At 39.1% G+C, this 72089-nt stretch overlaps 1 protein-coding gene and 1 non-coding gene across 4 annotated transcripts; both read left to right on the top strand.

The window, feature by feature from the left end:
* Positions 1-4570: 4570 nt before the first annotated feature.
* On the top strand, positions 4571-4679 carry LOC140854196 (small nucleolar RNA R71). Its single transcript, XR_012137330.1, has one exon. It is a non-coding gene; the product is annotated as a small nucleolar RNA R71 (small nucleolar RNA).
* A 35329-nt stretch (positions 4680-40008) lies between these two features.
* On the top strand, positions 40009-61573 carry LOC105058062 (QWRF motif-containing protein 2). Of its 3 annotated transcripts, none has more exons than XM_073249023.1 (6): positions 40010-41796; positions 45827-45946; positions 57744-57860; positions 57962-58051; positions 60646-60765; positions 61144-61573. In XM_073249023.1, exons 1-6 carry the CDS (start codon positions 40447-40449, stop codon positions 61198-61200), a joined length of 1854 nt encoding a protein of 617 aa, XP_073105124.1. In that variant the 5' UTR covers positions 40010-40446; the 3' UTR covers positions 61201-61573. The 3 variants fall into 3 exon arrangements, with proteins under 3 accessions (XP_073105126.1, XP_073105124.1, XP_073105125.1); XM_073249024.1 differs by having other exon boundaries at positions 40012-41796; positions 60658-60765; XM_073249025.1 differs by lacking the exon at positions 45827-45946 and having other exon boundaries at positions 40009-41796.
* Positions 61574-72089: the final 10516 nt, after the last annotated feature.

Below are 72089 nucleotides of genomic sequence, written 5' to 3'. Positions count from 1 at the left end.
AAAGTACCACGTTCGGGCAGTCTTTCAAAAGGTGACCAAAAAAGTGATGTAGAGAAGGGCATCAGATGCCCTCTAGAGAAGTATGAGAACTTTGCAGCTCTCGAGATGGTCGAACGGACAACTTCATCTGCGGTATCTTAAACCAACTAGGAATCGACTTGTCGAGGATCCGTTGAGAGAAGGATAGATGTGTGCTGATGCCAAGCATACTGATGGAGTCCCGATTATTCATTTGGAGCTGGTCCAGGCGATGATCGAGCTCTCTTAGCTTTTGGTTGTTCTTATCTAACCATCATTGAGACTCATTGAAATGCTTGAAATATTCTGAGGTAAAGCCTTCCCAAGAAGAAAAAGAGCTGGATGGAGATCGGGATCTCTTTGCTTTGTGCGAAGCTCATCAAGGGGAAGGAGACCGACAATCGTCAGAGTTAGCATATTGATACGATTGCGATGCTGTCGTTAGGATACCATGATTATCAATCAAATTTCGACTTCAATAAAAATAAAAAATACGTAGAAAGTAGTGAGTCGGGTCAAATCCATAGAGAAGGTAGGATTTTAACTTGAAATCTTTGATTTTACAAAAAAAATAAAATTTTGAAGAAAGCAATTTAAGTCAGAAAATAAAAATTAAAAATATAAAAAATAAATCGGGTACTAAGATCTACTAACTAGATTCAAGCATCTACTTGTAACAAAAATAAATAATAAAAATTTAAAAAATATAAAAATAAATTAGGTACTAAGATCTACTAATTAGATCCTAGCATTTACGTGCAAAAAATAAAAGACAAAAATTTAAAGTGTAGAAAAATAAATTTTGCATTAATTAAAAATGAAATTCAAGTATAAAGAATTTAAAAAGAATAATAAAATAAAATAAAAATAAAACTGTAATAAAGATCTGAAGTTGATCAGCCAAGTCTCATCAAAAAGATGGTTGATAACTTCTCTATCTTCCGTCGTACTCCGTAGAGCGAACCGACTTTTCTCCTTCTTTTTTTTGGATCCCTAAATCTATCTTTTTTTTTTCTATACTTTCTACTCAATTTTTCTACTCACAAAGCTTATTCCCGGACCTTCTATTTATAAATAAATTTTTTATAATTTTTTAGTAGAAAAAAAAGTCCTAAAATTTTTAGAAATCATATTAATTTCTTTAGGAATATTTCTGACCATCGGATGGAGCTTGAACCGCTCAGATCTGATCAAAATCCATAGTTTTAATCCAAATCAAAGTCGGATTGAACCACAATCGTTCGATCGTACCTAGGATTGGTTCTGGACCATCGAATTGCGCTGATAATCTCTTATTCTCAGTCGGAAGCATCCTCAGCCATCGGATCTCATGATGGATTCATTTTCGGCCGTCCGATCGCGTAAAAACCCCTCTTTATAAATCGACAATGGATGCTGACCGTCAGATCTGGGTCTAGATAAATTTTAGCCGTTGGATCACGCAAAATAGCTTTCGCTGCCTGTAGACTACGTCTGTGGACCGCGTAGCATTTTTGTTGGATCGCGCCCTGGCTCTGTGGACCGAGCGGCCAGTCCACCGTACACTGAAAGCTATTTTTTTTTATTTTTTAGAGTATTTTAGCTCTGTTTTTGCTTCAATTTTTATCTAAAAAATTAAAAAAAATATGCATTAAATTTTTTAAAAATTTTTCTTCATTTTGATGCTTAAATTATTCCATTAAATTAACATCTATTTTTTTATAAATATACTTTAATTTTATATTTTTTTAAAATTATTTAATTTTATAAAAAAATTTAATTTATTAAGAAAATTAGATTTTTAAGAAGATGTTAGCATCATAAATTATCAAAAATATCTATAATAAATATAAAAATATACTACTTATCAAACCCCCCAACTTGAACTTTGCTTGTCTTCGAGTAAAGAAAGAATTTAGAATCAAGTACCGTTTAACTTAAAGTCTTAAATTTTATCAAATAATTTTTAAAAGGACCACTGATGTTCAGTAGAGTATAAATGAGGTATGTCATTGGGATATTAATACTAGTTAATATGAGAGTTAAACTAAGAACACTAAATTTTTTCTGAATTTTTTCAAATTATCACTACCTTTATCTCCAAATTATTAACCTTCATATGGACAAGTATATTGTTACTTCCATCCTTCATTTATTGATTGATTTTTTTTTTCTCTTTTTTTTTTTAACATTGTACTGCTATTGAGTGTCTTAACCCCTTAAGCTTTCTGTTTGACCCATGTAGTGAGTTTTCAATCAATGACTCCCAAACCAGATGGCTTTCGGATATTAGGTATAGAATACCCCTCGGATCTACTTGTTCGAATCAAACAGGCTACAAGTTAAAACTAACTTTACAACAAAGCTTCTTTGTCCTTCATACCTTTTGATACGAAACTCAATGCTTGCTTAGGCAAAGAGGCCCGGTTACTCAGCATGAAGTACTTGAATTTTTTTTTTATAATATATGAAGAAATATATAGTTATTTTACACAAATCCATAAGAAGTAAACTCTTCTTTGATGCTGATAGAAAAATTTAGGAATGCTCAAAAAAAATTATTTAAGTTCTAAACTTAACTCTTTATTGAGTTTTCTTAATACTTGATCTCTCAATATCTCACAAACTCTCTGATCTGTACATCAATTTTTTTTAAAAAAAATACTTGGTTTAACTTGATTCTTAAATGTAATCAGATGCTTAAATACTAAATACTAATTTACTTAAGGACTTAAAAAAAAAATTTATTCTCCCCCCTAACTTAATCAACATTGTCCTTAATGGAGTAGAAAATATGAACGGTGCACGTAAAGAGAAAGAAAAGGAGAGATATCACCTGATCCATAAATCTTTTCAAAATTGATTCTCTCCCTAACTTAGTCAAGATTATTTTCAGATCCCTACAAAAGACATAAAGCAAGACTCGATTATCTTAAACAAAATGCAAAAGAAAGCAAAGGCAAAAGCAAAAATTGAAAACTTGAAAACTGGGTTGCCTCCCAGGAAACACTAAATTTACCGTCTTCAGCCAGACCATGCCAATTCTTACTTATTCTGTGTCAAATATGGGATTGACAAATTTCAATAATTTTGGATTGCCAATCTCAAGAAGATGACCTTTGATAAATTTTAATATTTTATTATCAATCTTCAAAAAGTATTTCACATCTCTATTTTTAATTGTAGTAAGATAATTCTCAGATCCTTGTTTGTTGAGAATTTTTTCTATTTATTCTTCTAAAATACTCATGAATTAAGTTTTTAGGTTAGGAGTTAAGTTCGATGCAATGGATACTGGAAGGATGCCATTTGATTCTAAACATGTATTCTCAAGTATGACTGAGGACGATTTCAATTCTGGAGAGAATGGTGATTCTAAAGAAGAAGAACTGACTTCTAAGGCTGAAGAAAATGGGACTCTTGATGGATATATCTTGGATAACTCATCCACTCTCTTCTTTTCTTCACTTAGATCAATATCAGTATTGGGCTCAGGTCTTCTATTGGGCTAGTCTTAGTACTAATCTCTTCTTCCAAATTCACATTTTGGCTAGCATCAGTACTAGCCTCACTCATCTGGATTTGGTATGGGTCCTTAAGAATCCTACCACTTCTAAGTTCAGTAATTGCTTTGGTATTTTTAAATTTAGGATTCTTAGATAGGATATTGGATTGATGACTAGGTCCAGGTGGTTGATAAATAGGTGGGTTGTTTCCAAAATTTAATATTTATTCATTTGGTAATTGACCTAGTTCTCTCCTCATGGTAGATTCAGTTAATTGATCTATTTATGCTTCTAACCTAGCAAGAGATTGCTGTTGAGTCATAATCATTTGTTAAAGTTGGCTAAACCTATCGTCGGCTAGAGGAGTCTGTTGAGGAGGTGGGTATGGTGGCTGATTTTGATATGGTGACTGGATAGATTGACTGGGTTGACCTCTATTGTAGGCATAATTCTGGTATAGAGGCCTACTCTAAAAGTTTTGTAAAGAAAGAATTTAGATCTGAGCCTGAGTCTGTCGGGGTCTTCAAGAAAAATTAGGATGGTTTCTCCAGTCTGAATTATATGTGTTAGAGAATGGATCATTGACAGGTTTGGAGTAATCTTGGATAGCTTGAACTTGTTCTTGAATGAAAGGTGGCAACTATGCAGCCGTTGGACATTCGCTCACATGATGGATCGAGCTAGCACAGATAAAATAAATCTCCTGATAATTAGGTGGTGGTGTGTATTGTGTAGGAGATTGTTGATCTAATACTAGGAACTGATCAAATTTTTGGGCAAGAAGGTCGACTTTATCTAATCTTTGGGCTATTAGGTTTAGATCCGCCTTAGGACTAGAGTCTGTTTGCTTGATCTCAAAAATTTCTATCCATTTTTGGTGAGGGATTGATCTTTCGTAGGAGGATAATGAAGCATGATTGATTGAATTTTCACTCAAAGTTTTAAATAAAGTATAGGCTTTATCCTCACTTTTACTCATGAATGTACCCCTACAAGATGCATCTACCATCTGTCTGTATTGGTCACCTAAACTCTCATAAAAAGCTTGAACAATTTGCCTCTTAGATAGACCATGGTGTGGATATTTTCTAAGAAGTTCCTTAAGTCTCTCCCATGATTCATGAATTTATTCTCCTAGAAGCTGAGCAAATCCAGTGATGGCTTGCTTCATGGTGTTGGTTCGACCTATGGGATAGAATTTCTTAAGAAACTCGTGCTGCATTTCAGCCCAAATTTGGATTGGTCTCCCTATTGTGCCAAGCCAGTACTTGGCTTTGTCTTTAAGTGAGAAATGGAATAAGGTCAATCTAAGTGCATCATCAGTAAAATTTTGAATTTTCACTATGGAATAAATTTTTAAGAACTCATCCAGATGCTTGTAAGGATCTTCATTAGTATTCCCATAGAAAGACGGAAGCATCTGAATTGTGGTCAACTTGATCTCATAGTGGCTTGTAGGGATATCAGATAAGTGGATACAAGTCGATGGATTATAGGTGGAAGGAATAAAATATTCCTTCATCTGCCTAGGTGGTTCTCTAGGATCTCCAGCCATCTGATTTTCAGGTTTAATATGAATCAACCATTCAATCTCAGGATTGGGTTCAACTAGGTCAGGATAGAGAGATCTTCTACCTTGCATATACCAGTGCAAACCCTAATGTATGATTCAAGTTTTGTTTTTGTTTCATTTTTTTTTTAAGAGAAAAAGGAGAGAGAAGAAAGAAAGTGCCCTAGACCTAGATACATAAGGTGGGAAGAATTAGTTGTGATTTAGTATTAATTACAATCAAGTTAGCAAACAATTAAACCTAGACAACTATGGATTTCTTAGACCTAACAGTTCGATGTAGAGTGGCTTAGTCTAGATACAAATTGAGTTTGTTCTCACTTCCTTCAACTAGCTAGGTAAGAGGTGGGATCGTGGGGGTCTCTCCGTTGCTTGCCTTAGACACCAATTAAATTGACCAGGTAAGCTAACGAAACCAACTAAATAACCACAAATCCACTTAAGCTGAGCCTTTATAACCTCTAGCCTTAGACACCAGTTTCAGGAATGAGTCCGGACTTACTTTGCACATGACTTGACAACAATACTCAGAACTGAACTCGATTAATACTAGGGGCTAATGTCTACTTGATTTTAGTTAGGCTAGGGTTAATGTGGGATGCTGGTTGGTTGTTTTTGGGCCAAGGGAGGGTGATGAAATTTTCATCTTATCTTGTTATGGATGTTGCCCTTAAATTGATTTGAAATGAATATGCACAACCAATTTCAAACAAAGGGTTCTAAACAACTAAATTAGATGCATGAAACTAATAAAACTTGAAAGCTTACCTTATCTCCAGCGATCATCAAAAATAAATTTACAATGATGAATGTTCCTAAAAATTAAGTTTCTACTCTTGTCATACAATTTTTATTAGGTTTATGTGGATAAATTTTAGGTTAATTTAAAAAAATAATAATTAATACTAAAAAAATAGTTAGAGTTAGGATTAGGATTGATCTCACCAACTCGGAAGCTTTCTATCTCTCTTTTTTTTTGAATTTTAAAATTTTTTTTTTTGTAAAAAGATAAAAAAAAGTTAATAAGCAATAGTCACAAGAAAATCAAAGAAATCAAATATTAAAATTGGTGTCTTCTCCGGCAACGACGTCACAAATTGATACGATCACGATGCTGTCGTTAGGACACCATGATTATCAATCAAATTTTGACTTCAATAAAAATTAAAAATACGTAGAAAGTAGTGAGTCGGATCGAATCCATAGAGAAGACAGAATTTTGACTTGAAATCTTTGATTTTATAAAAAAAATAAAATTTTGGAGAAAATAATTTAAGTCGAAAAATTAAAATTAAAATTATAAAAAATAAATTGGATACTAAGATCTACTAACTAGATCCTAGCATCTACTTACAATAAAAATAAATAATAAAAATTTAAAAATATAAAAATAAATCAGATACTAAGATCTACTAATTAGATCCTAGCATCTACGTGCAAAAAATAAAAGACAAGAATTTAAAGTGCAGAAAAATAAATTTTATATTAATTGAAATTAAAATTCAAGTGCAAAAAATTTAAAAAAAATAATAAAATAAAATAAAAATAAAACTATAACAAGGATCTGAAGTTGATCAGCCAAGCCTCGTCGGAAAGATGGTTGATGACCTCTCCGTCTTCCGTCGTACTCCGTAAAGTGAACCAGCTTTTCTCCTTCTTTTTCTTGGGTCCTTAAATCTATCTAATTTTTTTTTATTTTTTTCTATATTTTCTACTCAATTTTTTTGCTCACAAAGTTTATTCCCGGACCTCCTATTTATAGATAAATTTTTCATAATTTTTTGATAGAAAAAGAAGTCCTAAAATCCTTAGAAATTATATTAATCTCCTTATGAATATTCCTGACCGTCGGATGGAGCTTGAACCATCCAAATCTGATTAAAATCTATAGTTTTAATCCAAATCAAAGTTGGATCAAACCACAGCCGTCTGATCATGCCTGGGATTGATTCTGGACCGTCAGATCACACTGATAATCTTTTATTCTCAGTCGGGAGCATCCTCAGTCGTTGGATCTCATGATAGATTCATTTTTGACCGTCCGATCATGCAAAAACCCCTCTTTATAAATTGGCAATGGATGCTGACCGTCAAATCTGGGTCGAGATGAATTTCAGCCATTGGATCGCACAAAATAGCTTCCGCTGCCTGTAGATCGCATCTGTGGACTGTGTAGCATTTTCGATGGACCGCGTCCTGGCTCTGTGGATCGAGCGGCTGGTCCACCGTACATCGAAGGCTATTTTTTTATTTTTTAGGATATTTTAGCTTCATTTTCGCTCCGATTTTCACATAAAAAATTAAAAAAAATATGCATTAAATTTTTTAAAAATTTTTCTTTATTTGGTGCTTAAATTGCTCAATTAAATTAACATTTATTTTTTTTATAAATATACTCTAATTTTATATTTTTTAAAATTATTTAATTTTATAAAAAAATTAATTTATTAATGAAATTAGATTTTTAAGAAGATGTTAGCACCATAAATTATCAAAAATATCTACAATAAATATAAAAATATGCCACTTATCACATATGGAGCGCATCGGGAGTCTGAACGTGGTGACTGTCGAATGGGTCGAGGACTCATCCGATGGGAGTGTCGAGTTGAGTGGCGGGTTGGAGAATAGGGCCAGCGACTGTGCTAGGAGGGTATATCTTGTGGCATCGGATCCTCCGACCGTTGCTGCTGCTGCTGCTGCTAAGTCTGCTAGAGGCCAAAAATGGCCTCCATCAAGGTTTTCACTTATTGCACCAAGGTAGCAAATTATAGGTGGTCCGCTATCACCACTAATCATGAAGTGCTGGGCTCCCCAAGGGTTGCCAAAGGCGCACCGCATCATGACGAGCGTCCAGCGGAGCTGATAGAGGTGTTTTGCGCTCTCGTCTTGATCATCACAATTTGCGAAGGAGTATCAATCACCTCCTCCCCTGTACTTGGTGTGCCATGCTGTTGCGGCCTGTCTCCGATGGGGTAGTCGGCTTGGACTGAGTAGCCTCACCTGGTTACTGTGCAGTAGAAAGCTGGAGAGAGAGTCCATCCACCAAAGAGAGGGCACAGCAGGGATGGTCAAGGACTAGAGCGAGAGCTAGTGGTGCGCATTGACGATGATCTTCACGTGATGTTGGGGTGGCTGAATTCAGGCAGCACGTCGGATTGTCGGGGATGCGAGATCTATAGGGCAAGTCCCATCAAAGGTTGCTCCAGTAAGGATCCTCCGATGCTCAAGTCAGTAATGAAACTCAATAGAGGAAGAAGCAGAGTCTCAGCATGAGAGCCAGTCTTGCGTACCTGGAGAGATCCTGGCTCACCTCTATTTATAGAGGGATTAAGGTCAGCGGAGTGAGAGAGAACCCATTGCGGGTTTTTTGTCCGTACTGAGTAGTACAGGTAGCCCCATTGGCTCTATTGGTGGAAGTGCTTTCCATTCGGCACGTAGGTGACTGCGGCGGCGTGCCTTATTGCATGTGAGGTGCAATTAATGAGCTCGTGAGCATAATAAATGACTTCATGGCTTTTTGTCATGGTGTGATATGGCTCCTTGATGATGAGATGATGTGACCTGATCAAATGATGTTGTGGCCACACTTGATGGTCAGTTACTTGGCTGACATCCGCACTCTTGGACTCGATAGTAAACCTAGTGAATATGTTGAGCGGTGCTATCCAGTCATCGATCAAATCGATCGACAGGACATTGGATATGTAGTCGGTCGGGTACCGAATACCATCATCCAACTTGTGGGCCACATGTCGAACTAAGTCTGCAAAGAGCCGACTCGGCTAAGTTCATCATTCTTAATCGTCCACATACCATCGACCTCAGTCGGTGGAAGGCTGGTTGGGGCGAGGCCTATTGGTCGGAGTCGAGTCGAACCATAGTAGTCAGATCGGTGAAGTTTCAATGGTCGATCGATAGGTGAAGAAGCGGGATGATCGGATAAGTAACGAGGATCTACCCCAACACCCTTCATACCTTTTTTATATCATACCTTTTTTATAAGGATGTGAAGTCGTAGGCTGTTAGTCAGAATATGTAAATTAATAGGCCTAATTCTTTAGATCGTTGGACCACATTTTGATGGTTCGTTGGGGTGAAAAATACGTTCACTAATCTTTGAATTAAAGTTGTCAGTCATGGGTATCAGTTGCAGGTTTCATCCACACAGATAATTGAATTGGCGATCTAAAATAGGTACAGGATCGAGGTCCCGTGCCTGCGTCCAACGCAATTTTGCCAAGTTGCTCTGGACGCACCTCAAGAAGAAAGATTGTCCCGATCAGTGGATTATTTCCACAGCATGTTTAATTTACAAAGTTTAACCATTTAACCAATACCGTATTTATATCCGTACTTTACATATACCAGTATTCAGCAGCGGCAGCAGCAGCAGCTAGCATGCCAAATAGGCTACGCATCACTGCGATTTTCTATGTAGTCTCTAGGTCTCTCCGTTCTGTAAGAAACGCTAGACGGAGGAAGCAAGAGAGAAATGGAAGCCCTCTCTCTCGGATATCCCGCAGGGCTTTGAATTATATCGCTGTCGTGACGGAAGGAAAACTCTCCTATTTCTTTTCTTTTTCTTCTTATCCTTCTTCCCCTGTTTTCCTCTGTTCCAGCTTTCTACGGGCTCTTTTGTTTCTTAAATGTCCGGGCAATCGTTCTTCGTGAAGTCTGGAGAACAAAGATTTCTTTTTGGTTGGGGAGTGAAGTATCTGGGGAAAAGATGAGAACTTTAGCCTTTTGGATTCTGGTTGTGGCGGCCGCAACGACTGTGGCATTCTTTTCTTTGATGAGCAGAAATGGCGGCAATGATGGAGGTATTGTCTTCTTGACTTGGATTTGTGCTGGAGTTGTTAAACGAGTCATCTTTTGTGTTTCTGGTGTTCGATATTATGATTTTTCCGTTGGCTTTCGACTGATTTAAGTGACAAATAAAGAGGGAAAAAAATAAAATGTGTTATTTTGCTCTATTCTCTCCATCAGCGCATTTTGATCTTTTGCATCATTTGGATCATGTTAGCCCTTGGCCTCAGTGTTGTGTGTACCCTTTTGAACACCCAGGACAAGTTTGTGTTGATGTTGTTGTAGACTGTTGGAAGTGAAGTCAATGGGATATGCGGGCATCTACTTTTCAACCTTTTTTGGTTTATGTCGTTGTGCAGTGCGACCGTTGTCACCGCAAGATTTGAGCCGTGAATCCTTTTTTTTTTAGATGAACAATGATCGGACAAGTTTGACCGTTGAACTGCCATGCTAGAACTATAAAGGATCAATGAGTCTTTTGCTATGACATGTTTTGCCTACATTTTTTCCTATATAGTTTTGTTAGAGTTTCTTTAGACAATAGACATAAGACAATAGACATAAGCTAAATTGGTTGGTTAGCTCTGATTAAAATTTTTATATGCTGTGCAAGTCTTCGGATTGACACCGGTCACCTGCCGATGTGGAGCTCGGGCCTGATTAAAAAGTACTTTCTTCTTTAAAAATTTATAATGGAAGTCCGCACCCATCGGAGGTGCTCTAATATGAAATCTTTCGATGCTTAAATTAGTCAAAGCTTGAAAACAAAGAAAAAAGAAGAGGAGATGGACGAGCGTGGGAGTGTGGGCACTATTCTTTGTGTACGTGCTTGCTTACTTTAGGATACCTAGTTACTTCTTTATATAGAGATAGAGCTATAGATTATTATGCCTAAATTCAGTAGACCGTTAGATCCTGACTTGTTAGGTTGTTAAGTCCTGATCTGGTAGACTATTGGGATACAGAATCTGTCCACTAACCTGCAAATTATGGTTGCTAGTAGTGGATGCCAGTTGTCCATATTCTAAAAGTCATTAGGAGTTTATAGCAAGTTGACCTCGCTGTTAAGATGGATAGTAGCTTGAGAGCAACGTAGCGCTGAGGTGTCACCTCAGTTTGAATCTCAGATTAATTTAACATATATGAGATCAAAATCCTCATGATGGTGGTATCTAACATCTGGATCGGTTTCTATCTGATAGGAAGTTCGGTCATCATCTGATATTGTAGTCTTTGTTGCTATTTCTTTTTTGACCGGATCTATATCATGATCCAATCACCCCGGCGCCAAGCTGAAGTGCTTTTATTGGCAAAAAATGACTCACAAGAATGACTCACTCTCCAACATCATCTATGAACGATGGCTCGTAATCATGTTTAGACGAAACTTGTTGTTTTCTAATTGTTTTACTATAAAATACTGTATGTTTTGCTTGATAGAGAATTAATCTGGAGGTTCTCTTCTCAGGGTTCCCTTTGTAGAATTCCTTTTATGTGTTCTTTTTGAGGGGAATTCCTTTTATGTGTTGTACTTTATTTTTTAGGAATTGGTGTTTTCACACCAAATGATGTGTAAAATTGGTGGTGGGAAGAGTAACAAGGCCAAGATGGATTTTGGCCAATAGGACTTTAGAAGGTAACTTTGGAGTTTTTTTGGTTTCGTCATAAAAGAATGAAATAAAGACCTATTTTTCTCATATCCAGATGATGACATGACCCAAAATACTTAAGTTGACCCATTGACATGTATCAGATTGTAGATTTGAATCTATATTCTTTGAGTTAAAAGTGTTTCAATATTGTTTTTGCGGTTGAATTAAACCAACTTAACCTGGGGGCAGCAAAACCTGGGTACTAAAATGTATGGTTTGTTGCAGATACTCACATTCAGTCATTGAATGTAATCTTTAGCAGGATGCAATGCAATGTAACAAATCTATGTTGATCATGGGCCAGACTCGAATACAGATATTGTCAAATTTTAAATAGCCCAATCAGAAGCCCAACTAAAAATAATTATAGTTTAGACCTAAGGCCCAGCCTATGATCAGCTCTCACCGGAAGTTTAGACTAGTTTTCTTAGAGAAATTTTTTGTGCATTGCAAGCAGTGCACGTGCACTGCCCACGGTGATTGGTTCATGCGTGAGGCAGGAGTGTAACATGCAAAAAAAAAAAATTTTTTTCGCCGGCCCTGTGCGGGAATGCCTCCTTATCCCAACGGTGGTCTTAACAACAAGAACATCAATAGTAGGATGAGATGACCTACAAGACATACTTTTCTCATCATATACGGGATCGAACCTCCAACCAAAAATCTCAGTTGTTTATTTGGCAAGCTTAGAAAAGCTTGCAACCGGGAGCATAGCAACAGTATTCACAGAATTATTGAAAAAATCCTAAATTATTCTTGATTTTCCTCTTGGGTTAATGATTCTTTTAATTATTCTTGATAAAGGAATCAAGCCTAAGGTTACATATAATCATCTTAAATTATACATAATTTTTTGATTTATCATAAATTATGTCTAACCAATTTTAAAAAAAAATCTTTGTGTATTAGAAACTAATGAGGTGATATTTTTGTTATCATTTCTATTTCTTGTTCCTTCTGTTCTTATTTTTAAATCAAAAGTATGAAAAATATTTTCAAAATTTTATGCTTTTTAGCTTTAGTATTTTATTTCTAAATTTTTCGGTATTCTGATTTCCTTCCAAAATTCAATGAATTTGTCAAAAAAAAATTTATCAATATTTGCTCAAAAGAAAGGTCGAAAATTTTTTAAACTCTAAACATTTATCTCTGACCTTGGAGCACAAAAATTTTGACTATGACCTAAACTTATTTCGCAAGAGCAATTCTTTATGCACCGTGCGTGTAGAACGTGCACACCACGTGGTGATTGGATCGTGTCGGAGGGGGGGCGGAATAAAAAAAAGGGGGCTCGGTGCGTGCAAATCACCGTGAGCGGTGCAACTCGTTCTGCACTGTGCATGATGCAATAAGAATTTCGCATTTCACAATACCATCCTCGGCCCAACAGCTGGTCATGAGGTCTGCTCATGCATCTGGTTGAGGGGTTTATATCTATAATGAGTCCTCTGCTCTCTCAACCTTTGTCTTGGAGACCAAAGAACTCTATTCCTTAGGTTTATATCTCCTCATTTTTGAGTTCCCCAAGAATCCCCTGTGGTGTGCGCACAACATGACTGCCGTTAGATGATGGATGGTGTTGGAATAAATTGATAAAAAATAGATCCAAAAGAAAAATAATACAAAGAAAAAGAAAAGGAAAGAGTACACTAAGATTTAACATGGTTCGACAATATGCCTACGTCCACGGATGAAGATGAGCAATTTCACTATCAAGATTATAATGGAGGAGAAGCATTCACAAATTTTTCCGAGACCCTTTACACCCAAAAATTTCTCTGTCAATATATATTTCTACAAAATAAAAAAAGAAAAATAATAAAAGAAGGTACCGCATTGCGAGATCATGAATCACTGAGGAGGTGCCGGAGATACTACTTAAGCGGAAAAAGTCCGAGCCATAAGGTCGTGAATCGTCGGGAGCCTGAATAGCCAGGAGCCTGGGACGTCGCTTGAGAGGTTTTTTAAAAGACGTGAACTACCGCAAGCTCTTTGAAATGGCGTAAAAAAGAAATAAGCCATACAACCCTAGGCTCTATTGATGTGACCGTTGGAAGGGAAAAAGGAGTCGCTTTAGGACTCATTTTGGTGTTGACCGGATCAAACAACTAACAAATCTCTACCTTTTGACTTGGACAACATAGATGTACTCCTCAAAATAAAAATGCTCGCAAATATAAAAATAGTAGAAAATACTCATCTCTATCAAAATATCCCAAAGAGTATCCTTAAGTGCTGTAGATACTAACTAAGTCTAAGCAATGCTTGAACTTAGCAATTGGAAGAGGCTTCGTCATCATATCGCTGGATTATCGGTAGTACCAATTTTTTTAACAGTCACTGTGCGTTTTCCAATCACATCCCAAACGAAGTAAAACTTCACATCGATGTGCTTTGTCTTTTTATGAAACATCTGATCTTTAAACAAATAAATAGTACTCTAACTGTCTGAATACACAACCATCAACTCCCAACTAGAAGTAAGCTCTTCAAATAAGCCTTATAGCCACATAGTTTCCTTCACACCTTTTGTCATAACGACATACTCTGCCTCGATCGTAGACAAGGCCACAATGAGTTGCAATGAAGCTTTCCAACTAACTGCACATCTACCATTGAAAAAAATATAACCTAAAAGTGATCTCCTCCTATCCAGATCACTTGTAAAATCTGAATCAACATATCCAACCACAGCATCCTTATACCTCCCAAACTCTAGACAAGTGCTAGTGGTACCTCGTAGGTATCTCAAAATCTACTTAATAGCCTGCTAATGAGTCTTACTGGAGTTGGTCATATATCTGCTAACTATACTCACTGTATAAGAGATGTCTAGCCGTGTGCAAACCATGGCGTATATAATGCTCCCAATAGCACTAGAATAAGGAACATATGACATATACTCCTGTTCATTGTCGGATTATGGTAACAACGCAGCTGAAAGTCTAAAGTGCACCACAAGGGGAGTGCTCACCAACTTTGCATCTGTCATCCCAAAATATCGAAGAATCTTTTCTATATATTTCTCCTGTGTTAAATGTAATAGTCTTTTTCTGTCCCTCTTAATTTTCATTTCGAGGATCTTCTTAGCAGCACCTAGATCTTTCATTTCAAACTCACCTTTCAGTAATGCCTTCAACTTATTTATCTCAACTATGTCGCTGAAAGCAATTAACATATCATCGATATAGAGCAGCAAATATATGAAAGATCTATTAGCAAGTTTTCTAAAGTATACATAACTGTCATACTTGCATCTAAAATATCCATGACCTATCATTAAAGAGTCGAACTACTTGTACTATTATTGAAGAGACTGCTTCAAGCCATAAAGTGATTTCTTTAACCGACAAACATGGTCCTCCTTTTCTTCAATAATGAATCCCTCTGGCTATTTCATATAAATTTTCTCCTCAAGTTCTCTATGTAGAAAGGCTGTCTTAACATCAAGTTGCTCAAGATACAAATCATGCATAGTTACCCATGATAAAAGAATACGAATAGAAGTATACTTAATGACGGGTCAAAAAATATCATTAAAGTCAACACCTTCTATCTAACTGGAGTCTTTAGCAACCAAACGAGCTTTGTACTTTATGTCTTCCACATCGGAGATTCCATCCTTTTTCTTGAAGACCCACTTACAATCAATAATTCTCTTGCCTATAGGTAGTTTTACCAACTCCCATATGTAATTCTTATGAAGAGACTCCATTTCCTCATTCATCGCTACTAACCACTCTATAGAACTAGCACTAGAAATAGTTTGATTGTATGTGGAAGGCTCGCCATATTCTTCTGTATCATGTGTCACTGAAAGAGCATAAGCAACCAAATCCTCATAGCCATATCTCTGCATGGTTTGATCTATCTCCTCATTCTACTTGTAGCAATACTTTGCTTCTCAACTTATGAATTTTTCTAATTGAAGTGTCTTACGACTGAACCTGTTCTGATTGAGAAGAATTCTGCACCTGGACTGTGCCATCAGTCTCTACCTCCTTCTCCTCATTAGCACTAGAGGTCTTACCAAAAGAAACACAGTTAGGATTTAATATAATAGACTCATCAAAAGTGACATCCTTGCTAATAAGTAACTTAGATGATTTAGGACATCACAGTTTATATCTCTGAACCCTCGATGCATAACCAATAAAAATGCACTTTTTAGCCTTAGGTTCTAACTTGCCTTCATTTACATGAATATAAGTGGAACAGCCAAATATTCGTAAATTAGAATAATCAGAAGGGTTACCAGATCATACCTCCTCTAGAGTTTTGCAATCAAGAGTTGAATGTAGAGATAGATTTATCAGATAACTTGTTGAAAAGATCGCCTCTGCCCACAAGCTCTTCGCCAAGCCAGCATTAGAGAGCATGCACCAAGCTCTCTCTAAAAGAGTCATATTCATCTGTTTGGCTATCTCATTTTATTGTGGAGTATGTCTAATAGTCTTATGTCTAACGATCCCTTCCTTCTTGTAGAATTCTTCAAACTCTAACGAGCAAAATTCCAAACCATTGTCGGTTCTCAATCTCTTAATCTTCTTTTCAGTTTGTTTCTCAATCATATCCTTCCACTGCTTAAAATAACTGAACACCTCATCCTTACTTTTCAGAAAGAACACCCACACTTTACGAAAAAAATCATCAATAAAAATCAACATATATCTAGCACCATCGTGAGTAGAAGTACAAGAGGATCCCCAAAGATCTGAATGAATGTAGTCCAAAATACCTTTTGTCTGATGAACTGCGGCCTTAAAACTGACTCTTTTTTGTTTGCCAAGAACACAAGCTCACAGAAGTCTAATTTTTCAAAATTCTGACCACCAAGTAGACCTCTCTTAGTCAACTCTATCATACAATGCTCACTCATATGGCCCAGTCGCATATACCATAGTTTGGTGCTATCTGAATCTGACATAAAGGAAGAAGTCACCGCCACTGAACCTGTCACCATGGAACCTTATAGAACATACAACGAGTCGGACAACTTGGCTTTCATTACTACAAGATTTTCTTTAACAACCTTCATCAATCCATCAGCCAAAGAATACCTTAAGCCTTTAGCATCAAGAGTACCCAATGAGATCAGATTTTTTCTTATATCTGAAACATACCGAACCTTCGATGAAGTCCTCGCCACTCTATCGAACATTCTCACGTGAACAATGCCAATACCAATAACTGTACATCTAGGATGATTTTTCATCAATACAACTTTATCTTGAATAGGCTTGTATGTCAAGAACTACTCTCTGTGAGTACAGATATGATATGAACATGCGGAGTGCATAAGCCACTCATCTTGTCTATGTATCTTATCTATAGCTATGAGGACAATATCATCACCATCTGATTCTCTTATAGCAACACTTACTTTTTTCTCAATATTAGTGCTTTTCTGTCCTTGATGCTTGTCATCGTTCTTCTTTCACTGTTCTTTATTTTTTAGCTTGAAACAATCAGCTTTTATATGACCCTTCTTCTTACAATAACCACAAATCAGATTCTTATGTTTTGACTTTGATCTAGATGTACCTTTATTGTTAGAACCCTTTTCTTGAGATCTTCCTTTAGCAACCAAACCTTCTCCTGAAGCTCCACCTATCTCTTTGCTTATCTGCATGTCAATCTTTTCTTTTGAAAGTGGGAAGGACTTGACATCATCAAGATACAAAGTATCTCATCCAAACAAGAAAGTCTCATGAAAATTCTTATAAAAGTGTGGTAAAGAACATAATAGTAAAAAAGCCTCATCCTCCTCTTCGATTTTAACGTCTATCGAGCGAAGATCTATAATAATAGAACTAAATTCATCTAAATGTGATTTAATAGAGGTACCTTCCGCCATACGTAATATGAAGAGACGTTGCATTAAATACAACTTGTTGGTGAGGGACTTTGTCATGTAGAGAGACTCCAACTTAAGCCATAGTCCTGCAGCAGTCTTTTCACCTAGGACCTCGTGCAATACCTCATCGGGTAAGCACAACTGTATTGTCATGAGAGTTTTCTTATCAATCTCCTCCTTCTACTCTGGTGTCAATGAATCAGATATCTTTTTCCTTCCCAACAATGCCTTCTGTAATTCCTGCTGCATCAGTACAGCACGCACCTTGACTTGCCATAATGCAAAACTGTTGGTCCTGTCAAATTTTTGGATCTCAAACTTCATCATCATCTTCATCTATTAAGGGAATAGAATAGCTCTGATACAAGTTTGTTCGAATAAATCGATGAAAAATAGATCCAAAAAAAATAATACAAAGAAAAAGAAAAAAAAAAGCACATCAAGATTTAATGTGGTTCGGCAATGTGCCTACATCCATAGACGAAGATGAGTAATTCCACTATCAAGATTACATGGAGGAGAAGCACTTACAAATTTTTTTAAGACCCCTTACACCCAGAAATTTCTCTCTTTCTCGATATATATTTCTATAAAATAAAAATAATAATAAAAAAAAAGTGCTGCACCGCGAGATCATGAACCGTTGAGGAGATGCCTGAGACACCACTTGAGAGGAAAAAGCCCACGCCGTGAGGTCATGAACCGTCGGGAGCCTGAACAGCCAGGAGCTTGGGATACCGCTTGAGAGATTTTTTAAGAGACGTGAACTGCTGCAAGCCTTTTGAAGGGCGTAAAAAAGAAATAAACCATACAACCCTAGGCTCCATTGATGTGATAGTTGGAAAGAAAAAAGAAATCCCTTTAGGACTCGTTTTGGTGTTGATCGGATCAAATCGCTAACAGATGGTTATCAGACAACACGTACTGTATACATGACATGGTCTGTGCCATGCACACAGTACATGTTGTTTGATAACCATCCATCCTCTAATGACGGCCATCCATGAGTACACTGCACCCTGCAATATTGCCTACGCAATGCAAAGGATCCATTCTTTCGGACTCCCCCTCAATCTGGTCTGGTTTTGTTACGAGGGATTACCGTGCCACTTCTTGGCAGCAGCTAAGGTTAGACCTGGGCTGTTATTTTCTATGCTCAAGACACACACATACACACACACACACAGAGGGAGAGAGAGAGAGGGTCTTCCTAATATGGGTTGTTATATAGATGATGATGACAATTACTGCCATGCAGAAGATGAAGATGACAATGAAGGGTCTTCCTAATATGGGTTGTTATATAGATGATGATGACAATTACTGCCCTGCAGAAGTTAGGCTTAAGGTCCAAGCCAGTGATATGTGCCTAGCCTCTGAATGTGTCTATTTTGCTGCTCCTGCCCCTTCTCCTACCAAAAGGAATGGAAAAAACCCAAAAAAAAGAAAAAAGGTTGGATTTATCATGAAGAAAACGACCAAGAGTCTGGAATTCTTACCTTTTTTTCCTTTTTTTTTTTTTTGTTTTTCGGTTTTAGCTTTAGCCTTATATTAGAGCTGAGCTTGTCAATTCCAGATTCACTTAACCGAATTGGGGACTGAAGGTTTGGCCTGACTGTTATAAAGATGCGACGCCTAGGTGATGCTCAGGCCAAAGTCATGTGATGTTTTGTAAATATCTTAGTGTGGTGGCAACCGTTGGCTGTTTATTGTGTCATCACATGGTTTGGCCATATCAAGCACCAATTTTCTGCACAAAATTCTATGCTCAATTTTTTTTAAAAAAAAAATCCTAAGTGGATGCAAATATAATATAATTCATGAAATTACAGAAGATAACATTTCCATGGATCTTAATTGCATATGCACCATGAATACTTTTGTCCTTGATTTGTTGAGTTAACCAATCTTCTCTCTGGCATGCATAGGCAGCCTGACATTTTCTGGGATGGACATCCATGCTACAATGAAACATAGATCTAGGATGCTTTGTGGTGTGTGTCTTGCTATACAAAGAGTTGTACAGTGTTGGATGGCCATCATATAACCAGATCATAGAGACGAATAGCTATCAAACAAGATAAGATATACAACAACAAAATGTGTCATTTATGGTACATAAAGCCTACTTGATTGATAGATATCCATCTCCATGATTAGATGATGTGGCAACCATCGGTGTTCTATAGCGCAAATCATACAATATAGAGGATCTAAACTCCGAAAAATGAACGCAACATAAATATATAGGAAAAAAGTGAAGCAGGCTAAGCACTCAATGATTGGTGCATATATAGTGGGAATTATGCCATAGTACCTGATGTAAAGTTCAGTAACTAGAGAGAGAGAGACTCAGAACCTAATGGATGACCATCATGGACAATCTTTATTACTTCATCACCATCATAATTTCTTTCCTAGCATGGTAACCTCATTGCTTATGTTAATCTATTTCTACATCATAATCCATTTTAAGAATTCACAAGCACGTAAAGATGCCTCGATTTGAGGAACCTTTTAGCTCACTCCATTTTTCTGTCAAATTGAAGAGTGGGTTCCCTAGCTCATCATCCCTTGTTGGTCTTGTGATTCGTTTCCAGAATAATAAAATTTGCAACAAAGTTCTTTCATAAAGGGAAGCATAGACAAAATCATGCTCGCAAGCTTGCAGTCACTTTCAATGAAGGCTGCTTAGATAACAAACATTCTTAGTGGACCATGGCATGATGAGTGAGTACTAAGCTATATCCTAGATAAGCACCATAATAAATGTCTTTTAGTTAAGAAGTGTAGCTAAAGAATTGAACCTTAATTGAGGGCAAAGAAATTGGTCTAGAAGCCAAGCTTTTACCTATTTTCAAAGCTTTCATATTAAGTTGCTTTTGCATGAAGAATCTCTTAAAAATTATCTGTTTCACAGTAGCAAAAATCATCTAGCAAAATATGCATGTATATATGTATAGTTTTGGGTAGGGGATAGGAAAAGCCACAAATGTTGAGAGACAAGCATGCAATAGAATTGAGATTGCCATTAAATCTTCATGCACTTTTCCCTTATGGCATGTAACTTTCACAAGATATATATATATATATATATATATATATATATATATATATATATATAACTGTAATATGAATATGATCAATGTTTCCAGTCCTTTCCAATTGGCATTGGAACAGAAGTGGTCTACTGCAAATAAATAGGGTTTGTTTGTCAGGGAAAGCTGGTGTGAACAAGTCGAGACTTGTATGTCATGCTTCCATCCAATCACCGGATGTTTCATAATAAACAAATAGCTACAATGGAGGTTATCACACCACTCCATGTTAAAACATCTTGAGTAGTAATTGTGAGGATTTGTGCGGACATGTGTTTAGTTCCACGTTGGCTATACACAAGATTGACCTTAATATTTATATAAGATCAAAAAATTAAATAAAATTCTCATTATGACAGATGGTATTAGAGTAGATTCGGCTCATGATTTATGTGAACTAGGAAACGGTATAACATGGGCTTATTGGGACCACCACCAGCCAATCGCATAGTTATAATATGAATGGGATTCTCCCACCATATTTTTATTATTTGGCAAGTTCTATGCACCATTGCAGTTAATAATCTTTAATTTTATGTGCTGTACTTAGAACATAATCGATGGTAATGTGGAAAAGGTAGTGAATGTTGTGATTACCCTTCCACTGCAAGACTGGACTTCATACTCTTATTATTCCTACTTTTGCTAGTTATTTTCCTCCTATTATTGAAGTCTTAAAGTTTCGAGGGTCCCTCCCTTTTGGTGTGTTCAATCAACCATCCCCTGGGCTTTTCCTTTTCCAAGACATGACATTTGTTTCTTAGTTGCTCTGCGTAGGGCCAACTGGATCATATTGTAGATTTTGATGCATCCAACATACCAATAGAAGCAATCAAACTTTTTTAACTTTAAATAACTCTCTCTCTCTCTCTCTCTCTCTCTCTCCAGTTGTTCAAGTTTCTTAATTTCAAAATTTTTACATGCTTTGTTCTTGTCCATGATGTGTTGAATTGCAAACCATGGTTCAAACTCTATAAAGCCACCTGGGGTGGACTCATCTATGGATGAGGCACAGGAGGTAAATGAGTTTTGGAGCTCTCTAGTGATTTTTTAAGCGTAGTCCGTGAGTGCAACCCTGACAGCATCCTTCATGATGCTACTCTGTTTCATTATGCAGCAAACATGCATCAAATCTGATTTGATGGTTCATATTCATTTTGATGGTTCATGTTGTTAGAAGGTTCTTTTTTCAATGAAAATTGTTATAACTACATTAGAAAAAAAAAAAGATGAAAATTGTTAGAAGGTTTTTTTTTTTTTTTTTGCTCAGTCATCATATCACTTCTCTAACTATATTGTTAGATGTGCCAAGTTGGACTAACATATATGAGAAGACTCTGTGGGCATTGCTTATTAAGTACTTACAGTGTCCCTTTTGAGGTATTAAATAAGCCATTACAATTAATCTATAAAATAATTTAGAATGAATTGGAATGCAATTAGGATCCAATTGCAAAATACTTTCTTTTCCTTTTGCTTCTCTTGTTCTCCCATTATTCCATGCATTCAAAGCATGGGCAGTATCAAGAAAATCAGTTTATACTCCTCGCATACTTACCATCTAATGTAGCATTATCATTGTGATCATATGAAACAAATAAAAATATTATTGGATACATGATGGAATAATTTGAGTGTCACAAATGGATCATCCAAATATTTCCCTGATAGCAACGCATACTATCATGACAACCATGACCAATATCTAGTCAAATAAACCAATCCAATTTTAAAACATAAGCCTAGTACCTGAGGCCTTTGTGGGAACTTGGAATAGAGATCAATACAAACATGGAGGAAGAACTCCACTGACTACAAGAAAAGTGAGATAGTACCAATCTACACAAAGTATTAAAAGAGCCCACCATGGGGATTATATGCCACATGGGAACATGGCAATTTGCTATCTTTTTGTAAAAGAGGAGGTGGTCGGAAAAGTAGATGGCCTGTGACCATCTGTAAAAGGGTAGGTGTGGGACCTTAAAGGCAAAAGGTAGAATGTTTGGAAAGGAGAGGAAAACCTCACTGAAAGCAAAGAGGGTGAGGGAGAAAAAAATAGTGGATGATGTGGACATGAATGTGTGCAATGACAAGCGGCAATTCACAAAGCTTAGAGTGCAAATAATAGCTACCTTAGGCTGAAGTGTTGTTGGTCTTAGAAGCTTTGGCTCTCTAGCAATCAAGGCCACAACAGAACAAGGAAAGCTAAGGCAGAGCCAGAAGAAGTTCCTCTTGGGTGGCTGGTTTCTCCACTGAGGTATTTAACTTGTCATCTTTTAATATCTTTTGCTGGTTATTGCTGCACTAGTCTATGAACTTAATTTGCCTCTTCTTCCTTTCTATTGTTTCTTTTTAAAACAAGAAGGGTATCTTGAGTGGTTTTTTATGGAAAATGCACCAAATGCTTTTTATGTGGTGAATTGTTGTGAATCAAAGGAACCTCAAGTAGGATAATCTAGGTGCAATGGGATCAATTCTAGCAAGCTTTTGGATTCTTATAGAAAGATGTAAGAGAGGCATGAAATACCAAGACACAACTAAAAGAGGAGCTAGCTAGACTGCATTGTGGATGGATTTCAAGCTCCCATAATGCTTGGTAAGTAATTCCAGCAAGGGAAAAGTAAAAGGACTTAAATGAGTCATCGATGCAGAAGTAGAAGAAAAGGGATACAAAGGAATAAAAAAATGGTAGCTATATCTGATAGGTATTGTGATTATATTCTAAAATGTAGTACCTTGAAGTAATTTCTTTTCTTCTCTGTGGAAATCTTCTACCACTAATATGAATGAGCACAAATTCTTGTATTCTTTGTGATCCATTGAGCTTTTGTGATGTCGTCTATCATCTTAGCTAACCACTATATATGATCCATTGAAAGCTTAATGCCAGTATAGTTGGTTCATGCTCTGTTTCCTCTTCCCAAGGATGCTTCTTTATTTAAGGCCTTGTTTGCTCTTTTATTAGAAACCACAAAAGGATCCTCCTTTCTCCACGAAATTTGCGATCTTGGGAGGGAGAAACGTTTCAATTGTCCATTGAATAGACCACAGGGAAAAGCCCAATTGTTGTACAATAGCGATAGATGGTTCCCACAGGAACTGTGATCTCATTGTTCAAAAATCTCACTCAAAAGAGTACACCACAACCAATATGGTACTATTCTATTGGTCCTCTTTTGAACTGAACTACACGGCTGTTGTTGGATTACAAGCTGTGCTAGAGATACTCATATTTCACTTACAGAAGAGTAGCTCAACTACTGTGGTGATAGTTTATTGGTCCTTCATGAACCGCCAATTATACCGGCGGCTAACCTGAGGAGAAATGGATGGGTCTCAATGGAGTTACTCTTATCATCCACATGGAATAGGAGAGGGAGAGAAGATAGTGGTGGGGCAAGTTATACGGTTAGGTGGTCAGCACTCTCTTCTCCTGTTTTGCAAGGTTAGGTGGTTACCCTGTCGTGCTGGTGACACAAACAAAGGTTAATATATTTTTGTATTTGTGCTAAAATCTACTATTTTTTTGTAATAAATATTATTACTACTCCTCTCTAGCCAGATCGATGTGACGGAAACAGCTCGAGAATGCTCGCCAAGCTGGAGTGGCTAGACTCCAATTGGGGGCTGCAAGTCGATGAAGCAGGTAGGTGCCGATCCAATTGGAGCACCTGTAAAGAAAGTCCGATCGCTAGAGAACTAAGTAGGGGTTCTCCAGCGGGAGCATCTTCCGACGATTAAGTCAATGACAGTCAAAGAGAGAAAATAGTAGGAGAAGGTGATTCCAACCAGAATCTTCGAGTTGAGAGAGGCTGCCAAGCCATTGCCGCTCGTCAGTCCTAGGGTTGTCGCTGTCAAAACCATCATAGTGGATATTATTGGAGTCAGAGTAGTAGCTATCAAAGCCAAGAAAGTGGATGCCAGCAGGCTGCCACAGGACCTATCACCCATGTCTGGAGAGATTGGGGATTGCGCAGCGGAGTGCTAATCCAGTGAGGTCCGTAGGTCAGGTGCTCCCAGAGAGCATCTAATATGTGGGATAGCTTATAGGGAGCCTAGGCAGAGGTGGCATGGAATTAGTGAAAATCTGATGATGTAGACATCATCATATTACCGATCTCGTGTGATGATCGGCTAGACACCGAAGCTCATGGCACTGCTCGGATCATATGATGTCGCTCAGATCACATGCTTTGAACCATCGAATCATGAGCCAAGTGTCTGCCATGTCTTGAAATGTTGGACATATCATCGAATTGACAAATATGGCCCAACATTTACCCCCTATGTCTTAGTGCAAAGTATTTCACACTGGAAAGTAGGTCTTCTTTTGGGGTCCGAAGTCGTGCATTGAAGCGAGCTTCAATGCAATTGTGAGACTTCACTAACGCGATAGAAGTGATCAGATACTACCTTATGCTGGTGCTAAGGTGATGAAAATCATGTCGGGCTTTTGCCAGAGTGACTCTTCGATTGATGTCTACGAAATCTCTTCGAAATCATGATGTTTTCTCGGATCCTTGGACCCCAGAAGAGCTTTTGACATAAGTAACCGCCATAGGCTCTTCAGGGTTCATGGTGTCGATCAAGGTCCAGTCGATTTGGAGGCTTCGGCCTGATCTTCGGAAGAGGCTTGACGTTTTCTTCAGATGTGTTCCAAGAACTCCAATGTTTGATGCTATCCCAATCAGGATCTCAAGAGAGAATCAGGTTTGCAAATCTGTTCACCGAGCCTTCTAGGCATTTACTCATAGGACACTTCATAACTCCATTCGCCATTAAGATAGGGGGGTTCTTCGAGAGAACACATTGGGGAGTCACCATAGGCCTGTCCCAGCTTGCCATGTGGTAGGTTAAGGCGAATTTTGAAGTATTTTAAGAGTCGTTCCTTAGAATTTCGAATGGATGAAGATGTGATTAATGGCTGCAATGTTTGGCACTTCGGGTCTGGCCACATGGTGCAATCTGATTGCCAGTTGGCTGGGCGCACATTGCTTGGGATCTGTATAAATAGGTTGGCTTCTTGAATTAGACGCATTCGTCGAAGAACTTCTTCCTGTATTCTCGAGCCTTGTCGTGATGGAGCCATCGTCGTGATTGGTAAAAGAGGTCGCCAGGAAGAAGGCGGAGTACCTGAGGGGAAAGTCCCTGCCCAAGAGGGCGAAGACTACCTTGCCACAGCCTTGGAACGTTGGTCGTGTGTCATTTCCTTCGAGGGCTTTGGGTGAGGGTTCCTCCACTCCTAAGGGAGTGGCCCACCAGTGCACTGCTGCCCAGGTCTTCGTGAGGCCCGACTCCACTATGTTATAATTGGCTATGGTTTGGATTCACGGATGAATAGATAAAGCATCAATGACACTTGATCAGATGACTGAAGGAATTTAATGTTGTAATTATGTAAGTTTTATCAATTGTTATAAAAATTACATGGTTATGGATGTTGAAGTTCTAATAAAATTTTTTTTAGACCTTGTATATTCTTTAGAGCTTGTCCTAAGAAGTGTGTGGCCATCACATATCCGACTCAGATGGGCTCGAGACGTGACAGAGAGAGAGAAGATAGGAGAGAAAAAAATAAATGGAAAAAAGGGGAGGCCGCAAGGAGATTGGCAGATCGTCCCTATTTCGAACTAATAGAAGTCAGAAGGAGATTCCAACCTTCTGGGGGCCTTTATGGCCCTCCAGCAACCCCCCCACAAAACTTTCTCTTTCTTTTCCTCTCTCTCTCTTTTTCTCTCTTTCTCTCCATGGCCTCGATGGCCCTCCAATGGCCACCATCAATGTCTCCTCCAACTTTCTTTCCTTCCCTCCCCCTTCTTTCTCGTTTTTCTGCTCCAATTGGCCGGTAGCATGGGATCCGATTCTAATTTTACGTATTTTACTCATAAAATTCTGCATGTAAATTAAGATTAAATTCAAACTTATGGACTATTAGCTACATGATCAAAAAGCATTCAATTAACTTGACATTACATCTTGTGCTGTCCTTGCACCCAGGTTAGGCAATATTTTGAGAAACTTAATGAATAATAAAATATCAGCTCTCATAACAATATGATTATTTATATTTACATCCCTATTCCTAAAAAAGTAACATCTCTTGATCCTTGCAACTTCCAATGTTATAATATTTGACTCACTATAACAATGTTATATTTTTTTGGGTTTGATCCGATATTAAAAAGTGCTTTCTCCAACAAATATTTTATAAAATATATTTATATGGTAGGATTATTTTAGCTAAAATAGATTTATCAAAATTATTTTTTGACACATTAACAGCATTGATATGTAATCCATATAATTTTTAGTTAATCGTTTTGCTTCCAATAAGAAGTGAATTTTTTGGACATCTCAAAAATATTTTTCTCAAACATTCTTAGCAACAGCCAAATACAGCTGCACACTATATTTACGTAAAATCACTTTTCTAACAAATAGAAAAGGGCTTTGGTCACCTTATGATCATCATAAACAGTGATTAGTCATCCTCACTCAACCTTAAAAACACTTCAAGCAATCGACAAAAATTATCAGAAAACATAATCCTTGGTAATCTAATATCATGCCAAATATCTCATGCTAAGATGAGTAACCCATATATTGTTTACTATATTTACTGAAAAAAATAAATAAATAAATAAGTACATAAAAAATCCATTATGTGCTTGTGACATGGTAATGTGTCAATCCAGCCTTAGTTGCTCCGTCCTTTTGGTCTACGTGGAAAGGATCCAATAGGCGAATAATCATTAGATCAAACGATGTTACTTTAACTAAAAAGGTGCTTTTCGAAATGAAAAGATATTTTTTTTTTGCTGCTCAAGAAACCCTTCAAAATCCATCAGTTAAGTCATGATTAAGTTATCTAATAGTCAAAAAAAAAAAAAAAAATCATTTTTTTAATCCTGTGTAGAAAACTTTCCTTTTATTTTGAGAGGGGAATTATCTTATGCAGTGCAATATTACCATCGGGAATTTTAAATTAAGTTATATTAAATCTTATCATCTTATCTCGAAGATATAATTCTCATCTCTATCTGTATAATATTTTCATAATTTACATTTGGGACATGTTTGATTAGAGGAAGTTGAGCTCTAGGATGGAATGGGAATAAAAATAAGTAACTTCTATTCTAACCTTTTGATGGGAGAGAGTCTCATTTCAATTTCTATTTTAAGAGAGAGTGAGAATACTCCAATCTCCTAAAGTTCAATCCCAACTTTCTCTTAATATTCGAATCTCATTCTGATTTCGATTCTGAATCTAATTACTAACCAAATGCATCAGAAAATTTAGCTATTCCGATTCACATTTTAATCAATTTTGATTTTAATTTTAATTTCAGCGAACCAAATGCACTCTTATAACTTTTCCCCCCAAAACATGCTATTTCTTTTTGATTAGCTCACAATTTAATACATACATTAGCTCTAGAATCATTGTTTTGGGTCGTCGTCTTTAGGGAGTACAGTAGGCAGGCATGTTCTAAATGCAGCAGAAACAACAAATTCTGTCAACGCTTCTAGTTGTGATTTCACTGTCAAACACATCACTCCACAATCCCAAGTCCGAACAGCATCGATCTGACAATTCGGATCCTCTAAACCAATCAATTTCACTCTAATAGGTAGCATAAAGGTTTGTCTCCTTTGTCCTACGGGCGGTGTATCTAACCATCCAAACAAACAAGCCTTTTATTTAAGATAGTCCCTTCATATATAAATCAAAATTTTTCTAGACTCACAATCAATATAGGACTAATAATATCCTCTCTTTTACATCATAACATATAAGACTGCAAATGGATCGGATTGACCCTTAACCTGACCCGACTCAACCCATTTGGACCTCATCCAACCTATTTTAAAGGACCTATAGGGCCGGGTTGGATTCTAAAATTGAATCCATTCAATTTTTTGGTTGGATTTGGATTTACTGAATTGAACCTGACCCAACCCGATCTGTTTGTAGATGCTATCAAGGCAAAGGCCATCAATCTATTTATTTGTTATGATTTATTTACTTAGATTACGGAATAAACACTGTACCAAAAGTAGAAAAAATGTTTTAATTGTCAAGAAAAGATAGAGATGTTACAAAGAACTGAATATAATCTTCGACTTGGTTTCTGTATTCATTTTTGTCCTCTGGATTATAGCTATATTTTAGTTAGTTCTTGATAGCAATGTATCAAAATCATTATAATATTTGATGGCATCCGTTCATCTATGAAATTTTATACTAAAGTTCTCTTAAATAATATTTGAGCTCTAATAGTTAAAAATTATGGATTGCTTATAAATTAATAGACAAGGTAAAGTAATGTTTATTTTTTTTTGTCATAATTTCTCATATATTGGCTTGTTATACGAACCGGATTCAACTTGGATTTGGACCTAAATTGGATCCAAATTTTTTAGATTGGGATTGGATTATACATGAATTCGATCCAATCCAAATGATCCAATGGGAAAAAATTTTTGACGATGGATCGACCCGATCTTCCATTGGGTTGGATCTGGGCCCAACATTAGGACCCATTAAGAAATTGGATCGGGTCAGGGTCACTCATGACCCGATCCAATCCACCCCATTTGCACCCTTAATAACATAGCCTTCTAATCAAAGGGGAGTGTGTATGGATGGAAAGTGTTCTCCTCCTTATTTTTACCACAGTACCCCAGTAAAAGAATCTGTATATGAACAAAAGATGTCCTTCTCCTTAATTTTACCATAGACTGGTGTATGGATGGGAGGAACCCCATAATCATAGAGGCAGTCCTCTACTTGTTACCATAAATTGGTGTACGGATAGATTCTCTATCTAGTGGGCCACTATTGTGGCCAAGAACTCGTAACTCAGCACATGAGGTATTGTTTACTTTGGCTCGTGGATATCACGATTTTGCCCTTCAAAAAACACCTCATGTGGGATGAGTGGTCCCTTCCTATATAACCTAAAATTCTTCTTGATTCATAACCAATATCAGATTAATGATGCCCTCTCTTCTACCATAATAATTTTAAATATATTAGATTATTTTTTAATTAAATAATCATACTTGTTTAAAATTAATATCTTATTCTATATATAGTGACATACTGACATTATCAGATAATATTGATATTATATATGATTATTGTTTATTGTTTTCTAACAACTATTAGATTTTTTACATTACAGTAAAAAGTACTTGTTCTTGACGAGGTTTATTATCAGGAGACGTTAGTGTTATTCAACCTTGTAATAGGCTGTTGCAATATTATATAATATGTATCTTCTTTTAGTTTTGTTATTATCCATAAGTTATTAATTTTTATGTATCAGTATCCTTATGCATACATAATATATATATATATATATATATATATAAAAGAGTAGATTTGAGTAAGGTCGATTAGATTTGAGCTCAGGTCCAATTAGATCAAAACTAGATAATGAGGTTTTATATTGATGATTCAAGCTATTGAATGTGATCTACTACCTTAAAACTACCTGTACACTAAAATTTATATGATTTAAAAATCCCTAATTTATATATCAAGTGATCAAAAAATATATTTAATTCAATTTTATTTAGATTGTCTAATTTTTGACTATTTAATATATAGATTAAGGATCTTCAAATTATATGATTTTTGATGTACAAACAGTTTTGAGATAATAGATCATATTCAACAGTTTAAACCATTAACGTGGGACTTCTATTATAGAGTTTTGACCTAATCAGATCTGAGTTCAAATCTGATCGATCTGATTCTAGTCTGACTCTCTCTCTATATATATAAAAAGAGAGAGATATGTGTTTTAATTAAACAACATGAGAAAAGAGGACTTCAGTGAAGTGGTCCTTATAATAGAGGCCTCTTCCTCTAATAGGAATCATGGAAGAACAGCCAGTGGTCCAACTGGTCCCATGATTCATACTATATGGAAAACCCATTTTAGTTAGCAAGCTTTTCTTTCTATTATGTCCAAAACACTGGTTTCATTGGACGAAACAGGTTTCAAGTGGTTTAGTGATTAGCGATCAGCTAACAGCATAATTGGACTGTTTCTTCCCTTCTCCTCATAATGTAATTTTTCCATAGATTTTATTTAAAAATAAATATTATTTTCTAAAATTTTATAACTCTTTATCGATAAAGTTTTTAAAGGGCAACTAAATGAGTATTTTGACAAATCTTATATATCTTAGTCTATGTAAAGATCTCCTATGGTAAAACCTAGCAATCTAATAATATCATTACCATACAAATGCTCTCTAGGTCTCTTGTACTGCAAAGGGGGTAAAAAAATGAAAATGTGATGCAGTGCGCGGTGGATTTTGAGATGTGTTTAGAGACGATGTAAGTTGTAGTGAGCCCACGCAATTAATCATTACTGAAAATGGATTTTAATGTTTGTTGTGTATTGCATCCTGCTTTAGAATGAAGCCCTCCGTTTCTACTGGGGCTGAGCATGGGTCAGATTCGGTCGGGTTGGAAGAAAAATTTTATTCGATCGAATCAAATCCAGTTGAAGAAAATTTAATTCGTTGCCGACCGTTTATTATGTATAAATCATTTGAAACCGAAGTAAACGGTTTATAGTGAATTTAATGGGTTGTGTTGGTTCAGACTTCAACATTGACTTAATATTAATTTTAAGTCTAATATTAATCCATTTAAATTTATTTATTTTTTTATTAATTTAATACTAAAAAGATCTAAATCTTATAAGTTATAAATTTTGAACTTATTTTTGAACATATATAAAAAAAATAAAAAAATAAAAAATTTACTCATATGAAAACTTTCATTTTAGACTTGTCTCAAATTGATATGTTTCCATTAACAATTCAACATTCACATTTCTATAAATCCAAATGGATGACGCGGTATTTTTTAGAATGAAGTATTGAAGTCTAAATGATACTGTCCCAAAATGAAAGTGAGTTTGTGAAATACTACATCGGTTGAATTCGATTTCATATGGATTAAAAGTGTAGGAACTGAATTCGACTGTAAATAATCGATTTTTTACAAATTCCAACCCAATTTCATCTAATTTTTGTCTTTCAACGGATCAAAACTGATGTTTATTGGCTCGAATTGGATGGACTTCTTCAGGTTTCGACTATTTGCTCAGCCCTAGTTTCTACCAAGCATTTAGATCCTGATGAGACATCCCATAGAATATCAAGATGAAGTATTATCCCATATATCAGGATAGAATCATCCAGCTGGCATCCTAATATTTCTATCAAAATATCTTGGGATATAACTTATCCCAAGCATCGAAATAAAGCAAAAAGGTGGTATGTTCGATTTTATGAAAAAATTGAGATGGTTCTATCTTATGAAATTTAAAACCTTAATTTTGACTATGTTAGCACGCTTAAACGGCACGGGCACACTGCATAGACATGGTTCAAACATGCTCCTCTTGTTGAGTTTTTATCGATTGCACATCTAAGTTGTCTTGGGATGCAAACAAAAGTATCTCAAAATGCACGCTGGCTATAGACAAAGAACGATAAATATTGATCTCATGTCTCCTTAGAATGTAAACGAAGGCAAATTTACATCCACAACATGCAAAGTACTACAATTTTGTGAGGCATTAAAACCCGCCACACTTCTATCATCCAGCAATGATAATGTCAGATACATGGGTTTAACTTGAGTGTGCAAGGGCTATCTCCTATTCATCTTCTTCTCTCTTTTGCAGCAGGGAAAGGGGCCATCCCCCGTGTCTGATAAAAGATATATCAATGGTATCAGCCTCAAAGTGGTAGCTCCAGGCCTTGGCTTCCTCAACAGTGCTTCCAACATTGGTATGAAGATCATCAACTTGATTTGCTTATCGAAATATATTGTTGATGCACAGATACATCTAATCCTACATGGTAAGTCAAATCTCTAACACAATTGCCCATCGTCATCTATTAGCAAGATGAGATTTATATATCAGAATCTTGATGTGCACATACGAATGGTAAAAATATTTGTCAGAAAGGTGGTTAGGATAGCTAGCTGCTTGTAAATTCTTTTTGTTTTTCAACTTGATAGAGGGTCTTTCAGGCCATAAACAAGCTGGATCCGAGAATATAATTTGAACTCAGCATAACAGAGCATTCAATTTTGACCCAATCTTGAATTTAACCAAATTAAATTTTGTTGTGACTTAACTAAACTCTATTTTTTTTTTATTTACATATTAAATATCAAAATATTTTTATAAAAAAAAAAACAAAGAAAGATAGCGTATCACGACTTTCTGAATGAATTTGTAATGTTTACTAATTAGTAAACATCTCAACCACTGAATTGAAATGTGACAACAAAGGTACGGTACCCTAGAAGATATATACAAAATAGGGTTGTCACTTATCACCAAGAACTACACAATTGGACCTACTGGAACCTCATCATAACCCATAGATTCCATTGAGTTTAGCATGAGTCAAAAGCTAGTTGTGATCTAGATCTAGCAAAAGCATACACTACCCAAAAGGAATCCTAACATGACTTGTAGATATTATATTTATAATGTGAAAATCTTGGACTGCAACCTTTCTCCGGAGGCTCCTTTACCTTCTAACCACCCTTTTGTCCTGTAACCCCTTTTTTTTTTTTTTTTTTTTTGTTTTTGCATGTACGCTTGCGTGCACACGAGTTTAGTGCATGTAAACATGAGAGAGAGAGAGAGAGAGAGAGAGGTGACAAGTTCCACTTCTCTTTGTTTCCTTAGCCGCATGGGACAAGAATGGGATGATGAAGACCATTGCCATTCATCATCCCTTCTTGTGCATCATGTGTTCAATAATAGTAATATAATATTATAGTTTCACTACTACATTCTTTATATTTTTTATGTAGCTTATCAATTATATGATCTCATTATTTCTTTTGAGAATTGAAAAGGTTTCTAATGGCATCCCTACCCTCTCTGTCCTAAGCCCGCACCCCGCCCCACCGCCTTCCTTCTCTTTTGATAATTTGTTAAATAAACAGAATTTTTTAAATAAACACATTCTACCACGGGATATAGGTAAAGCCAACAAAACTCCACACCTCAGTTTATTTCTCATTAATGACTAACGATGATTAACCATGGTTTGGCAGTAACCATTAATAGCTGAAAATTTTTTATTGGATGTTAGATCAAAATGTGCATCATATTTTTTTTTTAAAAAAGGAAATAGGATCCATCATGTCTTGAATGAAATATATGCATGTAAAGAGGTGAAAAGGTGGATCCACCATAATAGTGGGGCCCACTATGGGAGGAAAACTCCCAAATAGATAAGAAAGGCTTTTTTCTATGATGGGCTCCACTGTCATGGTGGATCCAAATTTAATTCAAGATACGGTGAATCCAAAAAAAACTTGCGAATGGATAAAATTTTTTTTTTATTTTTTTTATAGTGGGCCCCACTATCATGTTGGAACCTGAATTTAATCCAAAATACAGTGGATTTTTTTTTTTTAATTCAAAATATGGTTTGGTCCACCTCACAACTAATAAATATTTTTAAACCATCAATGGTTCTTGCTAAACCATGGTTAGCTATTAATAAAAAGTTTTTATTGATTTTGCCTATATTTTATGTGGTAGAATAAGTCTACCTAATATTTTTTTTCTCTTCTCTGACCTATATTGAAGCCCAAATTCGCAAGCACATTGATTTTTAGCATATGTAAATGAGTGTACTAGGTGGGGGGGGGGGTGTTGTTTGAAGGATGTCTGATTTGAATCTAGAAGGATGAAAAGAGATTTAATCATTGAATTTATCCTTCAAAGATTAATATACCAATAGAAGCAAAGTTGATTGAAGAATCTTGTGTCCGGTGAAGACAATTCCCTCTAAGAAATTTCATTAATATGGGAAAAGACTGTCCTTTCTTAGCAATGTATTAGATGTATATATAGGATATGACCTATTCCAGGCATTATAATACCTTGGTCCAAAATTATATTCAATGTAGGATTCAATAATAAGAAAATATATTAGATTATTCTACTACAATATAGAAAATTGGCTAAATTTCAATATTCTAAATCTATTAGCTTATGTGAAACTTGGCATGACTAATTAGAGTATCTATTAGTTGCATCCTATGCTGCATCAACCACTATCCTTTGCCTTAAGTAGCAAGAGATCATTACCACCCCTTTGACATCATTAGATTTTTTCAGAAAAATAAAAGAATAAGTTTACAAAATTTCTAATTCTCTCTTCCTTATTCCGAATAAAAGAAGCTCAGACCCTTTGCATCACCAGTCAGCCCACTTCTTTCTTTTTTTGTGTGTTTTACTATATTTTAATGCGAATTAATTTTTTTTTAATATTTAGTTATGAATAGGGTCCATCTTTTGTTGGCGTAGCATTTGACAACCTCACAAAAAAATTGTATCAAATATTGAAAAGCTTGAAAAGAGATATAGCAAATACCGATAATAATCCGGCAACCAATCCGACACACCTGTCCGGACCTAATGATTGACATGGGTCTTCATGAATCTTTATCTGACCCTTGTGTGCCATTAGTAGCTACGTAGAGTTTCTTTCTCTTCCTCCTCCTCCTTCTTCTTCTTCTTTTTTTTTTTTTTGATAAAAATAACTACATAGAGTTGATCTTTGTTCCTAGATGCATGAGATTTAGGTAGAATCTAATCCTAATTCCCTTAACATGTTCCAAGTCCAATTGAGAGAGATCCAATCTGATGAAATATTATCAGGAGGATGATTGATCCAACCATTGAATTGTATTTTGTATATTTTAAAAAATATAATGAATCTCATCTATTTATCTACTATATGAATCATGAAATTTACATCGTGCTTTGAAAGGTATGTAAAATATGATTTTATTATTGAAATTGTGTGAAAAAAAAAATTTTTTTTAGTGTGAAAAATATAACTTGAGGCCATCATTGAGTCTGGTTGGATCGCATGTCGTGGTCTAATGGCTCAGCATGCAGTATAAAATAATATTTTTGAAACAAAAAATACATATTCATTTGACAGAATTATAAAAAGTTGCATCAATGTCACATCTCTCTTGGCTTGATGCATGTACGAGCTAGCTCAAATTTTGGAAGTGGTACCCTGGCATTTGAGCTCGTGTGGATCGAAGTGCGCAAAAATGCTACCTGGTGGGGACCTTTTTGAGAACATGATATGGACTTCTAAAACCTTAGGAAGGGAAAAGAATGCAGTAGTTTAAGTATTAACATGGTTAAATGCAATTCATACATGTTGGGTGGATGTCTGGTCAGAACATCACCTCCCAAGATCCTTTCAGTACCACGCGATGCAGCAGGAAGAAAGAAGAAACAAAACAAAAGGAAAAACAATCAAAATACGTGGATCAGCCACAAAAGGGCTCGCCTCCACGGGGCATGCAAACTTCACTATGAAAAGAAAATTTTACAAGAGGAGACCTCACCCTCAACCCTTGTACATCCAATTCTCTCTCACATGAAGTTCCCCTTACAAAAGCTCTCTCTCTCTTGGAGACCCCCCTAAACCCTGAAGAGCCTGGCGACCGCTGTCCAGGAGCCTCCTGCTCCTTCTCTCACAGCGCCTCACGCCTCTCTCTCTCCTCTCGGTTCGTACGGCGGCGAGAAACCGAAAAACCACGCCTCTCTGTTACCTCACAGCCTTTTTATAGGTTTAAACAGGCTTTAAACCTTGATTAGAGAAGGATTAGGAATCCTAAACAAAGCCAAAAACCCCTCCGGACCGTTGGATCAAGACCGGGAGCGTCCTCGACCCTTAGATCGCGCTCCGGTCCACGAAATAGGGCCGTGGACCGCGAGAAACGCGTGGAAAACGCCCACGCGGTCCACAGACCGCTCCGTGGACCACCCGGTCCACGGTGGACCGGGGATGGGCCAGCAGGCCGCTGGGTCGCGCGTCCCGCGCGGGCCTGGGCCTGGGTCGCGCGTCCCGCGCGGGCCTGGGCCTGGGACGCGCGTCCCGCGCAGGCCTGGGTCGCGCGTCCCGCGCGGGCCTGGGTCCCGCGTCCCACGCGGGCCTGTGACGCGCGTCCCGCGCGCCGCCGCCTGCGGCCGCGCTGCTGCCGTCCGCCGCCGGTCGCCGGCGGTCCTCCGCCGCCTCGATTTTCGTGCCATCTTCGAAAGCTCGTATCTTCTTCATCCGAGCTCCGATTCAGGTGATCTTGGTCTCGTTGGACTCCATTTTTCGCCGCGAACCTCTCTGTGGGCTCAATGTGGGCTGAATCTCGAGGCGTCAAATCCTAACAATACATTACCGAGATTATTACTTGCCTGTTTTTTCCTCATGAATGTGTCCCTCCTTCACACCTTAGTTGTACTTGTGCCTCGTCTAACTGGTAAAATTTTTTACCAATAAGATTTGTATGAAATGGTTAATACCCCAACATAGAGGTCATACTCCCACCGTACTTCTAGAAAAAAAAAAAAAAGAAGAAGGTTGCTGACAGTTAAACAGTAGAAGGAAGGCAAGAGATGCAACATATAGGGGCACAACTATTTAGGATGATACCCTTCAATTTGCTTTCAAAAAAGTTGCAAAAGTTAAGTAGCAAGCCTATTATGATACATTTTAAACTCATGAAAAACAAGATTCCTATTCCCTTTTCTTTTTTAACAATTCAAAATTTCTTAAACAAGGTTTCTCACAGTTAGGAACCAAGACTACTAAGGTTATTTGCTTTTGCAAGGCAAAAATAGTTCGCAAGTGCTATCAAAACAACCATTAAAGTGTACCTAATCAAATTTATCAAAAAAAAAGTGCACCTAATCATGTGTATTATCTAAAAAACTAGTGAACAAACAAGATTGGTGCTAACTACATATATCAACAATAAATTTCTACTTCCTAACTAGTCATGTGGACCCATAGACTCCTTCCACATGCAAGAAAGAGGGCAATGTGGGAGAATAAATATACTAGGGCCGGCTAGACTAGGAGGGGAAGAGAGTGTTGGGGGGTAATAGGATGTAGGAGTATAGAGTGAGAAGGCAAGGGGTTAGGGATTCCAATCTCTATCAGATTAAAAGATAGATATGAATAGACCTTCTTTTTTAAGGATTTGCTTGGATATTACTATAGGATTGGACTGAAATTTTTTTAAGATTCGTTGATTGAGTTGTCCATCTAAGCTTGTCCATGTAACAACCAAATATCATCTAGCCCAATCTTATGAAAAGAAAAAAAAAAAAACAAAGATAAGGTTAAGATTTAAGTTGAGTTTGGATAGATTTTTCAGAAAATATAAGATAGGTGAGCAAATAGGCCTGATTTCTATAAAATTCTCTAACAATATTCAAACAAGTCCTAAAAAACAAAAAGAAATCCTGATGAGATAGGATCCAGTAGCAATCTCTCCGTCTCTCCTCATGTTATCTCCTTCTCTCCACCTCCGGTGCCTCAAAGGTGGGTGCAATTAGCAGCACTACAATTGTCTAAATCTCCTGACAATTCCCAATTGATGGAATAGGAATTGCCAAATATTTGGCAGTTGTTTGGCTCCATCACCTTTCAAAGCTCTAGCATCTTGTGACCAATGGTCAAGGCTTTGGCAAAGCCAAATAAATTTCATGGCTGTTTTTCGTTCTTTTCACCTTTAATTGAGGTATCAAACGAATTGGGCTGAGGAAGAGATCGCATGTTGCCGTCAATGGCCGGTGTCATACGTCAGCGACTTTTTGAGCCAAGCTCCACCACACGAATGGAATCATTAGGAAGAGACTGTTTTGATGGATGGATTGGCTGCCTTCTCGTCTCCTACCAGGCGTTAGATATGACCCACCTGCATGCTTTCAGTTGGATCTCAACTTACTTAAAGTAATACCTTAATTAGTTTACCAACAAAAATGTAGCATCTTGATCATCTAATTATTGTATTATACAATATAATATAATACTCTCCTAACCACGTCCTCTAGTTATATTTAAGTATAGAAAATTAAGTTTGTAGATACCATCACAATCTACTCAACTCACCTTTCATCACCTCAGGGTCAGCACACTGATCTAGAGACAAAAATTTGATAAAGTTTTCAAGCTTAAGTTCAACGCTCATGCTGGTCAGATGACCTAGCAAAAATTGAGAAGGTGTTTGGTTGGAGAGAGTGAAGGTTTGGAATCGAAATGGATGACTCCCATTTCAACCATTTGGTTGAGAGGAGTTTCATTTCGATTCCGATTCCATAGTGGAATGAAAATGACTCAATTTATATAAAACTCAATCCCTACTCTCCTCTATGGATTCAAATTTCCATTCTAATTCCAATTTCGATTTCGATTTCGATCATGAACCAAATATTTTGGAGGATTTGGCCATTCCAATTCTAATTCCAAGCTATTCCGATTTCCATTCTCATTTCAATTTCGATTACGAATCAAACACTCGAGATATTAAATTTTTTGAATAAACTTAGAGTAGATATTTTTTTTTTCAAAAAAAAAAAATCAAATAATTTTAGTTACCTGTTTTATTTTCTCGCATTTTTTCACATGTGACATATGTGATGACTCTAATAATTATCATTATAATTATACTTGTTGATATTTATTCTAATTATTTGAAGTCAGCTTCATATTTTCTACTAAAGATTAGTTTCTCTAAATATTCATTTCGATATATTAGTCGATCCACAATAAAATTTGACTCAAATATATGATGGATGCCAATTCGGTGTGGACATGGGTCCACCCTACACCAACAACAAAAAAAAAAAAAGTCTGCCTTTACTTAGCCTGGATTTCCCCACTTGGTGGTGACCACCGACCCACAACCCATCCGAAATTAAAAAACCCTTTCGCAGGTCACTCTCAAGTCTCAACAGCTTTTATTCTTAATTAAGGATCCAATTGTTTATTAATTCTTCTTAATTTCTCTTAATTACTCTTGAAAAGGATAGTAATTAAGGAAGTACTCCATCCCCTTCACTGTTCCCAACCACCCCGGTACGCTTGCAGCCGAATAGGAGGGGAGATTGGAAAAAATAAAAGAACCCTCTAATTTAATTGAAATTTTTAAAGAAGAGTGGTTGAAAAATGATATTTTTTTAAAAATAAACTTTTCGTATGTTATTGGAGAGAAAAACCAACATACGATATGGTTTTTTGAGTTTTTCATAAAAAAAAATTAATTTTTTTTTTCAAAAATATCATAAAGACATGCATAGAATGGGATAAAATTTTTTTATTAAAGATGAAATAAATATTTTGCATAATTTTTTAAAATAAATATAAAATATTTTGAAATATCTTATTTTTTTTATGATTAATTAAATATATCAAAATTATTTTTTCAGGCACCGTATTCTTAAGATCAAAAAATTGAACCCGACGACCCCTCGAATTGTCCTCCCTCCCTCCCTCCCTGCTAGAGTTGCTTAAGGAATAGCATATATAAGTAGTATATATATAGAGTATGAACCATATACCACCAAAAACAAGCAAAAAAAAAGGAGACCTATCTCCTTACCTGAAAACGAAGGAAGAAGGTAAACAAAGAAAAACACACTCTTTGCCTCTTGTGCTCTCCAGTCCAACTCTAATCTAAGGCACTCATTGTAATATCCAAGTCCCAATTCCCAACCCCATCTGTCCCTCTCTCTTTCCCCTCACACAGACACTGCTTCCTTGGAAAAACGGCAAGCCTTGCTCAGCTTAACAGCAACATCACACTAAATAATAACTAACAAAATCATAGAAACTGAGCAAGAATACAAAAGCTCCGAATCCTTCTCTCTCCCCCCCTTCTTCTCTGCTTCACTCTTCCCTTTTCTCTTCTTCTCCAGGGAGCCGACAGAGAAGGGTTACAGAAGCTGGAGTCCGTTGCTCCGCCAAGTAACGTGACCCTCTCTTTCTCTCCACCAAATGGCTAGCTGGAAGCGGAATTCGAGAAGATAGGCGGAGATCGAGATAGGGCCGAGGCGGAGACCCAGATCTCTCCCAGGGGATCATGGTCGCAGCCATCACCGCCGCCTCTCCGACGACCGCCGCCACCCCCAGCCCTAAAAACCCCTCCCACCCCGACGATCCCCACAACCCCGTCCGCCCTCCTCTCACCCCCTCCGAGAGGGACAATGCCGCCCGCCGCCCCCGCACCAAAGGGATCTCCTCTCGCTATCTCTCCTCCTATTCTTCTTCTTCTTCTTCGTTTACTACTACGTCTACTTCCTATTCTTCTTCCAATTCCTACTCTTCTTCGAGCTCTTCTTCCAGCTCCCGGCGTTTCCCATCGCCTCTGGTGGCCTCCCGGCCCTCCACGCCGCCGGCATTGGCCTCGGGGGCCCCCCAGAAGAGATCCCAGTCCGTCGATCGGAGCCGCCCCTCCACCCCCCGCCCCGCCACCGCCGAGCCCTCCGCTGCTGCCCAGGCCCTCTGCACCACCACCCGAAGCCTCTCCGTCTCCTTCCAGGGGGAGTCCTTCTTCTACCAGACCAGCCGCGCCAAGGCCACCTCCCGCAGCCCAGCCCGCAAGCCCACCCCGGAGCGCCGGAGGGCCAGCCCAGCTTCCGCTACCCCGGCCAGGGCCGGCAACCGGTCGGAGAACTCCCGGACCTTGGAGAACCACCATCGCTGGCCGGCCGCCAGAGCCCGGCACTCGAATCCCTTGATGAGGAGCTTGGACTGCAATTTGGAAAGGAAAGGTTCTATCTTGGCAACCGTCCATTTGCTGCAGCAGTCGATGGTGTTCGAGGATGGCACGCGCCGTGCATCTTTTGATGGGGGCGATTTCTCAGCGTCATCGGATACTGATAGTGTGTCCTCAGGGAGCAATTCAGGGGCGCAGGAGCTCAGCATGCCCCCACGGGCACAGGTCACTCCCCGTGGAATTAGTGTGCCTGCGAGGTTCTGGCAGGAGACCAACAGCAGGCTACGTCGGCTGCCGGAGCCGGGCGTACCACTATCATCATCAGGCTCGAGGACTGGGTCGCTGCCAAAGCTTGGGTTGGTGAAGAAGTCATTGGTGGACAGCCCTTTGTCATCTCCTCGGTCGGTTTCTTCTCCACTCCATGGGCCCATGAGGCCATATTCTCCAAGTAAGATTGCAGCTTCTCCATCTAGGGGAATGGCCAGCCCTCTGCGAGCGAGGAACAGTGCGTCAGTGAACTCCTCTCCAATTGGTCGACCGGGCAATGCACCTTCAATTATAAGCTTTGCAGCAGAAGTGAGGAGGGCAAAGAAAGGGGACAACCGAATTGAGGAAGCACACATGTTGAGGCTGTTCCATAATCATCATTTGCAATGGCGTTGGGTGAATGCAAGGGCCAATGCCACGCTCTTGGTACAAAGACTGACTGCAGAGGTGATGTCAATATTATAATCTTAGAGATCTGCTTTCTTAATTTATCGATATTTGAAATTGTTTTCTGCATTTTGTTATGGATTCTTGGTCTGTTTGCTTTCTACTTGTATAAGCTTGAATGTTGTATGCCCTATCAATTTGTTGGTGAACCTGCTTTGGTTTAAGATCAAGCCTTCTCGATGATTCAGGTGTTTTCTTTTTCTCATATAATTTAGTCTAATATAATATTCTTAATCAAAGCACCCACCAATATTGCCTTTTTGGTTTGCCACCTCATATGTTAATGGGCTCAAGACTAACCTATGATCATTTTCTACTTGTAGCATTTCATCGGGTCATTGCAGCATTCATGTGCTTGATAAAGCTTTGAAACCGTGTGAACATAAAAGAAAGATTATAGAATTGGACATGCTTTTAAACACTTTGGGCTCAGGAATTTAGCTTCCTCATATATCAGATGTTGTCGGCGAAGGGACTGGCCATCACATTCATCAACACATGAATTTTGGTTTGCAGTGACTGCTATGGTCTGAGGCAGACCCAAATGAAATTGTTAATGTTTTGTTTGCTATAACTCACTAATCATCAAAAATAAGTGCAATTCATTTCAGACATAAACCTCTTAATGAAGTTATGATTTTTAATGCCTTTTTTTTTTTTTTTGAAATTAAGGGAAGCAAATGGAATTGTATAAAGGATCCAATAATTACTTATTTCTTTCTCAGATAATCTTCATATATGCATTTTATATTTGCCAGTTTAAGAAGTTGGACTTATGTGGAAGGATTAAAAAAGTGTAAATATTAAATCACAGATTTATGACTTATCAAAAGCATATTGTTCTAATTTTGGCATTGTTCACTTAAAATTGGACCATGTTTTTGTTTAGGGGCATCTGACCGTATTCCTTAAATTTTATTATGATAGTATGACCAAAAGATGAGTGGGAAAGTGGGAAAGCAGAGGATAAAGGAAAGTGAGAGTTAGAAGACACTTAAGCATACCATGGAGGAGTCAGAAAGGAGAATACATAACACTAGAGAAGGCAAACTAATGAAGTAATGTGTGGACCAGCAGATATAATGTTGTAAGCAATGGCTGAATGTATTGAAGCTAAGGCAAAAGGTGTATTGGAGAATTTCATGTTAGAGAAAGGCCAAGATGCCAGAGTGTCAAGGGAAAGATGTGATTTTTGATGATTTCTGCTTAAAATAAAGCTGAAAAGAGGGCGAGAAAGATTTTTATGGGCTACCTTGAAAGAGGAAGTAGGAAGATATTTAAAACATAGATCGTGCATAAAAAATGACAAATGGTAAAGCAGTTGTTTTGAGACCATGAGATTGTCAGAATTAGAGAGGATGCTTTCAATCATTGAAGGTTAATGCTAGGAGCATAGGATTAGTGGAAGGACCATATATAGGGAGAGAAAAGTAAGTTACTTCACTGGCTAGTGCAATAGATTTACACAATGGGACTTTAGCGAGGATGAAGACAGGCAGCTAGAATGCAAATAAAAGTTTGTATTAATAGAACAATGCGATTGGTTTGGTTTACACTTTGAATAAGATTGCAACCATGGTTTGTCAAACTGGATCGAACCGCCCGGTTCGGCTCGCACCGAGCTGACCCGGCATAGAAACGATCCAGTTTGGCCCTATTTTTCGAATCAAGGCCGAACCAGTCCGAATTGTTAGGTTCGGTACGGTTCAGGGTTGAACCGATATTTCTTTTTTTTTTTTTTAGTATCAGTCGGTGGGAATTTTTTTTGATTTTTTTATTGTTGGTTCAGCCATGTTTCCATTTTTTTTTAGTGTCAGTCGGTGGGATTCTTTTTGATTTTTTTATTGTCGAAATGGTACAGTACTGTACCATACTATACCATACTGATCAGCAACCGGCATGACACCCGGAACCGGTTCAGCCTTCCTTGATCACAACAATTTATAAGCATGAAGAGTAAGTTGCATAATACACTAGAGAGTTAAATCTGGTTGACAATGAAGCTGTGAAAGAGATTGATATAATGGTAGATAACTAGCACTAAGACCATTGGGGTTTCATTCCAGAAATATCTACTTTTATGCTAGTTTTCTTAATCAGGTAGTTGATGGGAAAATTCAGACCAAAGAGACATACAATTTGCATATGTTTTTGTTTATTGGGAAGTAAGCTTATTATTGGGAAGAAAGCTTATGTGAGAGTGCAATGGATGCTTGATTGGTGAGACATGACAAAGAAAGACTCATTGAATGTGCATATTTGACGAGTCCAAAGACACAATTAGAGCAATGATGATATGCGAATTTGAATCAATACATGCAGGTATTGTTTGAACACCATTTTTTTCATTAAAGATATGAGAGATAGAAATCAGTTTTAGGCTTAGGGAGAAAAATAACATTAGGTTTTTGGTGGTATCATGTGTCTTAGAAACATTTTCCTTAGCTTTTTCAAATTACTAGAAGCCAAGATATTTTTATTAGCTTGCTAGATGTATTGAGTATTGACAATTGGGCAGCAGTTTTTTGAGAGATTAGATGCATTAAATTTAGTTGCATATATCTCGTCATTAGATTATATAGATTCTCTCTAAACTTTATAAATGATGAGAGATCATAAGTAAGATACTAAGGTAGTATATTGTCCCATGAAATGGATCTTCGTACTATGTTATTCTTTTGTCATGTTCAGAGTCCAAATGGGTGAGTACAAGAGACCTGTTCAACCCACTACCCGTTAGCCACAATAGGCCAAGCAGTGCATGTAGGTGAACACACCATCTTAATGCATAATCTAAAATTCACACTGTTCCAGAAAACTTCAAGTAACAAAGTAATCGGAAATTTAAAATGCAAGACCTGGCTTAAGAAGCGACCAGGTTTTCCCTATTCAAATCTCTCTTCTTACTTTTCATCATCATCACTTGATTCACTCCAAGGTCAGCACCTCCTTTTTATGATTTTTTACCTTGATTAATTGGCTTTTTGGTTGATTTTCCTCTCAAAGACCTGGTGGGGCATCATCTTCAAAATTCTTACCCATTTGTCATCTTCAAGAACAAATTCTTCTTCAGAAAGGCCAAATTGATGGATCTCTGTCATTGGTATTGTATGCTGTGGTTCCCTCTTCATCTTCTCCAAAGCTTCTTCATGTTGTGGGAGCTCATCTTTCCTTAATCACATCTATGTTGGACATTGTCCAAACTTCTATCATCAATGTGCTGCAGCTGAACCTACCATGGTGACCATATTATTCCTCAAATCTGTGATCATCAAGGTAGTCAGCAAAAAATTCAGGTTCTTCTCTATTTCTTGACCACAAGGATAAACAAGTGAATTCAATTTGGATGGAGTCTACTTTTAATGTGACAAGGTATGAACAATTCTTCCCATAAAGAGTAAATTATCAAATTCTTCATTGGACAAAAGTCTGCTATCTGCCATCTTGGAAGTAATTTTTCTGATTGTCCATCATTGGAAGAACTACCATTGAATGCTCCTTGACAATAATTTCTTTGAGCCCTTGCCACATGAACCTTGTTATAATGCCTGTGGCTGAATACTGTTAGAATAGAAATATTTCTCTGGTCCTTCTCATTGAAGGACAGCACTCGAACTTGCTACACATCGAGTGTCCTCATCAAAAGTGTGCTTATCAGAATGTCAAGTGAATAGTGTGCAGTCTGTTTTGCGACATGGTGTGGCTTTATATGCAATTTCATGGAATTAGAGCTTGTACGTATATTCAAGGTTATCCAACAGCAGTGATCTTTCTTTTTCTTTTTTGTCAATTAGTGCAAGCATGGCCTTCAATAATACTTATGCATGAATTCTGCTGTTTATACTCTGATTTCAACTGCTGGTGAGTTCTTTATACATCTTAATGTCTCTTTTAGCTGTCTTCACCATATATGTTTTGGTTTAGCTTGCATGTAAGATCTTGAACGGTAATAGCTTAATTCTTTCCCCTGATCTTTATTAGAGAAACATAAATGCCTTGTCATCAAATTCTTTCATTTGATTTGTATCAGAAAAATCTGTATAATGCATGGACAACTACATCAGAGTTGCGTGATTCTGTCACTATTAAAAGGATCAAGCTGCAGCTTCTGAAACAAAATCTAAAACTAACTTCTATTCTCAAGGGGCAAGTAAGTCTTTATCTGCTTCTCTCTCTCTATCTTTTTTTTTTCCTTTTTGATATCACTGCAAGGTTTCTTTTCCAATTTTAATTTTGGTTCTGGATTATTTCTATGCTTCTTATCTGTAAAATACTCAGCTTCTATCATTTCACAAAAGTGCCACACTCTTCATTATATATTTGGATGTTAATGTATAATGGCTGCTGAGTATTTCCTTGAAACTCTTAGATTAGCCCTTTTCTTTCTAGGTATGGAACTGGGACTGCACCTTTCTGGGGCCTGAAAGAAACCTGGCTTTCACAGACATATTGTCTTAAAGATGTCATTTCAAACACTATTTCCATCTAATGATTTCAGGAATGTTTTTAAATTTAGGATCGTGACTCAGGGACTATTTGATCCAGATTGATTCAGTGGAACATTAGGTTGAATTAATTATTGAATTGGTACTGCCCTACTTGATGATTGAAACTTAAAGCTCAGCCAATGCATTGTGTGGTTCTTTACTCCATTGCACTTGAGATTTCGGATTTGTGTTATTATTTTATATTTACATAAGTAGTATTATATAATAGATGAAAACAAACATGGTTGGCATTATAAGATGATTCAACAAAAGAAAAGGTCTTAAAAATATGTTGAATTAGGACCATAAATCTGAAAAATGGAAACCAAAATCCTACAGATCACTTTAAGAATTTCACAATGCAGACACTATATCTAACTGATAAATTGTTTAAATAAAAAAAAATCCTGTGTCATGAAATGATAATTTAATCTAATTAGATATTTGTTGAATTAGATATTGGTTGCATGTTTTCAAAAAAAGGACCATGGAAAACCAATGTTTGTATGATACGTTGTAGGCGAATTGTAGGAAAGGATGAATTATACTCATAGAGTGGGAGTTAGAGATTTTATCTCTTACATTTTATAAATAGTAGAGGTAATAAATAATAAAACATTAAAAACCCATAAGAAATATAGCAGGGGGCATTGAGTCTTCCGACAACACTGGTCGCTCAATGTTGGAGAAGAGATCAGATACATCCATGTAAATGATTGAGGGGGGCAGGAAACATGACATGGTGTTGGGCTTCATCTCTTTTTCTGTTGAGATACAATTAACACAGGCATCTGTAGTTGGTAAAGGTTAAAGTTGATTAAAATTTAAGTTAGTTAATTTAGGCATTCCATATTTAATGAGAATTGAAAATATTAAATGCCAATTAAGATGGGGTGATTGTAGATGGATGACAAGTCACAATGGTAGGTGAGTGGTTGAGTTCTGCAGGAATGGGAAGCTGCAAATTTAGCTTGGCTTTTTTGGCCAGGGGGTGGGGGCATAACTGAATTAATGGAGGCTAATGGTATTTATGAAATCTGGAACCTGGCTTCACCACTGCTTCTAATGGTATAAAGTGGCACACTGGACCTGAACCTATGGTTGGAGCAAATCCAAGTGGTGAATCTATATAGAACTCTCTAGATAAACCCAACAATAGTTGTCACTCACTGTTGGAGAAGAGATCAGATACATCCATGTAAATGATTGAGGTGGGGCAGGAACCAGGACAGCGAGTTGGGCTTCATCACTTTTCTTGTTAACATGCAATCAACACAAGCATTTGTAGCTGGTAAAGGTTAAACTTGATTAAAATTAAATTAGTTAATTTAAGCATTCCATATTTGATGAGGATCCTATTTAAAATTTCTGCTTGATTGAAAATATTAAATGTCAATTAAGATGGGGTGATTGTAGATTGGTGACACCTAACAATGATAGGTGTTGTGGATAAGGGCTCGGCCTGACACGTGAAGTATTATCCGTTTTGGTCCATGGGCCTCACGGTTTTGTCCTTTAAAAGGTACCTCATGTAAGAAGGATGATCTCCTCCTTAAAAGCACAAGTTCTTCTTGACTCACAACCGATGTGGGACTATTGGTGTCTTCCACATTATTAGAACCGCAATAGAGCTCCCCAGTCAAGGAGGATTCGAATGTGTACAGTCCAAAAAGGCCCACAGTCAGTCGAGACGGACCTCAGCCTTAGAGAGCCGAGGCGGACCTCGATCCCTACCTGGCACGCCATTGTTGTGGATAGGGGCTCGGCCTAACATGTGAGGTATTGTTCGCTTTGACCTATGGATCTCATGATTTTGTCTCTTAAAAGGTGCCTCATGTGGAAAGGATGATCCCCTCTTTACAAGTACGAGTCCTTCTTGACTCACAACCGATGTGAAACTATTGGTGCCCTCTATATTATTAGAACCACAACAATAGATGAGTGGTTGAGTTTTGCAGGAACGAGAAGCTGTAAATTTAGCTTGGTTTTTTTGGTCAGGGGTATGGGAGCATAACTGAATCGATGGAGGCTAATGGTATTTATGAAAACTGGACCCTGGCTTCACCACTGCTTCTAACCGTATAAAGTGGCATCACTAGACCTGAACCTTTGGTTGGAGCAAGTCCAGGTGGTGAATTCATATAGAACTCTCTAGATAAATCTCCATGCAAGAACACATTCTTCACATCAAGATTCATTGCAATAAGGATCATCCAAGATTCATTGCAACAGAACAATCACTCTTACGGAGTTAAGCTTGGCCACTGGAGAAAAGATCTAGAAATTGTCAAGATCAAATGCTTCATTGTAGCATTTAGCTGTGAGCCTGACCTTGTGTTCTTTAATTGAACCATCAGGTTGAAAATTTAATTATATACAGTTATACATCCATTGACATCTAATCGTGCATTTTCCAACAGGTAATGGTACCAGTTCCCATGTAGCATCTTCGCGAAGTGCTTCCATTTCATCTATCTCTTCCGTTCTCCAGCCTGGATTTGAGAGGGCTTCCTGAAAATTTTTAGGAGTAGAGTTAGAGGTAACAACAAGGTTAAGGTTTTGGGAAAAAGTGAGTCAAGTGGGACAAAATGACCTATAGAATGTGAAGTACAATATTTCTTAGGCTTTTTGAGAGCAATGGGTACATCAAGGTTTACTGAATCGGTACCGCCGGCCGTTTCGGCCGGCCGGCGGTACGGTTCGGTATGGTTTCATACCGTACCGAACCGATGACCCGAACCGGAAGAAGAAAGTGAGAAATTGAGAGACATAGAGAGAGAGAAAGAGGAAGAAAAAAAAGAGGGAGGGGAAGGAGCCGATGGGGCCGCCGGACGGCCTTCGACTGGCCGCCGTGGCCGTCGGAGGGCGCTGTCCACGCGCGCGGTGCCGCAGACGTGAAACAGGGGTATCGCGATGCCCCTGTTTCGCAAATTTTTTTAAAAACGTGGTTTTAAGTGAAGTCGACAAACGATTTGCCGGCTTCACGATTTTTGTTTTTTTTTTTAAAAAAATTCTTAAGTCGGCAACCCAGTTGCCGACTTCATAAGTTTAAAACAAAAAAAAGTAAAAATCGAAACAGACGACGTCTGTTTCGAAAAAGAAGAAGGGGGCGGAGCCACGGAGGGGCTCCGCCCGCTCCCGGGGCTCCGCCCGCTCGACCATCCTCAGGCCGTCGGCGTCGGCTTGCCGGCCATCGGGAGCCTCACAACGGAGGCACCGTCTGTCCGGTAGGTTCTCCACCCCCCCTTCGAGCGCTCTTTCTCTCTTTTTTGCTCTCTTGAAAGCCCTATTGGGCGATACGGGACTCGGAAGCCCTCCGACGGCCGCAGCCGGCCACCGCCGGCCTCCGACGGCTCCCATCTCCCTCTCTTCCCTCCCTTCTCTCTCTCTCTTTCTCACTTTCCGTTCTTTATTCGTCGGTACCGCCGGTGTACCGATTTTACCGGCCGAATCGTGCCGGTTCCCCGCCAGTCCGGTACGAGATGGGGTGTACCGGCCGGTTCGGTACGGCATGGCAAACCTCATCATCATTAGGAACAGTATAGACAAAGAGTGTATAACTGTACTTGGTTCTCTCCTTGATTCAGGTGGTTGACTGAAGGTCGTATCTTCAAAGGTTTTATTCTCCTTTCATCTAGTGTACATAATTGACAGACATGTCTCTTTTAAGTTGTGGCATGTGAGATGGTCCATCAATTGGAAGAGGAAGAATAGGAGATGGAGTCTCATTTCCACTTTGAGATAGATAAGTGTCTTCAAGAAATCGGCCCATCAGAGAATATGAAATTTCTTCATAGAAGGTATCATTTGAGTATACCTCTTATATCTAACAAGATCATGAGATTTATAGCCCTCCTAAGAGCGAGCATATCCCAGAAGCATATGTAGGATGCAACTTTTCTAGAGATGGATTGAGATTGTGAACAAAACAAACACATCTAAAGATACAAGGAATGATTGGAAAAAGAGGTTCATGAGGACACGACCTCGCATAGGATTTTTATTTCCTAAAATAGATTAGATGGCTATCTATTTTTTAAATAATGAGCAGTTAACACAACATCACTCCAATAAACTTTTGGAACATTTCTTTTTGGAACTTTTCTTTCAAAAATAAGGGCACCGGATATCTCAAGTAAATGCTGGTTTTTCCATTCGACAACTCCATTTTGCTGAGGGGTGGCAACATATGATGTTTGTGATAAGATTCCTTGATCCTGAAGGTATGAACAAATTCTTTTGACATATGCTCCCCTCGATTATCAATTCTAAGAACTTTAATGTTTGTGCTAAACTGATTAACCACTTCTTTATGAAAGATTTTAAACATGGAGAAAAAATTATTTTTTTCTTTTCATGAGAATAAACCATGTCATATGAGAAATCTTCCATAAATATGACAAAATATAGAAAACCATTAAGAGTGGTGTATAAGAAGCCTAGACATCACTATGCACAAATGCAAAGGGATAACTATTGTGTTTACGAACATGGGGATGGAACACTGTTTTATGCTGTTTAGCAGATTCACACAACTCATCTAAAGTTCCAGACATATTAGGACAACAGGATGTGAAATTGAGACAAATGGATGCCATAAGTGATGATGCCATCTAATTAATTATTCTTTATGACCTAAGACAGCTTAAGAACTGCCACAATGATGAAGAAGATATAGGCCTCCTTTGTGTTGTCCGCCAATCATCTTTCTTGTACAGAGATCCTGAAATTCATAACGAGTTGGATAAAATGTTGCATTGCAGTTCAATGCTTTAGTCAACTGGCTTATGGAAAGTATGTTACAAAGAAATTGAGTGACATATAAAACAGAGGATAATAATAAGGAAGGGGGAACCCGGACTTTTCCCTGGCCTGAAATCGGGGATAAAGTACCATTTGCTAATATACATTCTTGGAAGAAGAAGAGGTACTAAGAGAGGAAAAGGAGCTAAGGGTACCAGTCATGTGATCTGAAGCTCTTGAATCAATGATACAAGGAGAAGAATGGGATGCATGAGTTACTAATAAAGTACTTGACTGGATTAAGTAGCCTTGGAAGTATTCTCTTGCATACGAAGTTGATTGCCGACTCGGAACTGGACCTCGTGCCAGCTTTGTCAGTTGTACGAGTCGGTACATCCCTACATTGGACTATACTGTGCCCAAACCAATATGGAAACGAGGGATGAACCAAGAGGAAAAGAGAGAAAAGGAGAGGGGGGATGGAGGGAAAAGGAGGCCGGCGGAGATGCCGATGGTGGCCATTGGAGGGTGGAGGGCCGTGAAGGCCGGCGGAGGGCTATTGAGGCCCCTTCCAGGCTCTGTGGTCTTCTGTGGGAGAAAATGAGAGTAGAGAGAGATAGAGAGGGGGACGAAATGAGGGAAGAGAAAGGAGGGGAAGACGACGGGGAGGCTGCCGTGGCTGTGGGACGATCCAAAAATACGCCACCATCGCTGCAGGTTCGAAACAGGGGCAACACCCATGTTTATGGGTTTGCTTCCCTTTGGCTTCAGTATTTATTGTCCTTTTAAAAAAAGATGATGAACTAAGGGTATCACTCATGTTTTGGATCCGTAGCAATTATGGGGCATTTTTGAGCCGTCCGACGGCCACTTGGCAGCCTCCCCACCGCATTTTCCTTCCTCTTCCCTCCCTTCCCCTCCTCTCTCTCTCTCCTTCTCGCATCTTGTGGAGGACCGCGAAGCGTCGGCGACCCTTCAACAGCCTCATTGGGCCACCTCCGGTCTTCCCGTCTCCTTTCCTCCCCTCCTTCCTCTCTCTTTCCTTCTCCCTTGCTTTGTTTTCGCCACATTCTGAATCGAACGTTCGAACTGCATCGGTTAGCCATTGGTATGGTCCAGCGAATTCTGCACCAATCTTATTAAGGGAAGCATTATAGGCTTGATTTCTACTAGTAATAATTTGGCCCAAACTGATTTCCCAACAACCCTAACAATGATCCAATATATGAGTTTTGCAACCACATTTAGTACGTTTCATATTGTTGCTTTCACATCCTCTGCCCTGTCCACTATGACCTCCACAGACTTGTCTACCATCATCATGACCTCCAACATCTCTACCGGAAGATACAAAAGCTGATCTTTCTCTGAAGGGTTGAGTAGAAGTGATAGCTACATGCTGAAGGGGAGCATAGGCATTATTTAAGGAAGGATGCTCATTACTGGTCATAAGTTGACTCTTTAGATGTTTATATCCAGAACTAAACCGTGATAGGAATTTAGCACTCCTAATTCCTCCCTTTGCTGCCTTTGTTTCTATATCATCTATGAGAGGTTGATAAACATTTAGTTCCTCCCGTAAGCCCTTCAATTTGTTGTAGTAGTCATTGAGTGACTTGTTCCCTTGCTCTAATTGAAAAATCTGCTCATATATTTCATAAATTTGAGAGATGTTTTCCTCAGCAGAGTAGCATGAGTAATTTCCCAAGTCTGTTTGGCTGTATCATAAAACATTAAGTTGCTGCTGGCAGTAGGTTCCATACTATTCCACAATAATATTATGACTTGAGAATTTTCCTTCTCGATTCCTTCATCTTCTCACCACTGGAAGGTGGATTTTTCAACAAGGCACTCATGCTCGTGTTTGGTGTTCAAGAAAATTTGCACAGCCTTTCCCCACTGAAGGTAATTCATGGCTGCACAGAGTTTAGCAGATATTATTTGTACACCAAACATATCATCCATAGAGACACTACCTTTGTATCACTGAGTAAACCAGCCATTCTAAAAGAAAATCACAGATAAAGGTAATGATTGCAGAAAAGGAAATATTAACAACAGATTAATGAGATCTAATGCAACCATAAAGATCTTCGGGACTAAAGGATGGCACGAAAGATTTCAATATTCATCATGGGAGATCAAACATGCAGATTTCTGTGACCATACCTTTTCGAGACAGCAAATGGCGGAATAAGTCCAAAGGATTAAAAACAGAGCCTTTACAAGAATCTAGTTGTCCTGGATTATTATCTTTAATGTACGATCACACTTGATATAGAACAGAGTACTTCCAAGCCTTGAACCACCCTCTTTTCATGGCATGATTTGCTTCAATTAAAATGAGGGTTTCAAGTACCAACAACACAGGATTTAGTAGCCTGCATATTAGGAGAGTGAAAATAAAAAAGAAAAACTACTCAGAGCTCGGGCAATAAAAAGACCCAGAAAAAGGCCCTAGATTTGCTCTGATACCATCAACAAGATCCACCATTTATCATAACAGAAAAGATATGCAAAAGAGAGAGAGTAGTTGCAGGTATATAAGAAGAGAAAGAATAAGAGAGAAGAAAAGAAAAGAAAAGCTGAAGTGGAGGAGCGGATGGAGAAAAGGGTGTGTCGCACGGCACCGATCTTAGATCCCTACAACTAAGGTCCATGAAGTTGGAACCGAGACTCGTGCCGGTTGGCCGGCGGTACGAGTCGTTGCGGGTCGGTACTAGATCAGACCGGCACAAACCGACACAAAAGCGAAGAAAGAAATTGAGGAGGAAAAGAGAGAAAGGGGGGAGGGGGAGAGAAGGGGAGGGAGAAGGGGGAGGGAGGGAGGAGATGCCAGTAGTGGCCACAGGCGGACCGTAGAAATGCTCGGAGGGCCACCAAGGTCTTCACTTCCTCTGTCAAATCGCGATCGAGAGAGAGAGATAGAGAGAATGGGGAGGAAAAGACAAGGAGGGGAAGTCGGCGAAGAGGTCGCCAGAGGGCCTCCGACTAATTGTTGTGGCTGTCGGATGGCGGAATCATGGCCCGTGGCTGTGCAGGTATGAAATAAGGACAATCGTCCTTGTTTCATGGTATTTTTTTAAAAAAATCCAACCACAGTGAAGCCGGCATCATTATTCATCATCGTTTTAAAAAAACATGGTGAACAGGGACAGTCGCCTCTCTTCCACAGCCACAGCTCCGTCCGTGCCTTTTTCGTCGTTCGATGGCCACGACGGCCGTCCAACATCCTTCGGTGGCCTTTTCATCGACTGTGCCTCCCTTCGGTATCCTTGCTTCTTCTCTATCTCTCTCGATTAAATGCTCTATCAAGCGATATAGAGCCACAAAGGCCTCTGCGCCCCTCTAGCACCTTGACGGGCCATCGTTGGCCCTTCAGCAGCAGCGTCCCCTCTTTCCCTCCCCTCTTCTCTCTCTTTCCCTCTCTTTTCTTCCTTCTCATCCGGTGTTCCGATTTGAAAGATCGAATTATCTCGGTTTGCGGTCGATACAGTTCGGAATGTCTTGAATCATCCTATTCAGGATGGTTTGGCAAGCACTGCCTGCAATACTACTTTATTCATAAAAATGGACCAACCATTTAGATTAGAATGGTTGGACCTATGAAATGCAGAACCAGCTCGAACTAGGTGATTTGGGATGTACTGAATTGGACGGTTCGAGAGGTGCCGAATCATATTGATGACCAATCGATGCACTTTGATTGTTTGATTCGGAATGCTAGCGAAAATAGAGTGAGGGAGAAGGAAAGAGAGAGAAAAAGGAGGGGAGAAAAAGAGATGGAAAGATTGACGATGACCCACTGAGGCCATGAGAGGGCCGTTGAGGCCTCTAGGACTCCACGGTCCCCCATGAGAGAGATTAGATAGAGGGGGAGGGAGAGGAATAAAAGGAAGGGAAGACAGTGAGGAGGCCATTGGAGGGCCGCTAGATGGCCATTAGATGGAAATCCATCCGCGGCATCCATGGTTTCGAAACAGGGGCGGCATCTGCAGTTTCAAAACAGTGAATTTCCAGCTTCACTGTGAATCGGTTAAAAAAAAATATGATGAAACTAGAATGACCCATCCCTATTTCGAAATCGCGAACGCCGTGGATGGAATTCCAACATCCGACGGCCACCTGATGGCCCTCCGATGGCCTTTCCATCGCCTTCCCCTCCTTCCACTCCGCTCCCTCCTCCTCTTTCTATCTCTCTCTAATCTCTCTGGTGGAGGAGCACTAAGTGCCTCAGTGGCCCTCCAGTTGCCACCACCGGCCTCCCTTTCCTTCCATCCCTCTTCCTTCCTCTCTCTCTTTCTCTTTGATTCTCCCTGATTGTCATGTCGGTTCGGGCCCGGTATAGTCCGATACGGGGGTGTACCGACTCGTATCGCCGACCAGCTGATGTGGATTTCGGTTCCAAGTCGGCGAACATTGATTAGACCAAAACATGCTAAGTAGATGTTTACATAAAACTCCTTGGTCAATTTGGGTTTGATTCGGGCTTAACCAATGACCTATTTATGATAGAAAAGTGTGCTGAACATATCAACCCTGATTTCATCAATATTCATCAACAAGTACATCATATAAATTTTAAGATATTTGAAGTTTATGTATTTGATATGCACAAAAATTTGGATGTTGAAATAATAAAATCAAATATCTTTTATGAATTCGCATGATATTTGGACTATACCAAATCTAGGTCCCCCTCCTAGATGAAACGTGATATACTAAATTAAAGATGCTTCATCAATTAGTGCCAATTCAAAGATGTCTAGTCCGAATAGATAGTAAATTTGAAATTTGGACCTAGGAACCAAATTTGTGTGGTTTTTTATTCCATAAGAAATCTGGATATGTATCCTTCTAGGTCATGCGATTGATTTTGACATCTTACATTGGAGTCAATCTTAGGCTTTAATCTTTTTCAAGTCTAAGATTGAAGATTGGGGCTGAATCCGAGACGAAGGAATTTGACCTCCATGGTTATAAATTTAACTATAAGATCCCTAGGTTGGAATCTTCACCCTTGCCTCCAAAACCCAAAACAACCATCTCTATCTCAAACACAGACCTCCTTCTTATGAAAACTAAGGTTCGGTTTATGCTTAAGCTTGGTAAATAATGGTATGCCCCATGGTTCGCCGAATCAGTATTGGAGGGGGTATTGCCTTGCAATTGGTTCGGCATGGTATGGATCCATATCGTGCCGTCCTAGGGCATACTGACACAAGAAAAGTTGGAGAGGGAGAGAGAGTGAGAAAAGGAGAGGAAGAGAGAGAGGGGGAGAGGGCGAACGAAACCGAAACCCTAACCCGAACTTAATAGAGAGAGGGGGGAGGGAGGGAGAGGGAGAGTGAGAAGGTGGGACAGAGTAACTTACCGGAAATATGGGTGCCAGGTGGAATTGGGTCGCGAGGGTTGGGGGTGCAGAATCGAGTCGCAAAGGATGGGGATCAAACCAATTTGATAGCCAGAATTGTGCTGGTCCCTGATCAATTAAAATGGTTCGGTACACCAGGAACGAGCTGGTTCAGTAAAAATCTTGGTATGCCCTTTCTGTTGAGGCATAAGTTATTTTCTGCTTTATTATGAATGATAATATTTAAGAATATTTATTTTATCCTCTTGACTTCATTGCTTCCTTTAGTGCTATGTTGAAGTATTTTTTCGGAGGTTTGCCATCCGAAGGTAGTCAAAGTTAGGTTCCTTAGCCACACGGAATTATACTTCAAAAAAGAATGAAGCAAGCAAAAACCCCTATTCCACAAGGTAAATTTTATGCGAAACTTCATGTCTTCTTCCAGCCCCATTATGGCCTTGCAATTTTTTACTTTCATTTATATTGAAATCATAATCTTTTTCATCTATACTAATTGGCAAATTATAAAGCCTCTTTCTAATAATGCCTTATTCATGAACTCAAAACTCATAATACCACACCCTTCTTTATGTTCATGTTGTTCATGCTACCCACCATCAGGTTTCCATTTACCCCCTCCCAACGTAGATATCCTTTCACAAAGGCCATACCCAAAGAGTCATTTTCTTTCATTTGATATCCCCAAACTGTGTTTCTACTTTCTGACACAATATAGGGACTTCTATAGTATTTTGGCCTTCTATTATAAAGACATCTTTTCTTTCAGAAAAAAAGCATGCTAACCACAATATTTAGTCGGTTCCCCTCTTTTTTTGTGGGAAGAAACTTTTGCCTATGGATGGGAGCACATTCACCCATTTTCAAAAGTTTCACATTGGTGTTGAGCATGTTTGAGATATTAAGATGTTCTGTTGTTATTGACCCTGTGATTTATGTGATCCTTAGATTAGTCTGTTTTCCTACCAACTGTTAATTGCTTTGTATGGATGATTGTTTGGAATCTTATACAGAAATATGGCATTGGTTTATTGGAAACATGATATTATGGTACTATAATGGGGAACATTTTGTTCATCAGCTACAAATGTCTAGGCAGCTTGTATCCTCAAGGAACAATTTTCCGTAATGGAAAAATTTCCTGTGAAAGGTTCATCTTAAAAGCTATTGCATGTGCTTCATAAATTATGAAACAAGTCAAAGAGATAAAAATACATTTCCAATAAAGTGAATACAATCAGCTTGAAAATTTTTCTAGAAATTTTCTTAGGATGATGAGACTTGCTCAATATTTGAAGTGTTTGGATTTGTGCAGATCTAAACATTGTAATATTTGATTGATGCAGATGACCTATTTGGAGGAGTTGTCTCTTTTGGATAGAGATCATTCTAATGCTTTATTAGGAGCTATTGAAGCATTAAAGGCTAGCACGCTCCGTCTTCCTATTGTTGGAGGAGCAAAGGTTCGTACCTTTAGATATCCAGTAAAAAAAATAATAAATTAATATAATAATTTCATCCCACCTTTGCAAATTAAATAGTTGATTTCTATTTTTTTTAACAGGCAGACATCCAGGAAGTGAAAGATGCTGTTGGTTCAGTAGTTGACGTGATGCAGGCAATGGGATCCTCGATATGTTCTCTATTGTCACAGGTGAATACCTTCACAATATCCATTTTTACATATATTATCTATTAAAATGTCTTTTAGTTTTCTGCTTGATGAGTGTTTAGATGTCTTTTTAAGGTAATATTGGAGCTAATGCCTCCCTTAAAATGTCTTTCTCTAGTCAAACTTTTGTCATAGAGAGTTTCACAGTTTGATGGCAGCACAAGAAAACCAAAATTGGAGTCTTAATCTTTGACTTGTGACTGACAAAAATTTTGTTCGACAATATTCTTTATTAGTAAATAAATAGCATGTCCACGTAATTTGCTATGTACAGATTGTCTTCTGAACTTTCAGTTGTCGCCATAAATTTTTTAACACCCCACTGTGAAACCATATGATCGTTGTTCATCATTAACTTTGTTTGCCATAAATGTTGTTTGCATATAAATCTGTGTTCACTGCTTTTAATGTGTTACATATGAAAAGCAGATGTGTTTAGGGCAGAAAAATAACAGCAGCACATATTTCTAATGTGAGCCAAATGGAAATAAAAGGATTTTTTCAGTTGAATTTCCTGACATATTTATTTACCAGCTAGCACAAATTCAACGGTGTTGATCTATGTTGGATAGAAATGTGAAAGGGTCTAAAGTTTTGATTCATCATCAACCCTAACTTATCATCTTGTGGCTTTTATGGTGCCCAAGGAATATGGTGAAGTGACCTTATGTGATCTCCATCATTTTAGAGAAGCTGTTGGTTGTTTTATTTCAAAATTAAAATGAACTTGAGGTTTTGAAGTGAATGGACATGCAGTTTAGTGATGTAAGATTATGAGTTAGATTTTTCTATATTTGGTTTTATACATGAGCAGATTATAGATGAGTCAGTTCAAAAGTTAAAATGCTGAGGAAAATGATAAAGCCCAATAGCCTTGTCATCTAGCACTGAGTGTGGTATGGCCTTGTCCTAGATGCTTGTTCAACCATAATACCGACATCCTATGCTTATAATTGGGTATTGGTATTATACTTGGTAATATTCTGTGAAATTATTAGATATTGGAAGGAACCAACGCCTAGACATGCTTCTACAACCAGAACATGCCTGACTTCATGTAATATAGACGTACTCTAAGAATTCCATCTGAACTTTGGTGGTAGCCAAATGTTATTATAGTATCTGAATTAGCTTATCAAACAAACATCCATCCTTATTGCCAAATATGTAGGCATAGATAAAAATTTTTCCTGTCAAATGTTTTCAGGGATGGAAATTTCCAAAGAAGCAAAAATTACTTTGTAAGAATATGTGGAAACCGATAGCTATGGACAATTTGGTGCATGCATATATCAAACATATTTTCCTGTGGATCAGTATTTGCAATTTTTTTTTTAGATATTTTTGTTAGTGAATGTGGAAATGCATAGCTATGGACAACTTAGTGCTACTGAATTAGGAGTAGCAGCCACCAGGATTTGTAATCTAAGGGACTAACCTAGGAAATGGGTCCAAAATTACTCTAAATGGTCTAACAAGAAAGGATCCATGCCCCTGTTAAGGTAGTGAAATATGTTAAGCAGCAAATGAATGGTGATAAGTGATAAGTAAGTACAGTTGTTGACTTGTTGTAATATCGTAGGGCTGCCTCTTTGTAAACAATTGCAGACATGCCTAAGTAGGACTTTGAGCTGATGTGTAATTTTTGGGTAACTTCAAGATGCAAGCCTTAAAAAGGATCAGTTAGGCATGTTTACAATCACTTCTACATGAAGTTCTAGATGGCTATACCTGCAGTTCAAGTGAGCTGATAGGTAATCAATGGATAAGTTATGCTTCACTAAATTAGTATAATAATGCAGTATCATAAAAATAATGTCACATATATTCAGTAACCTTGTGCAACATGTGACATAGCGCTACAGAGCTAGCCTATCATGGAAGAAACTACAAACAGATCTAATAAAATTTATGATAATCTAGTTAATCTTAGAAAGCATGAGACTATCATTAAAAAAAAAGGGTAAAAGATAATGGTTTCAGAAAGTACAAAATAGTTGAAAATTGTGCTTCTAAATTTTGACTGCATATAGATGCAAACCTAGACTACCCAGTTTTGGTGAGATTCTTTCTGTAGATTCCTGCACTTTCCTTTTCAATTCTTAAATGTTGTTGATATCACCTTTTTATGTTTCTTTTGGTCAAATGCAGTCAAAGTTGCAATCTAGCCATTTTTTTATGGTATTCGAAATGTCTAACAACTAATAACCAAAGTTTGAAATTGTAGAGTTTGAAGCTATATGAGAATTGAATTGCTACCTATTTATTGACATATGTGGATCAATTCATTGTGAATTGAAAATTAGGAGCTACTCTCTAGATGAATACTTCTCATCAAAAATTCAATGACACCACACTCAATGAGATGTCTGTATAATATGGAAAGATCAATGGTCATTGTAGCTTTCTGCAAAAGTTAAAATTTTGATTGGTAATGCATCTTTTTGAAAAATAAGGGAAAAACCTTGTCCTTTTATTTTCAATCTTTATTTGATCTTATTATATTTCCTCGAATATGGTCGGCCTTACATTATTTGAATGATCCTCTCTCTCTCTCTCATGATTTAAATTTAAAGCACTGTGTACAGGTAGAAGGGATGAGTTCCTTGGTGTTGGAACTTGCTAAAATGGCAGCTCAAGAACAAGCATTGCTGGATCAATCCAGAGATCTCTTGTCCATGGTTGCAGCCATGCATGTAAGTCACACTGCCAGATTTATTATTTTCTGGAAATGGTTTAACTAATTCCATGATGTGATCACTTTAAGAGGCAAATCGAAGCCACAGGAACGGAAGTGTAATCCAACATTCCCATGAATTGTGCCCTTCCCTGCATGTGATTATGGGCAATGGCATGATTCACTGGGTTGGTTCTCTTTTCCTTTTTTTTTAATCTTTTTCCCCTCGTGGGTGGGTGGGTGGGTGTAGGAGTAGGGTTCTGTTGGATGCCAACTCAAGTTCCTATGCAACCCCATTTGCCTCCTGATGCAATCTCATCAGAGCAAGCTAAAACAGTTTCTTAACAACCAACAACTTTCACATATTATTTGTTAATACAAAATGCTTGGAAAACAGGTGAGACAATGCAGCCTGCAAGGGCACATATTGCAACTAAAACGGAAACCCAACTAGATGAAATTGTAGAGCTGATTCTGTTTCTGCCTTTGTGATCACTAACATCACTGCTACCTCTTCTTTTTCTAACCGGAGATTGTGCCAATAATAATAAAGCATGGTGGTTTGTTGGGTGCGAAGCGAGTGTTGTAAGTCTGCTGTTGATCTCACGTAGGGTGGTTGATTCATGTGTTTTTGTATGCAAATTACCACAGGAATGGCCTTTTTCCTTGCAGGATATGCATTAGCTGTATACAGAATACTTTTTCTCCTATGCTGATCAAAGGAAAGCTTTTGTACATATGTAATGCTTTCTTTTTTTTTTTTTCTTTTTTGGTTTTGGGAGAAGAAATATCACCATTTTCTTTATCAAAATGTCCATTAAATCTTATCCATCTGTTGGTTTATAGTAGTTGTTCGAAGTCCTAGATGGCCAAAAATGCGAACATTGTCTGTGTTGCTTTGGTGCTATTCAACTGTGGGCATTGCATTCCTTTGTCAAGTACCTCTTTCTAGCAGGATATGAATGGCAAAATTAATCAAAAATCATGGAGGAGTTCACTATTCCTTGAACTTACTTTCCCATTTGTTCCTCCTATATGTACCCTTGTTCTGGCGGCCACTGCTCCAATGATGCATGGCCATCCATTGTATGCAAACATTTTTGGGTAGCTTGTATGTGATGTAGGTCCTTTTCGAGGTAGCTTATTTAATCTTGTAGTCACTGAATTGATAGGCGTGGCACAAATGTACCGATACTTTATTTGAGTTCACCATGGAATCTTTTGGGAGTCCAAATGTCAAGACGCAACTACATTACCGGTCTTTCAGGCGTATGTGCACTTCTAAGCCTGTTATGACTTCCCCGATGTTTTGATCCTCCGGTATATTGTGAGACAGAAAAGGATGATCATTTGCCACTTGGTTGTTAGCATGTCTAATTGTCTATTTATGCCTCTACGGCTATAATGCTAGATTAACCTTATATGGTTGTGTTACTACTACTGCTTCTCTACATATCATTCAGGTGTTCCAGTCTTCCAAATTTTCCTATCAATGAAGAGTTTATTCATGTGGTTGCAATCACAATACTGGATATTTACGATCCTCCGCATGCGACAGAAGTAACCAATATGCACATTTTTGACATGCTCAACATGGGCACATATTTGCAGTACGTGTGCTTTAAGATTTTTAGTGCGAGGTAGGGGTGTATGTAGGTCAGATTGGCCAAGGTTAAAGAAAAATTTTTTGTGCACCGCAGGTGGTGCAGAATCGTGCGTATCATTTACGGTAATTAGTTCCTGCATGGGGTAGAGATGCGACGTATAAATTTTTTTTTTTTCATCAGCTCCACATGGGAATCAATCATCGTGGGTGGTGCGTGCAGTTCTGCACAGTCCATGATGCACAAAAAAATTTCGCTAGATTAATTGTGTACCATCTGTGGTGCACAAAAAATTTTGCTAGGTTAAATCCAGAATTGAATCAATGAAAGTAAGAATCTGCCCAACCGTCCTGTAATGATCGAGCTGGTTTGGATAGGTTTTGAGCTTACCTAAAAGTTGATAGTAAATAAACTACTGATTTACTTGACAAAATAAATTAATAATAATAGATAAATTACTAAAAAATAATATATAATGAAAGATATCTCGCAATAACGAAATCTGAAGTATCTCCAATATGTTGCAAATTACAACTACAATAAAACAATGCTTTATTTAAACAAGTAATAGATTCCAAAATCATGACTAATGATTGTATAAAACTTAACCATATATTGTTTAATATAAAATTAAAATATTACCGAAATTTAATCATATGCATGTATGTGTATGCTGTTATATATGTACGTGTATATATATATACTGGGTTGAATTGATTCCGAGTGATTTGCCTCTTGACCCAAATCTGAACAAATCCTATCGGGTTTTTGAAAATTGAAACCAAAATTAGTCTAATCCTATTTTGAACCCAAACCAAACCAATCCAATAAAATCAAATTATTCTAGTTCTTGGATTGATCCAAATCCATGTACACCCTTAACTATAGGTGTATATGTGTAGATATCTATTTATTTATATGTGCATGGCGCATGTAATGAGCTTGTGAACTGAGATCAAGGGATTAAAAATGGCTTCTCAGCTGAATTGCTTGACCATAAGCTCAATCAAAAATCTGATTTTCATTATTTTTTTGTTGGAACAATTGCTTTACAAGGCCCTAAATATATTTATTAGCATCGAATAATAACAATCTTAAAAAGTTCCCAATAGAGCAAAAATAGTCTCCATAATAGTGAGCCTGTATAATCTGCTATATAGGAAGCTATCCAATCAGTAGCCCCATTTACTTCTCCGAAAAATATATTTGGCAGATAAGGGAACAATGCTCGATTTGAATCTCTAGATATCTAGCACCAATGGATGAGTTGCCCTCTGGTCCTATTCTTCTGCAGTGATCCAAGAGATAACTATTCTATAATCTCCTTTCAACGTAATATGATCCACATATAAAATAATAATGGTAAACACTAATCCTGCCCAAGCACCCCTTATTTTAACCAACGAAACCATTGTATCAAAGAGGGTAGAAACACATGCTGCAATGAGAAGAAACCTGGAGTCTCGAATAACAAAATCTGTACCGTCTATATGATCTTTGTTCTTCATACTACAATTGAAGTTCATCTTTAGAAAACTAAGCATTGGGGGTTTCCAAGTAAAATAATAAACACAAAATATAGAACTTGCCTACGTGGAACCCGAGATTTCCCCAACACCCATGAATCCCTCCAATGATCTAGCATGTAAAGCTCTCAATGCAGTAACGACAGGGCTTTCCATTTTCAAATAGCCCATTCTTAACTAATCATATATGATAGGCATTATAGCACAAGAAAGTAGGCACTATAATCATTTACTCTTACAGAGCTGCCTCTCCTCACAGATTGGTGGAAAATCTCCATATTTCAAGGATGGATGGATAAGGACAAGAAGTGAAAGGTCCATCTCCAAATCTGCACTGCCCAAGGGTAGACAAATAAGACATGCTCAATATATTCTTCTTAGTACATGTCACAAGAAGGGGGCATATCAATACCTCTGAGATGAAGGAAATTTTTGCATTCCAGAGAAGCACACCTTCTCAGGTGAACTCCCACCTTCCAAGCCCATCTTGCATCTCTCTACTGTCTTGGAGAATCTCAACGCAGTTAAAGTCACCTACAACTAGGGTGGGGACACTTTCTTAAATAACCACCTCGATTTCCCTCCATAACATTCTTCTTGTTTTTTTTTTTTTTTAGAAACTAGTATCACGTAGACTGTGTAAAGGACTCATGGCCATTTATTCGGTTTAGAAATAATAGTAATAATCTATTGAGCACTGTTGTGAAAAACATATACAAAAGCTCTATCTGGTCACCAAATAGCCAAAATCCCACTAGAAAGTCCTTACGGCTCCAGCACATGCACATTCTGGTGTCAGGGCAGACGACGCCAAGCTTGAGAAAGGCCCCATAAGGTGTCTCAAAGAATATGCAAATTTTAGCATTGTGAATCTAAATCAGGCATTTGCCAGTGGAGATAAATTTTAGATAAAGATCTTCATTCATGATTAATCGATGGAGTTGCTTCATTCATACCATCACTTGGCTTAATGCCCTCATGCACCATTTTTTGCGTGCTCTTGTCATGAATAACTTGGTCTTTTGCTACCCTACCCTACCCTTGACGTCTTGAGCATTATTTAACGTGCTTCTAACCTGCCAAGCCACTTGATCATGATGAGGAAAATAATTTGTTCGAATTGTTTTACCACAAGTATCTTGGGTCATCTAATAAAAAGTTGCTACATTGTCCAAAAAAATGAACTTTTTTCATTCAGACCAACAAATATTATCAGCTAATGGTTGAAATGAACATTTTTCCATGCAAAGCTTTAAATAAAGCTCGGATAACAGTGTATTTTTTTCCAATGATAACTGTTGTGGTAATTTTCTATTATTGGAAGGGGGTTGACAAAGTGTCCGATGTGCCATCGATCTCATAATTCAAAATCAATTCTCCCGCTTCTTCTTTTGATAAATTTTTATATTATAAATTTTTCATATTCTGAAAGGTTGAAGCAGGTTCCTTTTCCACCAGGTTGAATGGTTTTAACATGAGTTGTCTTCAAATTGCGACCCAGAAAGGAAATCACCAAGGATCGAGCTCCATGAATCACCATTTAAATCGGATGAATTCGAAGGCTCGAATTTGGTTAGGGGGCTTGGCTCGGCCTTTTTCTCATTGATGAGGATCCCTTTTGGTGCAAAGTTTCCACCAAATGCATGCTCATCCACCAGTGGAGAAAACCTATTGGAACCCGAACTCGCAAAGCAAATGCCACAAGGAGACTCCCTTTCGTTGCTGCCTCCAGAGGGTGGTGCCTTTGAAAGGAAATTTCCACCCTTCCAAATCGGGTGAAACATCACTGCTTATTGCGTCTGACGTTTGATTTCAGGTCATTTGCATAGCTTACATCAAGTCACTTGAGATGCGGTTTAAGTGCATGGAACTGGGATTGGTCGGGGTCCGATCAGAAGCCAGTCGTCTTGGCCTTGAACAACTTGATTTGTTCCTTGCTAGTGTCTACCTTATTATATTCTTGGCATTTTGTTGATGGTATTTCGATCATGTGTCCTGGTAGTTATGATGCCTAGTATTCTACTTTGTGGCCGTGTTGCTGGTGCCTTGTAGCTTTAGAGGCCACTTGGTTTCCCAAATTGGATGGTTGCATTGTAAGATTTTATTCTTTCAGTGGTAACTTTTTTATGGTAACTATTTAGAGTCGTCACTAATATTGTGCTTTTCATGACAACTATTGAAATGCATTATTAATATTAATATTTTTTTTATGGTGATAATTGTAATCGTCATAAAATATCTGATATTAGTGGCGACTATATATATAGCTACAAGAAGCCCACCATTAATATCTCCATCTTATTAGCAGATAAAAAATTTGATGCCAAAATTACTTTTAATGATGAATAAGATATGTCGTCATTAATAACTGTCTTTTAGTGACAACTTGATTTATTGCCACTAATAGTTATCATAATGGTGATGGTAATTAATATATCGCCATTAATATTATACTTAATAGGTGATGATAATAGCATCACCATTAATATTTATGTCATAAATAATGAATTTTTATGGCGATATATTATCCATCATCGCAAATTATAAGGACATTGTTGACGATTTCATTTGTCGCAATCAGTATAATGCTAAGTAGGATTTTTTTTTTTCTTTCTTTAAATGCAAAATAAATCAATATTATGGGAGCATTAGTATTAATGTTTGTTTCTTTAGGTGGTATGCATTAGAAAGAAAATTTTATTTTCATATTTGTAAGTAATAATCTAATCTAGGAGAAGAAATATTTTTTCGATCCACTAAACTTGAATCTCGCAAAAGAAAATGAGAAGAAGAGGGAAGAATTGTGAAAATAGAACTTAAGTCCTATTTTCTTTCATTTATTTAAAACTAAGGTATACAATCTTTATTTATAATAGTGAGGTCCGTTCTTACATAATTCGGATTGAATCTTTTTCTAATTTCTAGAAGAATGTCTGTTCTTGTATAGTATAGACACCTTATAATATTATGGTCCGATTAAGAAGAAGAAAATTTTTTCTCAACCTGCTCAACTCGAGTTTTGTAAAAAAAAACTAGTAGAAGAGAGGAGAATTTTGAAAATAAGACTTAAGTCTTCTTTTCTTTCATTGATTAATTTTAAACTAAAGTACACAACCTCTATTTACAGTAGTGAGACCTATCCTCATATAATTGGATCCAATTCTTTTTCTTAGTTTTAGTAGGACTCCATTATCTAAAATAAAAATATCTAGCAGAAGTAATTTTGAAAAATCTAAAATTCTTTGAGAAATAGATCTTGACTTCAATATTAATTCTATTTTTTACTAATCTATTAGATTTTTTTTAGATTAGAAGCTGTACTTGATCAAAATCTTACTCAAAAGACAGTATTATCAGTCTAATCGGATCCTTTCGAGCCCCCAAAGAAAGAATCTCGCTTCGATCAATAGGTATAGATCTTGAAAAATTATTTTATTTTAAAAAAATAATTAAAATTAAATATTATACGACTAAGTTATACTTGATTTATTAGATTTGAAACCTGTTGGTGCAAAAATCTGCTTGCGCCGGAGAAGCTGGAGTCGAGAGAGTCGCGGTCGCCGCCGGGACCAGCAAAAGAAGTCTAAACCGGAGGTGGGGTTGCTCCGACAAGACCCTCCGACGCTCAAGTCAGTTCTCTGCCTCAATAAGAATGGAGTACTCGAACGGAGAATTTAGCAGAGTTTTGAGGTAAAAAACGAGAGCTTATGGAATAACGTATCTGGGATCCCCTTTTTATAGGCGGAGGGCTCAACAGACTGATAGGGACGTTTATAACCATCTCGTAGTGGGCCGCCCACCGTCAGGAGGAATTTATTGCGAGGAGTAGTGGAGTAGACCCGTGGCCTTCACTGCAGCGCGCCACGTGGAGTCTGCCGCAGGGAGTGGAGCGGCGTCCGTTGTCGTGACTTGCCTACGGATGGAAGAATCGGGCAGTATCCGTTACAGAAGGTGGAGCAGGATCGTGGGCATCATAGCGGTCTGCCAGGGAATAGTGGAGCCGCGCGGGATCCGTCACAGGAGGTGGAGCAGAATCGTGGCCGTCATAGCGGTCTGTCAGAGAATGATGGAGCTGCGCAGAATCCGTCGCAGGAAGTGGAGCAGGATCGTGGTCGTCATAGCAATCTGTCAGGGAATGATGGAGCTGCGCGGAATCCATCGCAGGAAGTGGAGCAGGATCGTGGTGGTTGCTGTGTTGCACCAGAAAGTGCGGATTCGTTGGCTGAAGTTCGGCAGCGGTCGGAGCGGTGACGGAGCCTGGCTCCCGTAAGAGCCTGGGCGGAGTCCTCCTTGAAGTCGTGGGCGGAGCCCGGCTCCCGTGGGAGTCCGGACGAAGTCCTCCTGCAATTAAAGTCAGGTGCGAAGTCCGGCTCCCGTAGGAGTCCGGACGGATCTTACCGGCAGTTGAAGCTGGCGACGGAGCCCGGCTCCCGAAGGAGTCCGGGCGGAGTCCTCCTTGCGGTTGAAGTTGGCGACGGAGCCCGGCTCCCGTAGGAGTTCGGGCGGAGTCCTCCTTGCGGTTGAAGTTGTGGGCGGAGCCCGGCTCCCGTAGGAGTCCGGGCAGAGTTGAAGTCGTGGGCGGAGCCCGACTCCCGTAGGAGTCCGGGCGGAGTTGAAGTCGTGGACGGAGCCCGACTCCCGTAGGAGTCCGGGCAGAGTCCCCTGCAATTAAAGTCAGGTGCGAAGTCCGGCTCCCGTAGGAGTCCTCCTTGCGGTTGAAGTTGTGGGCGGAGCCCGGCTCCCGTAGGAGTCCGGGCGGAGTCCTCTCGGAGTTGAAGTCGTGGGCGGAGCCCGACTCCCGTAGGGGTCCGGGCGGAGTTGAAGTCGTGGGCGGAGCCCGGCTCCCGCAGGAGTCCGGGCGGAGTCCCCTGCAATTAAAGTCAGGTGCGAAGTCCGGCTCCCGTAGGAGTCCGGACGGATCTTACCGGCAGTCGAAGTTGGCGACGGAGCTCGGCTCCCGTAGGAGTCCGGGCGGAGTCCTCCTTGCGGTTGAAGTTGTGGGCGGAGCCCGGCTCCCGTAGGAGTCCGGGCGGAGTTGAAGTCCGCCCGGCTCTCGTAGGAGTCCGGACGGAGTTGAAGTCGTGGGCGGAGCCCGGCTCCCGTAGGAGTCCGAGCGGAGTCCCCTGCAATTAAAGTCAGGTGCGAAGTCCGGCTCCTGTAGGAGTCCAGACGGATCTTACCGGCAATCGAAGTTGGCGACGGAGCCCGCCTCCCGTAGGAATCCGGGCGGAGTCCTCCTTGCGGTTAAAGTTGTGGGTGGAGCCCGGCTCCCGTAGGAGACCGGGCGGAGTTGAAGTCGTGGGCGAAGCCCGGCTCCCGTAGGAGTCCGGGCGGAGTCCCCTGCAATTAAAGTCAGGTGCGAAGTCCGGCTCTCATAGGAGTCCAGACGGATCTTACCAGCAGTCGAAGTTGGCGACGGAGCCCGGCTCCCGTAGGAGTCCGGGTGGAGTCCTCCTTGCGGTTGAAGTTGTGGGCGGAGTCTGGCTCCCGTAGGAGTGCGGGCAGAGTCCTCTCGGAGTTGATCCTGCTGAGAACTTTGGCTGTGGGTATTTTATACCCAACACCAGTCCCCCTACTTTCGAGTTTGAATTTCGAATGAAGGAAGTACAGAGAGATTGGCATAGCCAAAGTTGTCCCCTCGAATCCTGCGCACGGCCGCCCCCAGATATTTTGGCATTAAATGTGCGCGTGCTGGAGTCTTTTCGAATCGGGGCGAAACGAAGGGACCCTTCGAAATTTCCGTCGGTACACTGGCCCAGGTACGGCGCCATAATGGCTCTACCGATCCGTCAGCCACTTTTAGCCGCCCGTCGGGGGGAGTGGGACACGTGTCGGGCGCGGACTGGCCTGTGGGGATTCGCGATCATTATGGCACCGGATCCCAGGGTCTATTTAAACCCATCCTTCCACCTTTAGGGGCCCTATCCCGTTCCAGAGTTCTATCAGTGTCTGCCTTCCCCTCGAGAGCCCTGTTTCAGTTGGTATCTTCTCGAGCCGTAGGCGCCCTTCAAATCATCCCTGTCTTCGTCCCTCTGGTCCCTCAGAGCGATCTAGGTTAGTTCCAGCACCTTCATCTCTCTTCCCGCCGCTTAGGGACCTCTTCTTTGCCATTATTTTTTGTATTCCTCCGAGTTAGTTTTCTGTGACCTCTCGCCCCTCATCCTGTCCGTCTTCTTCGGAATCTTTAGAGCCCTCACTCGAAGCTACTCGAAATGTCGTCCGGCTCTTCTGCTCCCTGCGGTTTCGAGAGTTCTTCCGCCTCAAACCCCCAGGTCCCTTGCTCTGTAGACGAACCTGCATCTGGGGCTGGGCTCCGCCCGATTTTTGCACCAGACACCATTCCATGTTCCCTGACTCCGGAGGAACTCCTTCTTATAAGGGTTCAGTATGGAGTTCCTCCGGAGTACGATCTGGAGCTGCCTAGCCCTTCTGACCGGGCTAGCACTCCCCCACCCGGTCATTTTTGCCTGTATCAGGAGGCGTTCCGTGTGGGACTCCGGCTTCCGCTCCCGTCCTTTGTTGTCGCCCTCTTCCGCTTCTTAGACATCTCCTTGGCTTCTGTGGCCCCGAATTCCTTTAGGTTTTTGATAGGATTTCTCTCCCTTTGCCACGTAGTCGAGGTCCAACCGTCCCTCTCCCTGTTTAGGCACTTCTATACTTTCAAGCGCCATCCTTCGGCAAAGGACTGGTGGTACTTCTCCCCCCAGTTCGGCAAGAAGGGGTTGCTGAAAGGTGCCCCTTCTTCAATCTACAATTGGAAGGAGAAATACCTCTTCGTCCACTGCCCGACCTTGAGGCTGGGCCTGCCCCCTTGGGGCTCTTTGAGGGATTCTGTCCGCCGGACCCCCAGCCTAGAGGAGGATGACCTCCAGGCTGCCTGGAAGCTTCTTGCCTATTCCGCTCCTTCCCTTCCCAACCTTCTGAGGGAGCAATTTCTGTTCAACATTGGCCTGAGCCCCCAGGATCCTGCGAGTACTTCATCTTTTCCCTTATCTTCTGTTCTTCTGCCCTTCTTCTTTTTCTTTCTCTTTTTTCACTCTTCTTCCTTCTCTCTCTTTTTCTCCTCTTTCTTCTCCTTTTTTTTTTATTGACTCTTGATTGATTGGTCTGCTTCTTTTTCTTTCTCTCTCTCTCTCTTTTTTTTTTTTTTAAGAAATGGATGCCGAAGCAGCGCGGATGCTCGCCAGGGGCCTCAGGGCCCACAAAAGGAAGGGCGTCGCGACCTCCGGATCGATGAAGAAGGCTAGGGCGGAGGAGTCGAGCTTGGCCGCACCCGCCCAGGCGGCTCCAGCGATTGACGTTCCTTCAGATGCCGAGGCAACGGCTCCCCGGGCCTCCTCGAGGAGTCCGCCGACTGGGGGCCCCATTTTGGAGGTCCGCTCCATGGAGGCGCCCGTAGCCGAGAGGGGGAAGAGAAGGAAGTTGGTGGCCCGCAGGATGAGTAGCCGTCACACTGTTGCTGATGAGTCCCTCTGCTCCGAAGAGGGGTCGGAGAATCCCTTCAATGATAGGGACCTGATCAGGCGGTTGATCGACGGCTGTATTCTACCCGACGTCGTCGAGAGGATCGACCGCGCCGATCCTGAGCAGCGGGCCTGGGACTCTTTGGGGTCCTTCCTTGAGGTAAACGAATCTTCATTTACCTGGCTATTCGGCCTTTGTTCTGATCCTCTAGCCGCCCTTGCAGATTGGGCACCAGCTCCTCGCCAATATCGAGGCAGTGAACTGTACGAGGAGGGACATCCTCCAGGTGGAGGAGCGCTGTCGGGCCGAGGTTGCTCACCTCCAAGCAAAGACGGCCGAAGTAGTCACCCTCCAAGAGGCCCTGGAGAGAGAAAAATAAGTCCGGGAGGAGGAGAGGCAGACCTTGGAGGAGTCTGCGAGAAAGGCGGAGGCCGAGGTCGCCAACTTGGCTGAGCAGATTTCGGTCCTGGTCTCGGAGGCCAGAGTCCTTGCGGTAGAGGAATTCAAGGCCTCCGCGGAGATGAGGGACCTGAATGTCCAATTCGGCCAGGAGGCGTTCATCAAGGGGTTCGAGCTCTGCCAAGAGAAGGTGGCCAGAAAATTTTCGGAGCTCGACCTCAGCTTCCTAGGCGAGGAGTCCGAAGACGAGGCCGGTCCCTCGCCAGCCGCCACTGCTGTCGCAGCCCCCTTGCCGGGGACGCCGAGTTCTCCAACCCTCGCCTCCGAGGTCTAAGACCTCCGACCTTGTA

Source organism: Elaeis guineensis, chromosome 15 (assembly GCF_000442705.2).
Source record: "Elaeis guineensis isolate ETL-2024a chromosome 15, EG11, whole genome shotgun sequence".
Classification (NCBI taxonomy): Eukaryota; Viridiplantae; Streptophyta; class Magnoliopsida; order Arecales; family Arecaceae; genus Elaeis; species Elaeis guineensis.
This window is presented reverse-complemented; position numbering and strand designations above follow the sequence as displayed.

Excerpts from the sequence above, each read along its gene's own strand:
- LOC105058062 (XM_073249023.1), top strand. The coding sequence starts at position 40,447 with ATGGTCGCAGCCATCACCGCCGCCTCTCCGACGACCGCCGCCACCCCC. Across the intron at positions 57,861-57,961 it reads CTATTGTTGGAGGAGCAAAG|GCAGACATCCAGGAAGTGAA; the intron begins GTTCGTACCTTT and ends TTTTTTTAACAG. Across the intron at positions 60,766-61,143 it reads CCATGGTTGCAGCCATGCAT|GTGAGACAATGCAGCCTGCA; the intron begins GTAAGTCACACT and ends CTTGGAAAACAG.